The sequence below is a fragment of the Bos grunniens genome, chromosome 3, assembly GCF_055505025.1.
Source record: "Bos grunniens cultivar Pamir isolate PY7600 chromosome 3, Bosgru_T2T1.0, whole genome shotgun sequence".
In the NCBI taxonomy this organism is placed as follows: Eukaryota; Metazoa; Chordata; class Mammalia; order Artiodactyla; family Bovidae; genus Bos; species Bos grunniens.
The window spans coordinates 96,894,159-96,966,247 of NC_141167.1; the positions used below are offsets into that span (position 1 = coordinate 96,894,159).

General features: G+C 37.0%; 1 long non-coding RNA gene across 4 annotated transcripts; it reads right to left on the bottom strand.

Moving 5' to 3' along the window:
- Window positions 1-13,707: 13,707 nt before the first annotated feature.
- LOC147376181 (uncharacterized) lies at window positions 13,708-48,344 on the bottom strand. Of its 4 annotated transcripts, none has more exons than XR_015160820.1 (6): window positions 48,188-48,344; window positions 47,685-47,831; window positions 31,067-31,204; window positions 23,966-24,024; window positions 14,874-15,012; window positions 13,708-14,723 (listed from the first exon to the last, which is right to left on the bottom strand). It is a non-coding gene; the product is annotated as an uncharacterized LOC147376181 (long non-coding RNA). The 4 variants fall into 4 exon arrangements; XR_015160818.1 differs by having other exon boundaries at window positions 13,711-14,723; window positions 14,874-15,101; XR_015160819.1 differs by lacking the exon at window positions 23,966-24,024 and having other exon boundaries at window positions 13,710-14,723; window positions 14,874-15,101.
- Window positions 48,345-72,089: the final 23,745 nt, after the last annotated feature.

Genomic DNA, 72,089 nt, shown 5'->3' on the forward strand with positions numbered 1-72,089 from the left:
GGATGGTACGGGGAGGGAGGTGGGAAGGGGGTTCAGGATGGGGAACACGTGTATACCCGTGGCGGATTCATGTTGATGTATGGCAAAACCAATACAATATTGTAAAGTAATTAGCCTCCAATTAAAATAAATAAATTTATATTAAAAAAAAAGAAAATGTGAAAGTGAAGTGAAAGTCACTCAGTCCTGTCCCAACTCTTTGAGACCCCCATGGACTGGACTGTAGCCTGCCAGGCTCCTAGGTCCATGGAATTCTCTGGAGTGGGTAGCCTTTCCCTTCTCCAGAGGATCTTCCCAACCCAGGGATTGAACCCAGGTCTCCTGCATTGCAGGCTGATTCGTTATTGTTTGAGCCACCAGGGGTAGCCCAAGAACACTGGAGCGGGTAGCCTATCCCTTCTCCCAGGGGATCTTTCTGACCCACGAATTGATGGGAGTCTCCTGCATTTCAGGCAGATTCTTTACCAGCTGAGCTACCAGGGAAGCCGAAGAAAATGTAGTGTAGTTACACACACACAAAATGGAATATTCAACCTAAAAAAAAAAGAAGAAGAAGGAAATCCTGCCATTTGCAACACCATGGATGAACCTAGCATTGTCTTAAGTGAAATAAGCCAGACAGAGAAAGGCAAATATTGCATGGTATCACTTATATATGAAATCTTTTGAAAACAATTGAGCTCATAGAAGCACAAAGTAGAATGGATGATGGTTGTCAGGGGCTGGAGGATGGGGGAAAAAGGGAGAGGTTAGTGAAAGGGTATGAACTCTCAGTTATAATATAAATAAAGTCTTAAGATCCAAAATGTAAAACGGTTATCATAGTTGATAATATTGTTTTAGACAACTGAAATTTGCTAAAAGAGTAACTTGTGTTCTCACACACACAAAAAAACAGGATATATATATATATATATACACATACACATAAAAATATATATGTGTGTATACATGTGTATCTTTATAACTTGTTTAAATATATTACAATTTATTTGTCAATTATACCTGAATAAAACTGAAAAAAAAAAAAAAAAGATTCATCTCAGGACTAAATTCCTTGACTTCACTAAATGGAGCAGGGAGAAGGCAGTATCTGAGAATTTGCATTTTCATAAATGATGCTGATCAGGTGGTCTTAAAGCAACTCTGAGAACCACCCAGACTTGAATTTTATAGTGTTTAGCTTCATTCTCTTCACTTTACTCCTAATTTTCTGCAGAAAGACTATTTAAGCTGTTTCCTGCATAAATTCTTCTGGGTTTCATTTTATTTAACTCGTCACATGGCTTAGAGTTAGGTCTGGCTAAAGTTGAGTTAGGCTAGAAACAGGAGAAACTCTTAACCAGAAAAAAATCAGAAAACGCAAGGTTACTTTTACCAAGGTTCTTCTTTGTATATATTTTCGTGATAAAAATTGTTTTAATTTGAATATATGAAACCAGGAAACAGAAGAGATCTTAGGACCCGGTTACTTTTTACGCTCCATTCATTCATGTGTTTTGAATTGAGAATACTGGAACTATAACAGTGGTGTCAGCAAAGCCACTAGACTGCTTAGTCATTGTCTGGATTTTTCTGATTTCAGGAGTCCCAGCCCTGCTTTAAAAATCATATGCATTTTCAATCATCCCCAGAAATGTCATGACATTCTTAAAACCAATTTAATTTCAGCTTAGCTTCATTTAAATAGAGCAAAATCTATTTAAATGTAACATTTATGATGCAATAAAAATGTGATGAAACAACGTTCCATATGATTCTTTTCTGCAAAAATAAATAGTTGACATATATGTTCAAATTTGTATTTGTTTACTTAGAAAACATGTAAAAGGATATTCACCAAAATGTCAACCATGATTCCCTACAAATGATATCTAGGTGAATTCAAGTTTTTCCTTTTTCCTATCCAGTGTTTATTTTCTGAATTTTATAAATTAACATATAACAATAAACATGAAATAGGGAAAAAGAAATATTTTCCTGAACATCAATTCTCAGTTACAAATCTAAAATAGTTGGAAATCACTTGTCAATTCTTAGTTCATAACCACTCCCTCCATTTTCAAAAACATCTTTTCTCTTAAGTAGTTTTTCCCTGGGATTATTCCTCCTCAGAGCATTATAAAACATTATATCTGGTCCAACGCCTCTCCCTTTTGCATTCTCTTTTCCTCTGGTCACCAATCATTGGACATCTTTCTGCAGGAGAGCTTTCTCCCTATTCACTTCCTGCCAATAACACCACATTGTTTATACATAATCTGTGATTGTACTATTTTTTAAGTGTCTTCCTTCTGATTTAACTAATGCATACTAATTTATAGATAATTTGGAAAAAAGTAAATCCACCCATAATTACATTGTCCAAAGACACACTAATATACTAATACATGCTATTATTTTATCCTAATATATATATAAATTTATATAAATATATATATATATGGATGTGTATGTAGGCCTGGTTGATGCAATTCACTTGGCCTACTGGAAGAAAATACTTGATCAAGGGCCAGAACAGGACTAGCTCAGTGTAAATCAATAAAATAAAGCAGGAAGAAAATGGTTGATCTTTACATATAAAAATGTTTTTTTTTTTTTACAGTTTTACTTTGTTCTTTTTTTTTAATTAATTAATTTATTTTAATTGGAGGATAATTAGTTTACAATATTGTGGTGGTTTTTGCCATACATCGACATGAGTCAGCCATGGATGCACATGTGTCTCCCCATCTAAACCTCCCTCCCACCTCCCTCCCCACCCCATCCCTCTGGGTTGCCCCAGACCACCAGCTTTGAGTGCCTTGCTTCATGCATCAAACTTGCACTGGTCATCTATTTTACATATGGTAATATACATATTCAATGCTATTCTCTCAAATCATCCTAACCTTGCCTTCTCCCACAGAGTCCAAAAGTCTGTTCTTTACATCTGTGTCTCTTTCACTGCCTTGCATATAGGATGGTTGTTACCATCTTTCTAAATTCCATATATATGCATTAATATACTGTGTTGGTGTTTCTTTTTCTGACTTACTTCACTCTGCATAATAGGCTCCAGTTTCACCCACCTCATTAGAACTGACTCAAATGCATTCTTTTTGATAGCTAAGTAATATTCCATTGTGTATATGTACCACAACTTATTTTTATTTAAATCTCTCAAACCACATTAAAGAGCAAGTAATAAATTGGAGGAAATATTTGTAACATACAAAAGAGTGTTAGTTCTCTTTATCTAATGTTCTTTTTATCTGGAGTATTTAGACTCTAAAAATCACTTAGAAAAACATTAGGCCATCTAATAGAAATTAGGTGAATTCTAGGCTGCTGTTACAAAAATAAAAACAATAAAGTGGTTTCAGTAAGATAGAATTGTATTTCTCCCTCTTGTTATTACAAGAGAGTATCAGGTCAGCTCTGCTTAAGGCAACACTGAGGTTTCTGCCATCTTCCTGGCCAGTTTCCTTTTGGGTATTGTCATTGTTTTCATCTGCTTAGTTTTAAAATTTCTTACTCTTTGATTTAGTAATTCTACCCTTAGGAATCTATTCTAATGAAATCATAGATGAAGTTACAGAAAATAATATACAGAGAAACACTCAATACTAAGAGAATTATCAGATAATTCATGCAGCAGCCATATAGTAGGATATTATGCAGGCACTAGAATATTTTGAAACTCATGAGGAAATTCATGGTGCAATGTTAACAGGAAGAAAAGAATGATTCAAATTTCTGAATTTAGGATGACCTCAACTTTGTTTAAAATAAATATATTACTAAAAGTTAAAACACCACAGTGTATGACAGACTTTTATTTTCTTTGGCAGACTTTTACTTTGTTATTTGTTTTCTATGAGTAATATATTTTCTATAACTAAATGTATTTTATAGTATTATAAAACATTAAATGCTATTTAGAAATGAACAAGCAAAATAGATACACAGGAATGCCATCTCCTGAGAAAAAGTTTCTGAAGACTGAAGTGTGAGATCTCAATAATTTCAGAATTCCCTTCTTTATAATTTTATCTCTGGCACACTGTAACTACTGTAATACCATCCTCTCTATTTATTCATTAGAAGACTTTTGGTTGCAAATATCAGAAACCAATCTAAGCACAACCAATTAAACCCATAAAGAAGGAAGAACTGTCTTATGGCCATCCTTATTCAAGGATAGGAATGTTCAGGAGTCTTGGAAAGGTAATTGAACCAAGGTCTAGAAGGTTAGAAAGACTCTTTCTTTGCTTTTTTCTCCCCATATATCTGCTTTCTTCTTCTCTCTCTGTGTAGACTGGCCTTCTCTTTTTCTCTGGTCCACATCACAAATCACAGATGCTTGCTGATTCTCCTACATCCCATACTACACTTCTAGTCTCAAAAGATATCTGAATCTCCTTCCTGGACCCAATATTAAACTCCCAGGGAAAAGACCTAAAAAGGTCCAACTGCCCATTTCTAATCTTATTAACTGTGGGCAGTGTGGCAAGGTCATAAACAAGGCTGCAGGAGCTGACCACTGGGAATGGAGTTCACAGTGAAAGGGATCCATTCAAATGTGACTAACTGCATCCATCATCAAAAACTGGTAGAAATACATATACACAATGGAATATTACTAAGCTATAAAAAGGAGTACATTAGAATCAGTGCTAATGAAGTGGATGACACTAGAGCCTACTATACAGAGTGAAGTAAGTCAGAAAGTGAAAGTTAGAAAGTTACATCGCTCAGTCGTGTCCAGCTCTTTGCAACCCCATGGACTGTAGCCTACCAGGATCCTCCATCTATGGGATTTTTCCAGGCAAGAGTACTGGAGTGGGTTGCCATTTCCTTCTCCAGGGGATCCTCCTGACCCAGGAATCAAACCCAGATTCCTGCATTGTAGGCAGACGCTTTACCATCTGAGCCACTAAGGAAGTCCAAGTCAGAAAGAGAAAGACAAATACCGTATATTAATACATATATATGGAATCTAGAAAGATAGTAGCTATGATCCTATGTGCAGGGCAGCGAAGGAGACACAGACATAAAGAACAGACTTTTGGACACAGTGGGAGAAGGAGAGGGTGGGATGATTTGAGAGAATAGCATTGATACATATAAATTACCATCTGTAAAAGAGATAGTCAATGCGAGTTTGATGTATAATGTGGGGAACTGAAAGCCAGTGCTCGGTGACAACCTGGAGGGAGGAGGTGGGAGGGAGTTGGATGGGGGCTCAAAGGATGGAGGGGTCACACATATGCCTGTGACCGATTCTTGTTGATGTGTGTCAGAGGCCATCACAATATTGTAAAGTAATCATCCTTCAAATAAAATGAATAATTTTTTTAAAAAACTGGTAGAAGACCTAGTGGGTACACACTTAACTCTGTAAAGGAAAACTCAGGCTCCAACCGTCAAAGAGATAACATTTTACAGTAACGGTGCAATGTCTATATATTTAGAGAGTTGTCTTTTATTATGGACAACTATTCATTAACCCACAACTTCACAACTTTCCACTAAGATAAATTTTGTCCACTTTCTCTGGAAAGCTCAGTTCTGTTTTGAAATATGGATTTTAAAGTTATAGTTGGAGGTATCATTACAAACTTATGGTTTTAAGTTAGATAGAAGACAGACTGATAGATGACAGGAGGAGGGAAGGAAGAAAGGAAGGGAAGGTGGGAGACAGGGAGGATGTCTACACTGAAAAATAGAAACGTGGCCCGTGACATCCAGATACTGGCTGGCACTCATAATTAGACCTGATGTTTTCCTTAGAATATAAATAATCTCACAGACCACTCAGACAGAGTCACTCTGTGACTGTCTTATGGCATCCAAAGGTAAACACACACACAAACCACTTAGCAAAACTTCTGTTTAAGCAGAGACAAAAATAAGATCATTGTGCAAACTGCAAAAGTAACTAAACATCGCCTAATTTGGTCTACTATGTTGACTGCCTCTTCTCGAATTTTAGTTTTAACCATCCTCTAGACTTCTCTCTTCTTAGATAACATTTACTAAGATTCCCAGAGAATTACCCTACTCACTGACAATATCCATTCCAGAACAAACTCCTACTTCCTCAAATCCTTCCCCGAAACACCTGGCCTGAGTCTAAATATTATAATAAGCTCATTCTAACATCCTCTTATTAAAATGACTCGTGATTCTCCATAATGTGCAACCTCCCTCATTGCAGTAAGCAATAACAACTTGTTCAATTATAGGTGTATTTCTGATATTTCCTAAATTTAGGTATTTACATTATTCCTAAAACCTCTCTTCTGAGGGGGGCAATGACACTGTAGGAGCCATGAACATCCCTAACACCCAGAAAGCGAAAGTGTTAGTTTCTCAGTCATGTCAGATTCTTTTTTTTTTTTTTTAAAGAGCCTCACTCATTTTTTTTTTTTAAACTTTACATAATTGTATTAGTTTTGCCAAATTGTGACCCCATGGATTGTAGCCCTCCAGGCTCCCTTGTCCATGGGATTCTCCAGGCAAGAATACTGGAGTGGGTTGCCATGGCCCCTGCAGGGGATTTTCACAAGCCAGGGACTGACCCAGATTTCCTGCATTGCAGGTGGACTCTTTACCATCTGAGCCACCAGGGAAGTCTAACACCCAGATACTAGATTCAAATATCATTCTCCAATAAAAGGCAACAGGACTCCTTAGAGGAAAAGCTGATTCAAAGGCTGGGGCAAGGAAAGAAAAATGTGAGCCTAGTTAATTATATCTCAATAAAACTAGAAGTAAAAATATTTTAATACAAATTAATAAATAAATAAAAGATAAGCCTAGAGCATTTTATGACCAGGAAGTAAGGAAGTACTGAAAAAATGATGGGAACTTGTCAAAGGGACCCAAATAGACAGGACTTCTGATTACCAAATTTAAGATAATTTGAAAAGAAAAATAATAAAGTTAGTAATGGATTATAGTTCGCCGAATAAGGTAAGAATCTATCTGTCCATGATGATACAATTGAATAAATAAACAAACAAGGGAGGAAGAATTTCTCTTCCTTACATTAAAATTCCAACTAAGAATGTAGAAAGAAATGAAGTTAAGTAGAAAAATATCATTTAGCAAATAAATTGCTTTAGAGAAAAATCATCAATAGATTTTTAAAAGTTAGTGGGTAAAAGTATAATGAAAAACAGGATACTTTCATAGTCTCAAAATATCTTACCACAAGATGCTTACTAATTGCAAAAGGAAAAACAGTAACTCTGGAGACAAGAAAATTGGCAAACATGACCTTAATCAAGTCACTTAATCAAGTTAACATCACTAGTAATGGGAAAAGTCTTATTCATGTGCCTCTTGATGCCACACTGAGAAAAACATATCATAACTTCTGAGGTAATCAGGAAGAAATGTCTGACACACACAAATTGAGGGATATTCTACCAAAAAAAAAAAAAAAACTGGCCAGAAGAGCACTAATGTAAAAGCAAAGAAGGATGGGAGGACTTATCTAGATTAAATGACACATGAAAAGTAAAAATAATGTATGATCCTGTACCAGAAAAAGGACATTAATCGGTAAAATATGAATAAAGTCTATAGATAATACTATTGTTTCAACATCAATTTTCAGATATTGATAGTTATACTATAGTTATATAAGATGTTAACATTTAGAGAATCAAGATTACTGTTACTTGAGAACTTTTACTACTGTTTCCATAAGTCTGAAATTATTTTTAAATGAAAAGCTCTTTTAATTTAAAAATTAAAAAATAGGCCCTACACTTTTATGCTTGTCTTGCCCATGTATTAAATTAGCAGACAGTTAAATTTTAAGCCTTACAAAGTCATTTGTCATAAATGCCTAAGGAAATAGTTGACACACATGTTAGATGGGGAAAATTATCAAGAAATATATACTGTCTAAGTATTGAAGTTCATTCATGTTCAGTCTCAAAAAACACTAGTGTTCATATTATATGGGATTGGAAAAGGTGCCCAGGCAATCCATTACCCTGAAGCTTTTTCCTCTTTTAATGTGTTTTCTTATTTTTCTGAATTCCTTACTACTATTGCATTTTAAGATTCTGTTCTATTTATTTTTCTTTCTTAGATGATTTTATGACTTTTTATAGTTCTCAAAAAATGTTTTTAGCAAAATTAATCAACACTCACACACACAAAAATAATGAGGAGACAGGTACAGAAAGTTTATTCGAAGAAATAGTGGCTGAGAACTTAGCAAATTTGCAGAGATATGGGCATATCAAGTTCAAGAAGCTAATAGGTCACCCAAAATGTCAACCCAAAACAACCTTCTCCAAATCACATTATAATTGAACTGTCTAATATCAAAAACAAAGAGAATTTTATTTATTTGTAATTAAAAGATAATTGCTTCATGGTACTGTGTTGGTTTCTACCAAACATATCAGCTATAGGTCTGCCCATGTCCCCTCCCACTTGAACATCCCTCCCACCAACAAACAGAATTTTAAAAGCATTGAGAGAAGAAAGTCCTCACTTACAGTGGAACTCCTGGAAAGTTATCGGTGGATTTTTCAATAGAAACCACACAGCCCTGGAAAGATTGTAATGAAATATACAAAGTGCTGAAATTTTCAAGGAAAAAAAAAACAAACAAACCTGTCAACCAAGAATACTCGCAAAGTACTCCTTTGAAATAGAGGAGAAATAAAGACTTTCCCCAAAAAACAAAAGCTGAGGGAATTCATCACCACTATAGACCTGTCTTACAAGAAATGATGGAAAGAGTTTTTTAAATTGAAATAAAAGGATTCTAATTAGTAACATGAAAATATTTGAAAGTATAAAGCACACTTACAATGATTAGTATATCATCAAATTAAGACTACTCAGAGTGTAATTTGGTGTTATGTTAAGTTCTCAACTCTAGTATAAAAGTTAAAGGACAAAAGTATTAAAAATAACTATAGCCATAATAATTTGTTAATGGATATGCAATATTAATATTAAAAGATGTCAGCTGTGACAACAAAACATAAAACTTGGGTGGTTGGGGGAGAATAAAAAGGTAGAGTCTTTATATGTGATTTTAGTTGTTATCTATATAAAATAGACTATTGTATCTAATATGTTTTATGTTTGTCTCATGGTAACCACAAAGCAAAAACCTACAGTAGACACAAAAGATAAAGGGAAGGAAATCAAACAAAGCATACCACTATAGAAAATCATCAGTTCACAAAAGAAGACAGCAAAAGAGGAGGAAAGAAACAAGGGAACTAGGGAATACCATAAAACAGTAAGATGGTATTAAGTTCTTATCTAGCAATAATTACTTTACTGTAAATATATTAAACTCTACTGTCAAAAGGCATATAGGGCCTGATTGAATTAAAAAAAAATAAAAGAAAAAAGACAAATACATCAATGGAACAGAAGAAAGAGCCCAGAAAAAACCTATACATACAAGGTCAACTAATATTTGACAGAAGTGCCAATGGGGAAAGGAGAGTCTCTTCAGTAAATGTGCTGGGAAAACTGGACAACACATGCAAAAGAATAAAAATAGACCCCTATCTTATACCACTCACAGAAATTAACTTGAATTGGACTGCATGCTTAAAAGTGAGACTTGAAACTGTAAAACTCTTAGAAGGAAACACAAGGAGTAAGCCACTCTACATTGGTCTTGGCAACGGAGTTTTTAATTACGACACCAAAAGTTCAAGCAGCAAAAGCAAAAAATTGTTAAGTAGGACCTGCATCAAAGTAAAAAGCTCTGCACAGCAAAAGCACAATCAACAAAATGAAAAATCAACCTTCAGAATGGCATAAAATATTTGCAGACATTTAACTGATAAGAGGTTACTATTTAATATATATAAGGAACTGCTGCTGCTGCTGCTAAGTCACTTCAGTCGTGTCCGAGTCTGTGCGACCCCATAGATGGCAGCCCACTAGGCTCCTCTGTCCCTGGGATTCTCCAGGTAAGAATACTGGAGTGGGTTGCCATTTCCTTCTCCAATGTGTGAAAGTGAAAAGTGAAAGTGAAGTCACTCAGTCGTGTCCGACTCTTAGCGACCCCATGGACTGCAGCCTACCAGGCTCCTCCGTCCATGGGATTTTCCAGGCAAGAGTACTGGAGTGGGGTGCCATTGCCTTCTCCGATATAAGGAACTAACACAGCCCAAAAGAAAAAAGATTAAATAATCCAATTAAAAATGGGTGGTGGACCTGAATAGATATTTTCCCCGAAGAAGACAAATGGCCAACAGTTACACGTAAATTATATCCAAGCAAAAATGTCAAAGTATCATATCTGAAGCAACAATATTGAAATATTAATTCATGAATTAATCCATGAATTCTAGTATTGGAATCACAGATCTTTGATCGCACTTCCAAATTTATTTCTTCTTCCACCAAAATAAAAAATTAAAACTTCACCGACCATTTTTATAAAACAAAGGAAAAGAAGGAAATAAACTAGCAACTCTTAATCCTTTTCTCTTTCTTTCTACATTCAGTAACTTTCTACTGAGCTGTCACCAGTGTTTTACAGTAAAGAAGACCATGCCGTTGTTTTGCTATACGCTGTCATTCAGTATCCAACGCCTGACTATATTGTCATTCCTGAGTGCAAGAGGCCTGCAAACACTAGAACAGCTTTTCACAATAACCCGCTGGCTGAGAAACCTGAGCAAACAAAGAAGGGAGAAAATTAACTCTGGTCTCTGGCCAAAATAATTTGCTTATGATAAACAAAATAGACAATTTCCAGTTCCCACCCCATAGCAGATTAAGACCACCTGTTGTTAATTCTCTTCAAATACTTGATAGTTCTTACTCCTGTTTCTCAGTTATGTCATTATTCTTCGTTTTTATTTTAACCCATGAAGCACTATTTGCTTTTCCTTGGCTTTCTACTTTTATTAATAGAGTAGCCACTTCTAATTGATTTCTGCCTCTCTCAACCCAAGATTTATTATCATACTAAGTGAAGTCAGACAGAGAAAAATAAGTATCATGTATACAGAATTATATATATATATACACACACACACACACACAGAATCTAACAAAAAAAAAAGATATAGTGAATTTATTTACAAAATAGAAACAGACTCACAGACTTAGAGAAGGAACTTATGGTTACCAGGAAGGAATGGGGGAGGGGAGGGATAGATTGGGAGTTTGGGGTCAACATGCACACACTGCTGTATTTAAAATAGATAATCAACAAGGACCCACTGTGTATAGCACAGGGAATGCTGCTGAATATTATATCATAACCTAAATGGGAAAAGAATTTGAAAATCATTAGATACAAATATATGTATAACTGAATCACTTTGCTGTACACGTGAAGTAACAACATTGTTAATCAGCTTTGCTCCAATATTTTTAAAAAACAAATAAATAGGAATCTAAAACTCTGATGTTGTCACTCCTTAGCAAATGTTGTCCAACTTAGTGTGAAGTCTTTCTCTGAAGTTTCCTGAAACAGCTTACTGACCACTTCTCCTGCAAACCTCCGAAGTGGAAGATGCTGGTTCTCCCACACTTCACATGCTTTCAGCCATTAAATAAGGCGTAACTCCTGAGTGTCTCTTGTATCACCGAGGGGAGCAGCAGGCAAAAGAATGAAACTGTATCGATTAAATGACATGGCTGCTTAGAAATGGCAGGTTATGGAGTGAAATAAGGAACATTAAGAGATGCAGAGATTAGCAAAAATGGAAAGGCATTACCAGCCCTAGGGCTAAGGGAAAGGAACATTTTTACGGAACCTAGTGGGAGTATAAGATGTGGAGCTTTACTTTTAGAAGGACTTGGCTACTACTAGAAGTATGCTGAAATAAAGGAGTGAGCAGAGGAAAAAGAGGGCAACCTGTCTCTTCCCTTGCCCTCCAATTTCCTGCAAATGTCTCACCTTGGCGAAATTCATTTACAAGCCAGTCTGATTTTATGGGGGAAGGAACAAACAGAAAATGACCAGCACAACACCGAAGACAGAAATGTTTCCACCTGCATATAAAAACCTTTCCTCCTGTAAAGCTCCTGGTATCTGACTATCACCTGTACCAGTTCTCAGTGCTGTCATTTGCTTGTCTCACTTTCCACTGTAACTCCTGTCATCACTGGCAGCCTCACAAGATACGTGGATGGCCCTTCTGATGATCTGGCCTCAAAGTTTGCTTATCTCATCAACAACATCTGCCTATGCCCTAGTTCATCAATTCATGGGAAGCTACTGATCACAGCCCTGTATCTCACACCGGGTGGTACAGGTTTTTGATGAGATATGGAGTCCTGCAGCTTCCCATTCTCAAAGTTATCTGCATCCATTCTTCCTTTTCATTTAGTTTCAAAGAATAGGTTCTTTCTTTCTCCTGTTCAGACCAATTTATCTACCTGTGTTCTTTATCTGATCCCTTCTTGTCTCTTTCAGGACTTTGCTCCAATGGTTGCATTCTCTTCCTTTCTATGATCACCCTCCTCAAACACCATATACAGTCTCAAGTACCTCTCATTTAAGAAAAAAATAAGGAAAAAGAAACTGAATACTATTATTAATCCAAAAATCTTATAGTCACTTCCTTGGTTCTCTTCTTAGCATGTTCCTCCAAACAGCCTACACTTCTATCTACTTTCTCGTACTCTCTCGTACTAGTTAACACTTGGCAGCATGTCTTAGCTGCACTCACTTACTCAACCGGACCCATTTCATAGAACAACCATAATATTTTTTGCAATGCTAAATCCAGTAAGTACTTTTCAGTGCCTTTGTGTGGCATCCAACATTGTTGCCTATTCCTAGTTCCATTTTTTAATTTTATGACTTCTGACAACAATACTCTCTCCTTAGCTTTTTCCTTTCTCTGGCTTTTCCTTATTGGCTTCATTGACTGAATCTACTAGTAGCTGTATCTACTCCTTAAATGTTAGCATTCCTGAAGAATCTATTCTTGGCTCATGACAGTCAGTTGACTTGATATTTCTGGTCAATGTTACTCTTCATTATCTCAGAGCTTCAGCTACCACCCTGTGCCAATGGCTTTCAAATTTCTGCCTCCAGTCCAGATCTCGATTCCAAGTTCTAGACCACATATATTTATTCAACAAGTACTTAAACAGTACTTTCTATGTTCGAGACACTGAATTTTACAAATATTACTTAGTTTAATCCAGTAACAACCCAAAAGGTGTATGGATGAAGAAAACTCGGACATTGACAGGCTATATACATTGCCCAAGGTCACATAACTGGTACATGACAAAGCAGGAAACTGAACTCAAACAGCCAAGCTCCAGTGTCTGTGTTGTTAACCATTATGCTGTCCTGTAGTTATACTACGTAATTTCTTGGTGTCTTCATTTTTATATTCCTTGAGTATCTTTAACTTATCATGTCCAAAATCATATATCTCCTCTCTCTAAAAACCGGCTTTTCCGATTCTAACCAACATAGGCTAATATTCAAAGACTCCTTTAATGTAATATTTTAAAGTTATTTGTTCAATATTTAATGGGATATGATGGGAGAAAGTGACTTAATAAACACTATATACTCATATCTTTATGATAGAGACTTCCTATATCACCTGAAAAATAAAATATTTTGATATTTTTGAAATTGTCTTTTATTTTACAGTTTTCATCACTTCAAAATAAATTACCTGTTAGTAAGGACGAAGTTTCACTTCTTTGGACATCGTCTTTTAAAAATATATTTTAAGGGTTTTTTTATTTATAGGTGAGCAAAGTATTTTATGACCACTTTTTGAATAGTAGCATTTTATACAGATAATGTCAAATAAAAGAGATGCTATTTGAATGAGTGTTTCTAGATCCAATAGGTCAGACTCCCTCTTCACACATGTGATAGAGTTTTAAAGTAAACAAAAATTACTCTGGAATTAAACTTTGTTAACATGTCAGTGAATATTTTATCCACATAGAATCTCTACAACACTGTAGGTAAATCCATCTTAATGAGCTATTCTAAATGCTTCTAAAACCACATGCCAGATTTACAAATAAAATTCCTTAGCACTTTTTCTGTAATATTTGAAACAGAGAATGAGGTATAATTAGAATTGTGAGGACAAATAAACTCACTGTTCATTTTTGTAAATATTTCCTGCAATATAATTTGGCTTCATGTTGTGAAATTCAGTGCAACAGGCCACCTAGCAAGATTATAGTCATGTCAGCAAGTAGTCAAATATTATCTTGCTGTACATGCTTGCAGTGTCAGTTCTACCAAAAAAAAGAAAAACAAAGTCTTGCAATCAATCAACTTTTAGTAACAAAATATTTAAAGTAATATTCTGATATAGCAGAGGTTGAGTGTTGCTCTATTTTATTTTTCACTTTATATTCAGGAAAATGTATACTAAAATAGGAGAAACAGAAATACATTCACTAATTCACTTTCACTCATCAAAGCAGCGGAGAAGGCAATGGCACCCTACTCCAGTACTCTTGCCTGGAAAATCCCATGGACGGAGGAGCCTGGTGGGCTGCAGTCCATGGGGTCGCTAAGAGTCGGACACGACTGAGCGACTTCACTTTCCCTTTTCACTTTCATGCATTGGAGAAGGAAATGGCAACCCACTCCAGTGTTCTTGCCTGGAGAATCCCAGGGACGGGGGAGCCTGGTGGGCTGCCGTCTCTGGGGTCGCACAGAGTCGGACATGACTGAAGCAACTTAGCAGACTTAGCAGCAGCAGCATCAAAGCAGAGTACATCTTCTGAAATTTAAAAAAAAAAATCTCAGTAAGTTTTTCTCTCTTTAAGTTCTTTTCAATCAATCGACCTCTTAATGAACACATTAAGATGTTTAAGTTTTAGCTAGTAAAATAAACAAATAAAACACATCACATGTTCTAGGTAAACAGCACCTTGCCATACTTCAGTTAAGTTCAGAATTGTAGTTGACAGTAGGTATTGGCCGCAGGTGACTCATATCTGCTTTCAGGCTTGGGGACAAGACACCTTGCAGCTGCACCTTGCAACTTGAATGCATGCTTCCCATCATTCCTCAAAAGAAGGAGGGTGGCATCAGTGAAGGGCTGCTTTTATTCCTCTTCCACGTGCTATATCATTTACCAACACTGGGAGCAATTTACCTGGAAAACACCAATTTAAGGGGTTGCATGTGAAAACTTGAGTCATTAACTGGCCCCATAGCTAAAATTTATGACAGTGGTGTTTTAGTATCTTTTATAGATTGACGCCTTGGGCAGCTGCTTACAGGCCTGACTCAGCAGCTAACTCTGCATTCTCCTCATTTGTGGACTGTGAAAAACATCTAACCAATGAGATCTAAGAAATCAGAATCATCAAAATTCTTCTCTATCTCTCAATCCTCTTTCCAAATTCACCATATTATTAGTACAAAGCTTGTGGGCTATCCTGGTCTGTCATATACCAATCTATACACCATATTAGGAACAGTTAGCATCACTCTTTCTTCTCCACTTTCCTCATTCTAAGCCACTTGAAGGTAGAAATTTTGCCTTAGTCTTCTTTATCCCTAGTCCCTAAGGCAATACCTGACCTATAGCTCATGATTTTTAAATAATTATTGAAGGAATGAAATTAGCACTTGTGGCAATGCCTGGCCTATAGCTCATGATTTTTAAATAATTACTGAAGGAATGAATGAATCCACCTCTGAGCCAGCACTAGGAAAATTGTCCAGAAGATAATGTAAAGCATGGGAGAGCATCACATAGTTATTTGAAGATTTAGATACAGAACACAAAAAAATCCATAGCCCCTCTTTCAAAGATCAGGATACCAAAAGTAAGTGGCAAGTAGCACTTTGGGGATGACTCACTAACAACATGCAGAAAACAACCACCTTTCTTTATACTCTGCTTGGATTGTCCATAAAATTTGGTTCTTCCAGTTGAGGAAGCAGCCATCTCTCTCAATAGATGGTGCTGTTTATGGTACAAAGAGGTCAGCCTCTCTTTTCTGATATGTGGTGAAGCTTTAAAGTTAGCCAAGATTATGTAATAAACATTGTAACATATATGTTTTATCCACATAGATTTGATAATAAATTCATAAGAAATGAGATTCAGTTTCACAAATTTGAGAACAGAGAGACTTGGGCCCAAATTAGGGCCTCTGCTCTGCTTTTTAAACTCTTTGATCCCTCTTAACTAAATTTCTGAATATTCCCATGCTTCAGTGAATTGTATATGCACTGTTTTCCTTCAGAGCCAAAGCCTCATAATTTGTACTCCAGGACTCAAGAGTTTCATTGCCTCAAAATCACATTTAGCTTTATTCACAGGTCTATAGCTATTTTGATGCTTAAAAAGTCTTACAAGGACCTTTACCAATGGTTTTTTAAGTTTTCTGAAAGAACTCCAACTGTGTGTATAAGAAAAACAGCAAGCCTTAGTGAATCCACCCCAGACATCAGATATTTCAAAAGTTCCTTGCTACATTGGACCTGACTTCCTTTACATGTGGGGATTTGAAATATTCAAGGGAGAAGGGTCTCTCTATAAGAAGCATCTTTCTATTCTCTTGAGAATGTCTTTACCTTAGATCTAGATCCAACTTTTGAAACATAACATGATGATTTCTACTCTTCTCCTTTTTCCTTTGTTTATTTCTTTACCCCAGTTCATTTTGTATCAGACTCATATTCTGGTGTCTTATCCCACATGGTATTTACTCTCTTTTTTTTAAACCAACTTTTTTGTAGCTTCAGGTCTATTTTCTTTGATAGACTTTACTTTTAAATAACTTAAAATGTTACTCTTTCTCAATTAAAACTCAGAAATAATATTACTGTATGTCTTCTTAGGAGCTTCTTGCTTACTGTTTCATGAACACTGAAAATAGTAACAGGAAGGTATTTGATTTAGTCATAAATAAAAGAAAAACTATTACAGATATGAGTTTATTTGCAACAAGAAGTCTAGAGATAATCATGGGGGTTCCAGATTGTTACCAAGGAACTAGAATTCAGCTTTCTGCTTTGTCAACCTTTGAAAGTCAGAGTATGCTAGGCTGTGCTGCTGTGACAAATAAGCAGCATGTCTTAGAAGTTTCAGTCAGTTCAGTTGCTCAATTGTGTCCAACTCTTTGCTACCACATTGACTGCAGCACACCAGGCTTCCCTGTCCATCACCAACTCCCAGAGCTTGCTCAAATTCATGTCTATCAAGTCCATGATGCCATCCAACCATCCCATCCTTTGTCATCCCCTTCTCCTTAGAAGTTTAACACACACAAAAATGTGGCTAGTGGGGATGAGATAGTTATTCAGGAAACAAGGTTCCTATCTTACCCTCAACATGTAGTCAAGGTCATTGTAGAGGGAAAAAGAGTGTACAGAAGATCATGCATGGGTGGGTGGGTGTGGGGCTTATGATGAGGGGAGGAAGCATGGTACAACGCTTGAATTAATATTCCTTTAGCCAGAACCCAATCGTGTGGCCTTCTTTTATATCTCATTGGTTACATGATTACCTCTAGCTGCATGGGAGTCCAGAAAGCATTATTTCAGTAAGGAAGAGTAGGGAAAAGATATGTGGTGGGTACCTAGCAATGTCTACCACAGGAATAGACTGTTGAACAATGTACAGTCTCAGCCTTTCATGTATTTCTATTATAATATGGGAGATAAGCTAGATCAAGAGTGCTACAGTAGAGATTTAAATGAAATAATCATAGGAATTCATAACACAAAGCAGCTAACTCTTTTTAGAGGACTTAAGAAAGACTTCACAGAGCATATAACATTTGAATTAGCTATTAATGAAAGATTGGGACTCTATTAAGTAAGAAGTACAGATGGAAGAGTGGATGATGTAATATTATAATTGGATTTATGTTCTTTGCAAAAAATTACTTAGTCATTGGAGTGATACCAGAAAATTTTCAACAAGGGAGTAATAGGACTGGCTTTAGCATTGAGTAATTGGTGCAAAGGTGCACTATGTAACCATACAGCTTAAAAAATTGCCAAGATCCAGGAGACACATATTTTTCAATTATGGGAAAGGAGTGATATGGGAAGAGGAAGAAAGGGGTATAAGCCAGGGATCCTGAGCTCTATCTCACCTCTAAGGCCTCTGATAGTGAGACTCCATTCAGGTGACCCTCCAACCCCCAAAATGTGTTCTTTTAGCATAAAAATAAACAGTTCTTGAGATACAGCTTTCAGTTTTCCCAAGAGGACCCACTGAGTTTTGATCATTAAAGTCTAAGAATAATTCCTTTCCTATAAGCCGAAGTGGAACTCCCTGAAACTTTCATTCACTTGGTTTAATTTTCAATGATTAAGGTAATGGTATTCTTTGGAAATATAAAGAATGGCTATGAACATTTACCCCCAGAAAAGTATATGTATATGCAAAACTCACAAAAAATCCCAAATGAACTTTTTGGCCAACCCAATACTTTGTTGGGTTTGGAGGGCTACTTGAAATTTTTCCACAGATGCCCAAATTAAGAACCCTTAACCTATAGCAACTCAAATAAAAGCCTACTTACACTTCTGTATTACAGTTTCTTGAATATTTGAAAACTCTTTACATATTTTTCCTTTGCTTGTCAAACACTGATAAGCCTTACTATGTTCAAATACTTTTCAAACATTTTATTATTATTAATTCATTTGATTCTTTTGCAACGTTTGATTCTTTAGCAACATTATATATTAGGCACTATTATTTTTCCCTCTTTTACCAATGAAGAAGCTGAAAGTACAGAAGAAGTAAATAATTTCCTCAAAGTCACAGAGCTACTAAGTAGAAGAATTAAGATTTGAAAGTAGACAGTCTTGCTTCTGAGTGTCCACTTAGCACTGTGATAACTTATTGATGTTTAGTTTGGAAAAGAGAAGTCCAACTTCTTTGACTATGTTTATATTTCATAAATTTTAGGCCCCTCATTCTTTTCTAGACAACGTATTCTGACAATATCCCTTTAAAATGTGTTGCCGAGTTCCAAGCCCTGCCCTGTAAATGCATCGGTGCAGCCCCACACCAAATCAGCTTGTTCTGAAAGCCACTAAGGGGTCATTCATGCTGGGGAAGAACAGGATAAAGGAGGAGGCCTATGGGTCTTCTTCAGCTTCACACTGTTCTGGGTCCTCTGGGCTAGGGTTCCGAATAGCTCTGGGATGGATATATCTGCAAGACTTTGTTATGTAATGTAACAAATTTTTTGTTATGTAATATCCCAGACAAAGTCTTGCATGGATTCTTTTCCACTCAGAACAAATCCTTTTCCAGGCTGCAAATAATCATCCCTAAGAGAATTAAGTGGTCTCTAATTAAGAACAATACTACTAAATCCTCACCTGAACCACAAAATAACCACACTTGAGGAGTCCACAGTCCTAAATGGAGAGGGACTGTTAATCTATGTTGATACCTTTAGTTCGATTTTATTTTATTAGATGGATTTTATAGTGGTTATTATCTCCTGGTTTACATAATCCTACACTTCCCTTAAGGCAAAGTGAATTGAGATTCATTGGACTTTGAATTTACAATCCAGTGCAGCTGGCAGGGCTGGGATTCAAATTCAATACCACAGAACACCACACTCGTAGATACATGTTTGGAAAGTTGGGGGTTGGTGGGGAGTTGCTGGGATGTGATCCATCAAATTGTCTGAGGTGAGGTGTTTGGGAATTTGTACTACAAGCGAATCTAAACTTCAACTAATTTGACTTAAAGGTTCCATGACCTCTCTTAAGTGGGAGACTCCCTTGCTCCAGAGTACTTACCCTCCATCTTTGTCTGTTGCTAATAATTTAGCCAGCGACAAGGCATGCTTAAAGATCAGCTTTTTTCCTGCAACAAACATGACTTCAGTCCAAGTATTTAAGCACCTGAACTCAAGTGAGGATAATAAATGTCAAAAGGATATTTATAGCTTGGTATATGGAGACTTTCCAGGTCCCTGTTCTGCAATAACACAGATCCATCTGCTAAGGGCATTAGAGTTGTGTGTTGTTGCTTTTTTTTTTTTTTTTGGATGATAGGTTCTGAAAATAGAAAACCTGCAGTATGCAAAGATTGACATTGATTTTAACCCTTTCCTACTCAAATAATTATTGACTTAGTAGTTAATTACTGAGGGTAAAGTTTCTCTACAATTCCTGGCCTTTGGATGCAAGCCCAGAAGAAACCTTAGCTCAGTCTTATATAAGCCCCTGTCATCATTGTGCTGATAGATCTACCTGAGGATTTACTGTATACTTGTCAGACTTCAGGGACCTGGGGTTAGTCCACTCCCTAATCTATCGTTGGAATTATGATTGCTTTTACTGCTACACCATAAACATGGTTACCACTTGAACTATTATAAACTAATGTATTTCTGTCCTAAAGTCTGAGAAAGAGTACCTTTAAACACCTACAAAGAGAGTTTATATGTATTTGTACCAGGAGGTCATTTAATTCACTTCTATGATTGGCAAGGGGAGGAATAACCTCTCTGGTTCCTTTCCATCTGTGTTCCCCAACCTAGAGAATTTCCATAAAGTGAAATGAAAGTCAGTTAGCTTCGAAATCAGAAATTTAATACATTTGTTGAAATTAACACTAAAGTACAAGTCTAAACAACACAAGATATGGAAGAAAAATGTTGTCTCTTCTGTCACTAATAATTGCATATTCTCTGCAGCACAAAAGAAGACAATACTTTTAATATGAGGAGTATGTCTCACTTTACAACTGTGCTTGTTCTGAAATAGTATGCAAATTACATTTTGCACAATATATTTTCCCTTATAGCAGTGTCAAGAATATATCATTTCTAGGTCAACAATCGTCATTTTCTTCTCTTTTTAAATTTAATTTTAGTTTTACAAAGATCCCAATTGGTCTGCACAAACTACACCTCTTGTTCTATTTACTAATTTGTTTCATTTTCACTCCCATTCTGTAGTGCCATACCTTGCTGTCATTCTAAATCAACTCCCCGCATATGCTTGATTTTAAATCTTTTCTTGATCTGCATTTCTCTAATAAAGAGTCATGTTGGACATCTTTTCCTGTGCCTCTTGCCCATCTGTATGTCTTCTTTGGAGAAGTGTCTATTTAGATCTTCTGCCCATTTTTTGATTGGGCTGTTTGTTTTTCTGACATTGAGCTGTATGAAATGCTTATATGTTTTGGAGATTAATCCTTTGTTGGTTGCTGCTTTTGCAATTATTATTATTATTATTATTTTTTTTTTTTGCTTTTGCAATTATTTTTTCCCATTCTGAAGGTTGTCTTTTTAGTGAAAAGTGGTTATGGTTTCCTTTACTGTGCAAAAGCTTTTAAATTTAATTAGGTCCCATGTGTTTATTTTGTTTTTAATTTCCATTACTCTAGGAGGTGGATCAAAAAAGATCTTGCTGTGATTTATGTCAAGGAGTATACGCCTATGTTTTCTTCTAAGAACTTTATAGTTTCTGGCCTTACGTTTAAGTCTTTAATCCATTTTGAGTTTATTTTTACATATAGTGTTAGGAAGTATTCTAATTTCATTCTTTGTACTGTTGTACAGTTTTCCCAGCACCATGTATTGAAGAGGCAATCTTTTCTCCATTATATATTCTTGCCTCTTTTGTCAAAGATTAGCTCACCATCGGTGCATGGGTTTATCTTTGGGATTTCTAGCTCATTTCATTGGTCTATATTTCTGTCTTTGTGCCAATACCATGCTGTCTTGATTACTGTAGCTTTGTAGTATTGTCTGAAGCCAGGGAGCTTGATTCCTCCAGTTCCATTCTTCTTTCTCAAGATTGCTTTAGCTATCCAGGGTCCTTTTTGCTTCTATACAAATTGTGAAATTTTTTGTTATAGTTCTGTGAAAAATGCCACTGGTAGTTTGATAGGGATTGCACTGAATCGGTAGGTTGCTTTGGGTAGTACAGTCATTTTTCACAATATTGATTCTTCCAATCTAAGAACATGATATATCTCTCCATCTGTTTGTGTCATTTTTGATTTCTTTCATCAGTATCTTAGTTTTCTGCATATAGATCTTTTGTCTCCTTAGGTAGGTTTATTCCTAAGTATTTTATTATTTTTGTTGCAATGGTGAGTGGGATTATTTCCTTAATTTCTCTTTCTGACTTTTCATTGTTACTGTATAGGAATACAAGGGATTATTTTGCATTAATTGTATATTCTTTGACTTAAATTCATTGATTAGCCCTAGTAATTTTCTGGTGGCATGTTTAGGGTTTTCTATGTATAGTTGTATCATCTGCAAACAGTGACAGTTTTACTTTTTCTTTTCCAATCTAGAGTCCCGTTATTCCATTTTCTTCACTGACTTCCATAACCAGGACTTCCAAAACTATGCTGAATAATAGTGGCAAGAGTGAACATCCTTGTCTTTTTCCTGATCTCAGAGAAAACGCTTTCAGTTTTTCACCACTGAGGATGATGCTTGCTGTAGGCTTGTCATACATGGCCTTTATTATGCTATGGTAGATTCCCTTTATGTCCACTTTCTGGAGAGTTTTTATCAGAAACAGGTGCTGAATTTGATTTGTCAAAAGCTTTTTTTTTTTTATCAATTGAGATGATCATATGGTTTTTATTCTTCAATTTTTGATGTGGTGTATTACACTGATTGATTTGCAGATATTGAAAAATCCTTGCATCCCTGTGATAAACCCACTTGACCGTGGTGTGTGATCCTTGTAATGTGTTATTGGATTTAATTTGCTAGTATTGGGTTGGTCAAAAAATAAAAATAAAAGACATTTTTACCAAAAACTTTATTAAACAATGTCTTCACTATTTCGTTCCTCTACATTCTGCCATTTTTCAGGCAACTTCACGATTCCACCTTCACAAAACTTTTTATCTTGTTGAGCAAAGAACTGTTTCAGGTGCCTTTTACAATCTTTCAGAGAATTGAGATTTTTTTTTCCACTAGGAGTCGGACACAACTGAGAACTGAACTGAATTGAACTGAAACTGAAGAGAATAAAGACCAAACTAAATGGACATCCAAATGTGTAGTGTCTGGTGAATATGGCAGATGAATCAGAATTTTCCAGCCAAGCTATGAGAGTTTTTACCAGGTCATCAAAGAAGCTTGCTGTCTTGCATTATCCTGATGGAAAATTATGAATTTTCTGTTGACTAACTCTGGAAGCTTTTCATTGAGTGCTGCTTTCAGCTAATCTAATTGGAAGCAGTACTTGTTGAAATTAATCATTTGGTTTTCTGGAAGGAGCTCATAATAGAGAACTCCCTTCCAATCCCACCATATACACAACATCACCTTTGGATGAAGACTGGCATTTGGTGTGGATGCTGGTCACTCATTTCTTTTGCCCTATGATCTCTTCTGTTCCACATTATTGTACAGTATCCACTTTTCATTGTCACAATTTGTTTTAAAAATAGAAATTTAAGTTTCAGTAGAGAATCACATGCAGAAACACAGTTAAGAAGGTTTGTTTGTCTGTTTGTTTAACTTATGTGGAAACAAAATATCAAAAAGATTAACATTACCTAGCTGATACAAATGATTTTCCACGCTTGATATGGATATTTTGAGTATGACAGCTGTCTCCTGTGTGGTATAACATTGATTGTTCTCAGTTAATGTCTCAATATGATCACTATCAACTTCAACTGCTCTACCTGACTAGGGAGTATCATTCTGCTAGAAATCTCCAGCACAAAACTTCACAAACCACTTTTGACACATTAGTCACAGCATCTTCTCCATATACTAGATAAATCTTTTTTGCTGTGTTTCAGTATCATTTTTGCTTTTCTTGAAATATTAAAGTAAAATGTGCTAAAAATGTTGCTTTTTTCTTCCATCATTAATATTAAAATAGCTACACAAAAAATTACCAATTTTGATGAATTTTTTATAAATGCATACTGATATGCCAGCTGTCGAATTATACTGTAACATAATTGTTTCAAATGAAGTCAAACACAAATAAACACTACTAGAGCCATCTTATGGAAAAAACTGAGCAGACCTTTTGGTTACTCCAATATTTTGTTGAGGATGAATATCTATGTTCATCAGTGACAGTTGCTGAAAAAAAAGAAAATGAGAGGCCATCATCAGTGATGTTGGTTTGTAATTTTCTTTTACGTTATCTCTTTGTTGTCTGGTTTTGGTATCAGAGTGATGGTGACCTCATAAAATACATTTGGAAGTGTTCCCTCCTCTGCAACTTTTTGGAAGAGTTTCAGAAGGGTAGATGTTAACTCCCCTCTAAATGTTTGATGGAATTCACCTGTGAAGCCACCTGATCCACCTCACACCAGTCACAATAGCCAACATCAAAAAAAAAAAAAAAAATCTATAAACAAATGGTGCAGAGGGTGTGGAGGAAAGGGATTTCTCCCACACTGTTGGTAGAAATGTAAACTGGTACAGCCACTATGGAGGTGATGGAATTCCAGTTGAACTATCTCAAATCCTAAAAGATGATGCTATTAAAGTGCTGCATTCGATATGCCAGCAATTTGGAAAACTTAGCAGTGGCCACAGGATTGGAAAAGGTCAGTATTCATTCCAATCCCAAAGAAGGACAATGCCACAGAAGGTTCAAACTCCCACACAATTGTGCTCATTTTACATACTAGCAAGAATATGCTGAAAATCCTTCAAGATAGACTTCAATAGTACATGTACCGAGAACTTCCAGGTGTAAAAACTGGATTTAGAAAAGGCAGAGGAATCACAGATAAATTTCCAATATCTGTTGGATCATAGAAAAAGCAAGAGAACTCAAGAAAAACATCTACTTCTGCTTCAGTGACTATGCTAAAGCCTTTGACTGTGTGGCTCACAACAAACTGTAGAAAATTCTTAAAGAGATGGGAATACCAAACCACCTTACCTCCTCCTGTGAAACCTATATCCAGGTCAAGAAGCAACAGTTAGAGCCGGACATGGAACAATAACTAGCTGAACGTTGGGAAAGTAGTACATCGAGGCTGTATATTGTCACCCTGCTTATTTAACTTATATGCAGAATACATCATGCGAAATGCTGGTCTGGATGACCCAGAAGCTGGCATCAAGACTGCCGGGAGATGTCAAAGATGACCAGGGCAAGTTCAATGCATTAAGCAGGGTACTCAAAGCCAGTGCTCAGGGACAACCCAGAGTGATGGAGTGAGAAGGGAGGTGAGGGGCGGTTCAGGGTGAGGGGACACATCTACACCCGTGGCTGACTTATGTTGATATATCACAAAAACCACCACAATATTGTAAAATAATTCAGTTCAGTCACTCAGTCATGTCAGACTCTTTGAGACTCCATGGACTGCAGCTCGCCAAGCTTCCCTGTCCATTGCCAACTCCTGGAGCCTACTCAAACTCATGTCCATCACATCAGGAAAGTAATTAGCCTCCAATTAAAATAAATTAATTAAAACAAAAGATTGCTGGGAGAAACATCAATAACCTCAGGCATGCAGATGACACTACCCTTATGGCAGAAAGTGAACTGGAAGTAAAGAGCCTCTTGATGAAGGTAAAAGAAGAGAGTTAAAAAGCTGGCTTAAAACTTAACACTCAAAAAACCAAGATCATTGCATCCAGTTCCATCACTTCACAGCAAATAGTTAGGAAAGCAATAGAAACAGTGAGACTTTATTTTCGTGGGCTCCAAAATCACCACAGACAGTGACTGCAGTCATGAAATTAAAAGAGGCTTGCTCCTTGGAAGAAGAGCCATGACAAAGCTAGACAGCATATTAAAAAGCAGAGACATTACTTTGCCAACAAAGGTCCATGTAGTCAAAGCTATGGCTTTCCCAGTAGTCACATATGGATGTGAGAGTAGGACCAGAGAGAAGGTTGAGTGATGAAGAACTGATGCTTTTGAACTGTGGTGTTGGAGAAGACTCTTGAGAGTCCCTTGGACTGCAGGGAGTTCAAACCAGTCAATCCTATAGACAATCAACCCTGAATATTCATTGGAAGAACTGATGCTAAAGCTGAAACTCCAATACTTTTGCCACCTGATGCAAAGTGCAAACTCATTAGAAAAGACCCTGATGCTGGGAAAGATTGAAGGCAGGAGGAGAAAGGGACATAACAGAAGATGATATGGTTGGATGGCATCACCAACATAATGGACCTGAGTTTGACTAAACTCCAGGAAATTGTGAAGGACAGGGAAACGTGGTATGCTGCATTCCATGTGGTTGCAAAGAGTTGGACACGACTAAGCAACTAAACAAAAACAGCCACTATGGAGAGAATATGGAGGGTACCTTATTTTTGACAAAGGAGGAAAGAACATACAGTGGGGCAAAGATAGCCTCTTCAATAAGTGATGCTGGGAAAACTGGATAGCTACTTGTGAAAGAATGAAATTAGAACACTTACTAACACCATACACAAAGATAATTCAAAATGGATTAAAAAAAAAAAAACCTAAATGTAAGACCAGAAACTATAAAAAAAAAAAAAAAAAACTCTTAGATGAAAACATAGGCAGAACACCTGATGACATAAATCAAAGCAAGATCTTCTATGACTCACCTCCTAGAGTAATGTAAATAAAAACAAAAATAAACAAGTGGGACATAATTAAACATAAAAGCTTTTGCACAGCAATGGAAACTACAAACAAGGTGAAAAAACAGCCCTCAGAATGGGAGAAAATAATAGCAAAGGAAATGACTGACAAATAATTAATTTCCAAAATATATATGCTGCTCATACAGTTTAATATCAGAAAAGCAAACAACCCATTCAAAAAGTGGAGAAAAGACCTAAAAAGACATTTCTCCAAAGAAGAAACACAGATGACTAACAAACACATGAAAAGATGCTCAGTTTCACTTATTATTCACTTGATTGCCCATTCCTATCTGACTCTTTGCAAACCCATGGACTGCAGCACACCAGGCTTCCCTGTCCATCACCTACCCCCAGAGCTTGCTCAAACTCCTGTCCATTGAGCTGGTGATGCCATCCAACCATCTCATCCTCTGTTGTCCCCTTCTCCTCCTACCTTCAATTTCCCCAGCATCAGGGTCTTTTCCAATGAGTCAGTTCTTCACATCAGGTGGCCAAAGTATTGGGGTTTCAGCTTCTGCATCAGTCCTTCCAATGAGTATTTAGGACTGATTTCCTTTAGGATGGACTGGTTTGATCTCCTTGCAGTCCAAGGGACACCGAAGAGGCATCTCCAACACCACAGTTCAAAAGCATCAATTCTTTGGCACTCAGCTTTAGAGTCCAACTCTCACATCCATACATGACTACTGGAAAAACCATAGATTTGACTAGATGGACCTTTGTCAGCAAGGTAATGTCTCTGCTTTTTAATCTGCTGTCTACTTTGGTCATAGCTTTTCTTCCAGGGAGCAATTGTCTTTTAATTTCATGGCTGCAGTCACCATCTGCTGTGATTTTGGAGCCCCCCAAAATAAACTCTCTCACTGTTTCCATTGTTTCCCCATCTATTTGCCATCAAGTGATGAGACTGGATGCCATGATCTTAGTTTTTTGAATATTGACTTTTAAGCCAGCTTTTTCATTATCCTCTTTCACTTTCATCAAGAGGCTCTTTAGTTCCTCTTCATTTTCTGCCATAAGGGTGGAGTCATCTGTGCATCTGAGGTTATTGATATTCTACTGACAATCTTGATTCCAGCTTGTGCTTCATCCAGCCCAGCATTTCTCATGATGTACTCTGCATATAAGTTAAATAAGCAGGGAGACAATATATGGCCTTGATGTACTCCTTTCCTGATTTGGAATCAGTCTGTTGTTCCATGTCCAGTTCTAAATGTCCTTTCTTGACCTGCACACAGATTTCTCAGGAGGCAGGTAAGGTGGTCTGGTATTCCCATCTCTTGAAGAATTTTCCACAGTTTGTTGTGATCCACACAGTCAAAGGCTTTGATGTAATCAATAAAGCAGAAGTAGATGTTTTTCTGGAATTCTCTTGGTTTTTTGATGATCCAACAGATGTTGGCAATTTGATCTCTTGTTCCTCTGCCTCTTCTAAATCCAGCTTGAACATCTGGGCGTTCACGGTTCACATACTGTTGAAGCCTTATTAGTAGAGAAATGTAAATCAAAACTTCAGTGAAAGACCACCTCACAGCAGTCAAAATGGCCATCACCAAAAAGTCTACAAACAATAAATGCTCAAGAGGGTGTGGAGAAAAGGGAACCCTCTTGCATTACTGGTTGGAATGTAAATTGATACAGCCACTATGGAAGACATTATGGAGATTCCTTAAAAAACTACGAAGAAAACCACCATATGATCCAGCAATCCCACTACGAGGCATATTCCCTGAGGAAATAAAAACTGAAAAAGTCACATGTATCCCAATGTTCACTGCAGCACTATTTACCATAGCTAGAACATGGAAGCAACCTAGATGTCCATTGACAGATGAATGGATAAAGAAGCTGTGGTACATATATACAATGGAGTAGTACTCAGCCATAAACAAGAACACATTTGAGTCAGTTCTAATGAGGTGGACAAACCTAGAGCTTATTATACAGAGTGAAGTAAGAAAGAGAAATATAAATATCGTATACTGACGCATATATATGCAATCTTGAAAGATGGTACTGAGGAATTTATTTTTGGGACAGCAATGGAGAAACAGACAGAAAACAGACCTAAGGACATGGGAGTGGGGAACGGAGAGGGTGAAATGTATGGAGAGAGAAACATGGAAACTTACAATACCATATATAAAATAGATAGCCAATGGGAATTTACTGTATGACTCAGGGAATTCAGACAGGGGTTCTGTGACAATCTAGGAGGGTGGGATGGGGAAGGCAATGGAAGGGAGGTTCAGGAGGGAGTGGACATGGGTGTACCTATGGCTAATTCATGTTGATGTATGACAGAAAACCACAAAATTCTTTAAAGCAAATATTCTTCAATTAAAAAAATAAAGTGAAAAAAAAAGAAGTGGAAGGACTGAAAAAAAAATTAAAAATAGAGCTACCATATGGACCAGCAGTCCCACTCCTGGACATATATTCTGAGAAAATGATAATTCAGAAAGACACATCAGCCCAGTGGTAGCTGCAGCACTATCTACAATAGTCAAGACACGGAAGCAGCCTAAATGTACATTGACAGAGAAATGGATAAAGTGTGGAACATAAATACAATGGAATATTACTCAACTGTAAAGATAAAATAATGCCAATGGCAGCGATACGGATGGATCAAGAGACTGTCATACTGAGTGAAGTAAGTTAGACAAAGACAAATAACATATGTGGAATTGGAAAAAAAGGAGGTACAAAGGAACGTACCTACAGAACAGAAACAGTTACAGATGTAGAAAATAAATTTGTCATTATGGCAGGGCAGAGATAAATTGGAAGACTGGTGTTAATATGTATATACTACTGCATAAAATAGATAACTAATAAGGACCTACTCTATAATAAGGACTATAGGGAATTCTACTCAATACTCTGTAATGGCCTACGTGGGAAAAGAATCTAAAAGAATGGTTACATGTATAACAGATCCACTTTGCTGTATACCTGAAACTAACACAGCATTGTAAACCAATTATACTCCAATAAAAGGTTTGGGGGAAAAAATTACCTTTTCTTTATAAAAATCTTTGGAAAATGGCAGTGGTTATTTGTGAGCATGTCATTTAATTTACACTACCGCTGCTGTGCTATAGATACCAGCTATCTTCCTTTTTTTCGCTTAACAATATAGTTTTAAGATATAATCTTATTTTTATGCATATATTCACCTTGTGGCTTCTGGTTTCTGCTAAGTACTACATCATCTGCATCCACCTTATGTTAATACTCCCTCAGGGTCAGGACCCAGACTGCTATCATCTCCCTGCTACCACAAACAACACTATAATAAAGAGTGCTTTGAGCTCCTATTTCTTCTCTATCCAATAATAGAAAGCCTTTAAGGAAATATTCAAGTGCATTGATAGATTCCCTAAGTAAGAAAACATGCAGAATCCTACTGAAAATTAAGTCTATGGCTATTTTTCTTACTATGCAAATAATTATCCTTAATATGTTTGTGGTATAAGTTTCATGTTCGGACTTATATACATTTGACTTCCATAAAGATAAAACATCCATATGAAACAATTTGGACATTCTTCCAGCTCAGTGGGATTAGTACTTTGCTCTCTTTCATTTAAACTGTCTCAAGTAATCAGCTTTCTTCTTTGAGATACTGTATCCCAGGCCAGTAGATATGACTTCTTGGAAGTCCTAACATTTGGCTTACATTTACCTTTTCTTATATTGATCTCAAAAGAGTGATCTCTTCAGGCCAAATTCCTCCCTAAAGAAATTAGCAGTGTGTAAGGTTAGCTAAAATCACAGATTCATAATAAGAACTCTGTAACTATTTGGGTTCAGGAATAGACAATAGTAGATGAAGGTAAGACAGCTTTGCAGATGTCCCTACATCTATAACCAGGGGCTGAAATTTTATGATAGGTCCTTAGGAAAAAGTAATGTTGAGTCTATTCATTTTTTTGTGATAAAGATAATTTAAAGCCTGGTAAGTAGACTGATTCAATTACAATGTGTTGGGGGAATACAACATCTTAATTAACCAATGTTTACTGAATATTTATTATATTTGAGGCATTATGATAAGCAATGGGATAGAAGAATGTGGAATGTAAACATTAATAAAATATTTATACTTGTAAGATTATTAGTAGAGGGAGAGGTTCTTGATATGTGAATAACTAACAGAGGAAGATAAGACTACAGAAACCCAATTCAACAAATATTCAGTTCCAACCAAATAGGGCTGTCATTTTAAGTCCTCATCAACACAAATGACTTTGGTGTCCGCCCTCACAATCTGCAAGAGGTGGAAAACAAGAAAATAAATGTGATTAAGTCTTATGGAAACTATGATGGAAAGAATGCAGAAAGAGACAAAAAAAGTCAGGAGAGTGGATGATCCATAAAAAGAAAGTATGTGGAATTATATATAATGTGGCCATCTAACAGAGCCCTGTGAAACATCAATACTTGGAGACAGGCAAAGGAAAAAGAGAAGCAAAACTAAATTGAACAAGGAAAAGACACAAATGCAAATATTAATAATACATACCCTTGGATATTGCAAAAGCCAAAGTAGGTGGCTTAAGGAAACTGGGAAGAAGGACACGGTGGGAAGACATGGAATCCAGCAGTCTGAGATTACTCCAAGGATGTGAATGAAAGTATCCATCAGGAGGGTGGGGCTAGCCTGGGAAGGAACACAAGCAATTCTTGAAGACCTATTATCCATTTTAAGAAATAAATCAAACCCATGGATCCAAAGCCACTTTGAAAGCCCTCTTATTCCGTTCTTCCAGAAAGGGAACCACTCTTCACCATTTTGTACTGATCATTCCCCTACTCTTCTTTAAATCTTTATTGCTTGTGTATTTATACATAAATAATATGTTGTTTTATATATGTTAGAACTTTTTTGTATTCTGTCACTTCTTTTTTCTACTCAACATCTGTTTTGAGTTTTCCCCATATTAAAATTAGCCATTTGTGCCTTAACATATTTTCTTCCTCAGTCTTGCCAGAGATATATGTATGTATTTCACATACATAATTATGTTCTTGAGAAACTGTATTCTCAAATGTGCAGGTAAAGTTCCTATATCTATTCCTTACATCAGAATTACTTATTGTCTTTTTCAGATCTTCTAAATCATAATTGTTTGCCTTTTTTGTTGTTGTTGTTGTCACTGAGAGGTGGAATGGATTTGCCCATTACTCCTTTTCTTTCTATTCCTATATTGATCTATTTTCAAGTTATGTATTTATATTTACCCAAGGTTAGAATGAAAGTGAAAGTCGCTCAGTTGTGTCCAACTCTTTCCAATCCCATGGAGTATACAGTCCATGGAATTCTCCAGGTCGGAATATGGGAGTGGGTAGCCTTTCCCTTCTCCAGGGGATCTTCCCAACCCAGGGGTCAAACCCAGGTCTCCCGCACTGTAGGTGGATTCTTTACCAGCTGAGCCACCAGGGAAGCCCAAGAATATTGGAGTGGTAGCCTGTCCCTTCTCCAGATCTTCCCAACTGAGGAATCGAACCGGGGACTCCTGCATTGCAGGCAGATTCTTTATCAGCTGAGCTACCAGGGAAGCCAAGTTTAGAATGGTTGTATGTATTTTAAAGTAAAAATATAATCAAGAATAAAGAGGGCCACTTCAAAATGATAAAATAGATAAAAGTTTAGAGTGGTTGATTTTATCATTTTTGAAGTGACCCTCTTTATTCTTGATTATATTTTTCTTTTAATATGTTTGTTATTAATATAACTGTAATAGCTTATTTAACTTAGTATGTATGTTGTAGTTTTTTATCTTATTTTCAACACCTTCTTGGTTCTTACACTTTAGTGTTTATCTCTCTTTTAAAAAAAATTTTAACTTTGTAATTGAACTATAGTTGATATAGAATGTTGTGTTAGTTTCAGATGCACAGCAAAATTATTTAATATTTTTGAAGATTATATGCCATTATAGGTTATAACAAGATAGTGGGTATAATTCCCCGTTCTATGCAGTATATCCTTTTTGCTTATCTATTTTATGTATAGTAGTTTGTATCTGTTAATCCAGACTCCTAATTTGTCTTTCCCCCCTTCCGTCTCCCTTTTTGTAACCACAAGTTGTTGTTTTCTATATCTGTGAGTCTTTTTCTATTTTGCGTATATATTCGTTTGTATTAGTTTTTGGAGTGAAAGTGTTAGTCTCTCAGTCAGGTCCAACTCCTTGTGACCCCAGGCACCATAGCCCACCAGGCTCCACTCTCTACAGAACTCTCCAGGCAAAAATACTGGACTGGGTTGCCATTCCTTTCTCCAGCAGATCTTCCCAACCCAGGGATCGAACACAGGTCTCCTGAATTGCAGGCAGATATATTTATTTGTATTAGTTTTTAGATTTCATAGATAAGTGACATCGTAGAGTATTTGTCTTTCTCACGGAACATCATTTTCTCTAGGCCCATCCATGTTGCCGCAAGTGGCCGTATTTCATTCTTTTTTGTTGCTGAGTAATTTACCATTTTGTATGTGTGTATGTATGTGTATACCATATCTTCTTAATCCAATCATGTATTGATGGACATTTTGTCTCCATGTCTAGTGTTTCTCTCTTAAATAGCATATAGATGGATTTTTGTTATTTTTATTTTAAATGAATGTGTTGACAATGAACCTTTATTGTGATATATTTGAAATATTTTACCAACTTATTCTGTACTTTACTTTTTTTGTTTTATGTTTTTACCTCTTTCTTGTATTCTTTTGAATGCACTGAGATTTCATTTGCTTCTTTATTCTGGCTTTCTACTCTTTTGGTTTGGACATTACTTTTTCTACTTTGTTAGAGGTTATCCTTGAAATTTTAACATATGGATTACACATGACAAAGTGGAGAATTAATTAATATGCTTATCCCCTCTCTAACCAATATAAGCAGCCATGGCACACTTCAGGCACTGCCTGTTGTGTTAGCTTATCAATCCTTTCTTCTTTAGTTCTTAATATTATAATTTTAGTCCTTCACAGTTTTGTTTTTTTTACCTATATTTATGTATGTTAAGCAACTCCTTTTGTCATAGTTTATTTCTATAGCTCAGACATTCCTTCTGAGATCATCATTGTTCTTCATGAATAATTTCCTTTAAACCTTTCATCAGCACACAGTGATCTCAGTTATTTTTTGTTTGAAATGGCTTTATTATGTGCTAATTCTTCTGTAAAACTTTAAAAATATTTGGCTGTGTGGGGTCTTAGTTGCGGCACACAGGACCTTCATCCTTATTGTGGCATTCAGGATGTTTAGTGGTAGTACGTGAATTCTTAGTTGTGGCATGTGGGATCTAGTTCCCTGGCTAGGGATTGAACCTGGCCTCCTTGCATTGGGAGCATGGATTCTTAGCCACTGGACCATCAGGGAAGTCCCTATGTGCTAATTATTGAAGGATGGTTCACTGTAAATAATATTAGTGTTCACCTGAACTGAACTGAACTGAGAGCTATATTTCAGCATTTTCTAGATATTGCTCCATAGTGTCTTTGCTTTCACTGTTCCTCTTGGGAAGTCAGTTGTCAGGCTATCTGTCATTCCATTGTAATAAATCTATTTTTCTATCTGGTACTTTTAAGATTATCAGTTGACTTTGGTAACCTGCTGCATCTCTGTGATATGTCTAGGAATGAATACATTTGATTTATTTTGTTGTTTGGGATATGTTGTGTTCTTTGATACTAAAGAGCCATTCAGTTCAGTTCAGTTCAGTCGCTCAGTCGTGTCCGACTCTTTGTGAACCCACGAATCACAGCATACCAGGCCTCCCTGTCCATCACCAACTCCCGGAGTTTACCCAAACTCATGTCCATCAAGTCAGTGATGCCATCCGGCCATCTCATCCTCTGTCGTCCCCTTCTCCTCCTGCCCCCAATCCCTCACAGCATCAGGGTCTTTTGCAACGAGTCAACTCTTCGCATGAGGTGGTCAAAGTATTGGAGTTTCAGCTTTAGCATCAGTCATTCCAATGAACACCCAGGACTGATCTCCTTTAGGATGGACTGGTTGGATCTCCTTGCAGTCCAAGGGACTCTCAAAAATCTTCTCCAACACCACAGTTCAAAAGCATCAATTCTTCAGCACTCAGCCTTCTTCACAGTCCAACTCTCACATCCATGCATGACCACTGGAAAAACCATAGCCTCGACTTGACGGACCTTTGTTGGCAAAGTCATGTCTCTGCTTTTCAATATGCTATATAGGTTGATCATAACTTTCCTTCCAAGGAGTAAGCATCTTTTAATTTCATGGCTGCAGTCACCATCTGTAGTGATTTTGGAGCCCCCCAAAAATAAAGTCAGCCACTGTTTCCACTGTTTCCCCATCTATTTCCCATGAAGTGATGGGACCGGATGCCATGATCTTCGTTTTCTGAATGTTGAGCTTTAAGCCAACTTTTTCACTCTCCTCTTTCACTTTCATCAAGAGGCTTTTGAGTTCCTCTTCACTTTTCTGCCATAAAGGTGGTGTCATCTGCATATCTGAGGTTACTGATATTTCTCCGGCAATCTTGATTCCAGCTTGTGTTTCTTCCAGCCCAGCGTTTCTCATGATGTACTCTGCATAGAAGTTAAATAAGCAGGGTGACAATATACAGCCTTGACGTACTCCTTTTCCTATTTGGAACCAGTCTGTTGTTCCATGTCCAGCTCTAACTGTTGCTTCCTGACCTGCATATAGGCTTCTCAAGAGGCAGGTCAGGTGCTCTGGTATTCCCATCTCTTTCAGAATTTTCCACAGTTTCTTGTGATCCACACAGTCAAAGGCTTTGGCATAGTCAATAAAGCAGAAATAGATGCTTTTCTGGAAGTCTCTTGCTTTCTCCATGATCCAGCAAATGTTGACAATTTGATCTCTGGTTCTTCTGCCTTTTCTAAAACCAGCTTGAACATATGGAAGTTCACAGTTCACGTATTGCTAAAGCCTGTCTTGGAGAATTTTGAGCATTACTTTACTAGCATGTGAAATGAGTGCAATTGTGTGGTAGTTTGAGCATTCTTTGGCATTATCTTTCTTTGGGATTGGAATGAAAACTGACCTTTTCCAGTCCTGTGGCCACTACTGAGTTTTCCAAAATTGCTGGCATATTGAGTGCAGCACTTTCACAGCATCATCTTTCAGCATTTAAAATAGCTCCACTGGAATTCCATCACCTCCACTAGCTTTGTTCGTAGTGATGCTTTCTAAGGCCCACTTGACTTCACATTCCAGGATGTCTGGCTCTAGGTGAGTGATCACCATCATGATTATCTGGGTCATGAAGATCTTTTTAACAAAAATCAATTCTGAAAAATTAGATTTTAATCTATTAATATGGTATGTTCTTCAATTAAGCCTCCTTTAATTCCTCTCAATGATGTGTTATAGTTTTCTGTGGTCTTTCACATCTTTCATTAAATATAGTCCACGTTTTAAGTATTTAACATCTCTGTTATTTTCTGCTTTTTATTAGTACATGGAAATATATATTGATTTTTATATATTTTGCATCCAATAACCTTGTTGAAATCATTTATTCTAATCACTTATATATAGATTCTTCTGCATTTTCTAAATATAGAGGTGTACTATTTACAAATACTATTAGCATGACTTCCACCTTGTCAGTGCAGATGCCTGCAGAAGCCCATGTGTTATAAATAAATTGCTAGAATCCTGCATGATCTGTAGTTCATGAGTCACAAGATCAATCAGAATCAGCACTGTTTTTCAGATTGCTAACTTGTCTTCACAAACATTTAGTCCAACAGCTCATTGAACTTTGCCCAGAATTTTTGAAATTCCCATGGGGTTTGATCTGTGTAAAATTTCAACCTGAAAAGGATTTGTCTGGAAATTCAGAAATTTTAATATAAAATATTCCCCTCACATGTAAACAAAGATTTTACTGGCAACACTGACATATAAACAAACATGGATCCCTCTAAACCATATACTATACTATATCGTATACAGTACTAGATCATGATCTTTATTCGGCATTCTCAAACACAAAGTTCATTACTGAGAAAGAAAAAAGAATGAGATGGTGGGTGATTTAGAACAAATATTCATGTTGAATTTGGGCCTACATAGAAGTTTATAAATTAAGTTTCATCAGTTTTATTTTTGTAAAGCTTAACTGAGATAAAATTTCCTAATTTAACTCATGTCCTAGCAGAAAAAATTTTAGGCTAGGGACAAAGCCGAGCAGAGGAACTAAACACAGATGAGAGGATGCATGCATTTACGTGCTGGTATTCCCTTTAGGAAGAGAAACTAGGCCTCAATAAGGGGGTGGAAAGCAACTTTAGAATGTGTGCATGAGTTTTCCTCTGCTTGAAAAAAATCTCCCCCCTCCCCCAATCTTCCCCTGAACAGTTCTCCTTACCAGTCAAGTCTCAGTTTAAATGTCACTTTATTAGGCTCTTTTAAACCAATGTCTCAATCTAAATTTGTCTTCCTCATGTCATTCTGTTATATTTAACTTCTTTATCATAAATTTAAATTTCATATTTGCACATTTACTAGTGGTTCTCAAACTGCAGCATGCTTAAGCAGCGCTTGGGTAGCTCATTAAAAATGTAGACTCCTCAACCTACCCGACTTTAGGCTCTACTGCAAAGCCACAGTCATCAAGACGGTATGGTACTGGCACAAAGACAGAAATATAGATCAAGGGAACAAAATAGAAAGCCCAGAGATAAATCCACGCACATATGGACACCTTCTCTTTGACAAAGGAGGCAAGAATATACAATGGATTAAAGACAATCTCTTTAACAAGTGGTGCTGGGAAATCTGGTCAACCACTTGTAAAGAATGAAACTAGAACACATTCTAACACCATACACAAAAATAAACTCAAAATGGATTAAAGATCTAAACGTAAGACCAGAAACTATAAAACTCGTAGAGGAGAACATAGGCAAAACACTCTCTGACATACATCACAGCAGGATCCTCTATGACCCACCTCCCAGAATATTGGAAATAAAAGCAAAAATAAACAAATGGGACCTAATTAAAATTAAAAGCTTCTGCACATCAAAGGAAACTATTAGCAAGGTGAAAAGACAGCCTTCAGAATGAGAGAAAATAATAGCAAATGAAGCAACGGACAAACAACTAATCTCAAAAATATACAAGCAACTCCTACAGCTCAACTTCAGAAAAATAAATGACCCAATCAAAAAATGGGCCAAAGAACTAAATAGACATTTCTCCAAAGAAGACATACAGATGGCTAACAAACACATGAAAAGATGCTCAACATCACTCATTATCAGAGAAATGCAAGTCAAAACCACTATGAGGTACCATTTCACACCAGTCAGAATGGCTGTGATCCAAAAGTCTACAAGCAATAAATGCTGGAGAGGGTGTGGAGAAAAGGGAACCCTCTTACACTGTTGATGGGAATGCAAACTAGTACAGCCACTATGGAGAACAGTGTGGAGATTCCTTACAAAACTGGAAATAGAACTGCCTTATGATCCAGCAATCCCACTGCTGGGCATACACACTGAGGAAACCAGAGGGAAAGAGACACGTGGACCCCAATGTTCATCGCAGCACTGTTTGTAATAGCCAGGACCTGGAAGCAACCTAGATGTCCATCAGCAGATGAATGGATAAGAAAGCTGTGGTATATATACACAATGGAGTATTACTCAGCCATTAAAAAGAATACATTTGAATCAGTTCTAATGAGGTGGATGAAACTGGAGCCTATTATACAGAGTGAAGTAAGCCAGAAGGAAAAACACCAATACACTATACTAATGCATATATATGGAATTTAGAAAGATGGCAACAATAACCCTGTGTATGAGACAGCAAAAGAGACACTGATGTATAGAACAGTCTTATGGACTCTGTTGGAAAGGGAGAGGGTGGGAAGATTTAGGAGAATGGCATTGAAACTTGTAAAATATCATGTATGAAACGAGTTGCCAGTCCAGGTTCGATGCACGATACTGGATGCTTGGGGCTGGTGCACTGGGACGACCCAGAGGGATGGTATGGGGAGGGAGGAGGGAGGAGGGTTCAGGATGGGGAACACATGTATACCTGTGGCCGATTCATTTTGATATTTGGCAAAACTAATACAATATTGTAAAGTTTTTTTAAAAAAAAGAAAAAAAAAATGTAGATTCCTGCACATAACTTTAGAAATTTACACTCAGTAAATTTTAGTTGGGACCCAGAAATCTGCATTTTAAACAAATTCTCCCAAATAATCCTGATGTAGGTGTCCCTAAGAACAGACTTCTGGAACTTCTCCATGAGGGCAGCAACTCTACTTCTGCATCTCTATCATCTAGCAGAGGGATTAATAAATATTAGCTGCATTACAAATGTTAGGACCCAAAATATACAAACACTTTGGCAAGTGAGCCAGTGGACTAATACTGCTTTAGGGTCAGGGCTGCCTTCAGACCCAGAAAAAACTTTCTAAATGGTGGGTGGAAGAGATTTTACAAGGAGAGATGGAAGAGTTTAGAAGAAAAGAAAAGAAAAAAAAAAAAATTCACGTGTTGGAGTTTAGGCCAGAAGTCAAAGTTGATGAGCTGTCAGCAGCCAGTCTTTATCGTGATGAGTCAAAGACTGTATACGAAACTCCTACAGGGTATCCAGTTCAGAATTTCAGCTGGATAAGGGCACTATCTTCCTTTCATCGCAGTGCTGCTTTCAACACATCGGGAAACACCATGTCACTCCTTGACAGAGGCTGGCAATTTGAACTAGGGAGATAATTTGATGGCTTTAAAGCTGGCTGATATTTTCATTTGTGATTCTTCATGGCAGCACTGCCCCCCTTTTTCTGCTTTGTCCCCTGTTGTGAGATTTGGCAGCTAGAATGTTTTCAGGCAGGGCTGGTGGTAGGGTGCTACCATGCAACTGTAATGCCAGCATTTCTGGTATCTGATACCAGCACTTTAAGGGACAAGGAGGTAAAGAGAAATGGCTCTTGGGGGCTTAAAAAAAAAAAGACTGTAAAAAAAATCCAAGAGGGACTTTAGAGCTAAGACCTGAGATTAATCTCTTGGAGCTATAGATAAGCAAGAGTAGACCTTGTTTGCTGTTTTAGAGTGTAAAAGAAGATTATTCAGGGTCCACCTTTCAACTTTGTCTTTCAATCATAGGTGAAAGTTGGGTATGTTGACTTTAAGGGTAGGTAGAAATCTCAACAAAATCAAAATAAGTTACTGAGAAAAATTAATAAGGAATGGTAAGGATAGGGTTGGAAAGAAAATATTGTGTGGCAGTCATCATAGCTGTATGAATTCGATCTGTCTCTTTAAGGAAAAACAAATTTTGCTGATGCCTTCTTACCTGTCTCTCTGGTTTTTGTTTTTGGGTTTTGGTTTTTTTTTTTTGGTTTTTTTTTTTTTTAAGATTTCTGTTTTTAGATATTACTTTTTACAGAGTTGGCATGTAGACAGTCTCTGACAAGGCAAAATATCTGTAATGGGTTCTGAGTTAAGATCTTTGGCTTCTTCCAATCTTTCATCTCCTTTGAGCAGTAAATCCCTTCGCTCTTTCAGACAGCTCTTGAGACCAGGTTGACATAAACAGTAATACCTGCCAGGAAACATGGCAGCGCTGCTTAGAAGAATCTGGAGTGACTGGGGAATACTTGGCTGCAAGTTTTTGTGGTGAGAAATGTGGCACCAGAGATCACAGGGGATACATGTCTGTCTGGCTTTTAGTTTGCACTCAAGGGCTGTGCTTTAAGTGACCAGAGGCCAAAGCTAGAACAAAGCCTCCTTAATCTGCGCATCTACCAGTATCTTCCCCATCTGGCAGGAAGATTCTCCTCTTCTGTTTTCAGTTACTCCCAGTTAATATTTCAAGCAGCATTTTTATTTCTGTGGTTCCAGATTCTAATCAGACCCCTGCCAGTCTCTAAAACGCTTGTGTGTCACCTATCACTGGCTTGTTTTATTGACTTTATCTGAATTACTCAAGTTATGGTCTTGCTGACATTTACCTTCCAAGCTGACTTTAATTACAATAAATATAAAGTTCAGGTGGTATTGCTTTCCTTATCCTAACTTTATCCCAGAATGACATTAATGTCCTATATCAAAATTACCACTGAAGGCAGAGGGCTACTACATGAAAACTCTTGGGTCTCTGTACAAACATACTTAATCACAGTCTTTGCAGATAAAACCTGATAATTTGCATTTGTTCAGCTTTTGTGAAAACAGGGGCTTCAACTTCCAGTAATAACAGATAAACTGGTATCAGACAAGCTCTCCACTATAGATAGCCATAAAAATGCACAAAATACATGAAACAATTTTCAGCCACTAAAAAACATGAAAACATGCAGTGCAGGATTGTATCTCTGAAAGTGATGTGAGCCTCAATTCACACAAACGTTTTGCCCACAGTCACTTTCCAGGAGACGTCCCAGGAAATTGGACAGAGAAGAGAATTTAGTACTGTTAGCACAGATGAAATTTGCAGGGCAGATGATTAGAAGAAGGAAACATGCAGAAAAGGAGCGCCAGAAATCTGCATAGAGGTCCCGTGGAGCCTTGGTTCAATACTTAACTGCACAGGATTCTGCAAGTCCTGGCAGAAATTAACTATCAGGGATCTCTGAATTCAATGGATATTCCAGAGATCACAGAAGGCTGGAAGAGGAAGCTATAACCATACAGAATGGAGTGATATTAGAATCAGGCCCATAGAAATAGTCTCAGGAATAACAGAGGTGTCAGTAATAAGAACTTTAAAAGAGCTATTACAGTTCCACTTCCTTATCCAACCTGTGCAGATAAGAGTTATAAACTCAGGACAAACACAGAAAAATACAAGGAACTGAAAGCACTTGAGAGTAAAAATAGCAGACAAATTCTGGATAGGAGCTGACACTTGGAAGGAAGAAATTTCATGACTGAGTTAGCCAGTTCTATGGCTTTCAGCCTTTGTTTTGGGCCATACTGTCAAGCAGCCGAGCAGCTAGAACTGACAGAAGACTCATAATCTTTCTGGGCTGAGCAATCAGAGTACAGCTATCGGTGAACCAAAGCCATTAGAAGCTGAAGGTGGTATCCCATACAGTAGAGAGCCAGAAAGAGGGAGCCCGAAATTTACTGTCAAGCACTCTGACCCTGAAGGAAGCATGTGCAGAACAGAATCCAAACAACTCAACTTATTGAAGAACCAAACTGAAATTTAAGCTGCCAGTCAAAATGCAGAATTTAAAAATCTGAGTCCAACCAAGCTAATTTCATGATAAAGCAAAACATTTAAAACACAGTTTTTAGAAGGGAGCACAGACTGAACCTCAGGCGAAACCTTTATTCCTGAAAGAAGGAAATGTTTGTAACCATACCAAACTATACACATGATGCACTATTGGAAAGAAACAGCTTGTTTTTATCTATCACTGAGTTACAAGCACATCAGAGATCCTCAGTAAATACATATTGAATGAAAAAACCCACGAATTTCAAGAGGAAATATAACAAACTTCAGAATCTCCAGAACATAATATTTATGATGTTCAAGGTGCAATCCAGAAATATATGTGAAGAAAATGTGAGGCATTCTCAAGATAAAAGACAACTGATTGAGAGTGACCCAGAGGTAATCCATTACTTCAAATTAGCATAAAATCATTTTACAGGCGTTATTAGAACTGTAACATACTTGCAATAAATCAAATATTTATTTAATTAATACTTGCAATAAATTAAATATATTTGCAATAAATTAAAAAGATAAAATGAAAGTATCTCAGTTAGGAAATAGAAATAATAAAAATATTCAAATAGAAAGTTTAGAACTGTAAAACACAGTACCTGAAATTTTAAAAATTCACTGGATGGGCTTAAAAACAAAATGGAGCTGCCTAAGGAGTCAATTAATTGCAGACAGATCAGAATAAACTATAAAATTTAAAAGACAGGAAAGAAAATTGGGGAAAAAAAAGATGAACCTTGGCTCAGCCACCTGTGACACATCACGCGTATGACGGTAGTCCAAGAAGCAAGAGAGAAACAGAACAGGGCAGAAAAATAATGACCGAAAATGTCCCCATTTTGGTGGAAGATATAATTGTACAGATGCAAGAAGCTCAACAACTCCAAGCAATGTCAAATTGGTAAACATCAAAGATAAAGAGAAACCCTTGAAAGTGATGAGAATAAAATGACTTATTATGTATAAGGGGAAATGATAGGTAATTTCTCACCAAAAACTATACAAAATAGAATACAGTGAAACAACGTCTTTTAAATGCTTGGGAAAGATACTGAGCCAAAAATTCTATAACCAGTGAAAATACTGAATAAAAATGAAATAAAGATATTTTCGGATAAAATGAAATAGATTGTTCATTGCTAGTAGACCTACAGGATAAGAAATGCTAAGGGATGTTTTACAGGCTGAAGGAAATAAGATCAATAACTTGGATGTTCAGGAGAGAAAGAACATCATCAGATATGGCAAATATCTGGATAAATGTAAAAGCTTATTTTTGCTTTTAATTTCTTTAAAACAAAAATTAGAACATTTTCTTTTAGCACTCATAAAGTATTTCAGTGGGAAATACACAACAATGTCAGCATAAGGGATTTGGGAAGGAGTAAATGAAGCCATATCTTTACAAAATTTTACATGCAGTGTAGTACATTAATATCAATACAAATAAGTAAACTTAAGAATGTGAACTAAAATCCTTAGAGCAATAAAAATGAATACATATGGTACAACTAAAAAGGCAACTGCTGCTGCTAAGTCGCTTCAGTCGTGTCCAACTCTGTGCGACCCCATAGACGGCAGCACACCAGGCTCCCCCGTCCCTGGGATTCTCCAGGCAAGAACACTGGAGTGGGTTAACAGTAAAATGGAAAAGAAAAGTAAAATGGAATTCTAAAAAACTAGTCAAATAACTTGAAAGCAGGCAGAAAAGAAGGAAAAGAAGAACCAAATTGAGGAGAAAGTGAAACACAAATAGTAAAATAGTAGACCTAAATACAATTATATCAACAGTTAAAAGGGAGAGATTGTCAGAATAAAGAATCAAGACCCAGCTATATGCCGTCTGTAAGAGACGCACTGCAAATATAAAAACATTGATAAGATGAAAGTAAACAGATAAACCCAGGACTTCCATTTAGCTCTGATCTGTAAAGAGCTTAGACACCACCACTCCCATCCTTTCAACAAGAAAAAGCTTGAAAAACTGGATAACAAGAACTTTTCTTGGGTCTATCAAAGAAATGAGGTTGGAGAGTAAACCACCACCACCAAATCTGGAGAGCTAGGCAGATCCAGAGAGAGACAGACAAGCTATGATTACATGGAGCACAAGCTGCTGAAATCATCAACTGGTAGAAACTCTTAACTAGGAATTTTGACAAACTGCTGTGAACTGGTCTAAGAGTGAGAAACTCCTTAAAGCTACACATTTGCATGGGTTTTTAATCTCCAGGAATGCCCCTACGTTCTCACGTGATCCAAAGAGCCCCTCCTGGCACTGGCAGGGGTACAGGGGAAATAATCATTGTGAAATATGCCCATGGCATACTTTATAATGAAGGCCTACTCCCCAGGAAAAATATCTTTGCCAGAGCCACATCTAAGGAGAAGAGCATTTCTCACATTCCAGTTACCCCTAGACTCCTATCTCACCTAACATAAACATCACTAAAAGCATCAACAGAGTTTGGGGGTTCAAGGAAATAGAGTGAGAACACAATAGTCAGAAAAGGGAACAGGAGTGGGATTGGGGGAAGTTGTATCTTGAAATAAACACTTTTGAAGATCACAGCCCTAAGACACAGGCTTCCTAAAATACTAAGATTCACTTACGTAATTATGAAACTCTCTTCCTCCCCGCATACCTTACCACCACATTAGTAAAGTATTAGGGCAACACAGAAGACGCTTCCCTGGTGGCTCAGTGGGAAAGAAGCCGCCTGCCAATGCAGGAGATGCGGGTTTGATCCCTGGGTCAGGAAGATGCCCTAGAGGAGGAAAGGGCAGCCCACTCTAGTATTCTTGCCTGAGAAGTCCCGTTGACAGGGGAGCCTGGTGGGCTGCAGTCCATGGAGATCACAAAAGAGTTGGACATGACTTAGTGACTGGCTGCTGCTGCTGCTGCTGCTGCTGCTAAGTCGCTTCAGTCGTGTCCGACTCTGTGCGACCCTATAGATGGCAGCACACCAGGCTCCACCGTCCCTGGGATTCTCCAGGCAAGAACACTGGAGTGGGTTGCCATTTCCTTCTCCAATGCATGACAGTGAAAAGTGGAAGTGAAGTCACTCAGTTGTGTCTGACCCTCAGCGACCCCATGGACTGCAGCCCTCCAGTCTTCTCCATCCATGGGATTTTCCAGGCAAGAGTACTGGAGTGGGGTGCCATTGCCTTCTCCAGACTTAGTGACTAAACAACACCAAAAAAAAGTTTACAGATAAAAGAGTTGCAAGATGTAGACCCTCTCTGAGGAGTATTTAGAGAAGCTCAGAGTCAAGAGGGGAGACAAGTACGGGGACACAAGAAGAATTTGAAGCCTATGACACCTATGTCTCCAGTAAACATTATAAACACCCCAGCTTCTAGACAGGTTACCATAAATCCTCACACTGAAGTCCTATTTCCCTTAGTTCTTAATATCCAAAACAACCTGTCAGCTTTCAGTAAAAATTTTACAAAACCAGAACACAAGAAGAACCTGATGAAACAAGGCAGTCATGAGAATCAGATATCACACAGATGTTGGAATTATCAAATAAGGAATCTTAAACTATGTTAAGGACTGTAATGGAAAAAAATAGTCAATATGCAATAACAGATGGGTAGTGTTAACAGAAAGATGGAAACTCTAAGCATCTAAAATAGATGGGGGGAAAAAAGACCATGCAAATAGTAAGCAGAAACAGAATGGAGTCAATATCAGCTAAAATAGACATCAACACAGAGTATTATCAGAAACATTTTATAAAGACAAAAGGGTGAATTCAAATACATAACACTCATAAATGTGTACATAGCTAATGATAAGGTTTCAAAATACATGGAAAAATCCACAGGGCTGAAGGGAAAAAAAGACAATTTCATAATTGCAGTGAATAATATTAACACTCCACTTTCAACAATTTACAGATTAACAGACAAATATTTAATAAAGAAACAGATGATCTGAACATTACCAACCATCTTGACCTAATCAGCTCCCAACAACTACAAAGAAAATATCCTTTTTAATTGTACATAGAATTTTTACTAAGACAGATCTTGTACTGTGATCTAAAATAAGTTTAAAAGGATTTAAATAATAAAAAATATATTCTCTGGTTACAATAATATTTAATTAGAAAACAATTAACAATAAGATATCTAGTGAATTACCCAATATTGGGAAATAACACATTTCTAATAGTCTATGGGTCAAAAAAGAAATAACAAAAGAAAATAGAAAATTGTTCAAACTGAATATTGAAAAATATATCAAAATTTGTGGGATGTAGTTAAAACAATGCTTAATGGATAATTTATCTTTAAATATTGTATAGAAAAATAAGAAAGGTATAAACCAATGATCTAAGTTCCATTCAATGATCAAGCTTCTCACTCTTTTTTTCTAAAAAGATAAGTTAAAATAAGAAAATGGAAGAGAATAGTAAAGGGCAAAAATCAACAAAATTGAAAACAAATATTAAAATTGACAAAGACAAAATTTAGTTCTTTCAAATAATCAGTAAGATTGAAAATCCTTAGCTAGACTAATCAAGAAAAAAATATTTAAGAGAAAATCCAAATTACCTATATGAGGACTAAAAGAGGGACTATCACTAAAAATTCTACACACATTGAGAATATAATAAAATAATATTATCAACAACTTGTATCAACAAATAATTTAGAGAAACAGATTCCCTGGGAAAAAACCAACATACCAAGTCCAACACAAGAAGTATTAATAACAAATTAGAATAGCTTTTTACCTATTAAAGGAAGTGAATTATCAAAAACCTCCCCAACAAAGAAAACTTCAGGCCCAATTATTTCATTGGTGAATTTTATATTTAAGGAATAGATATTACCAATCTTATAAAAACCCTTCCAGAATATAGAAGAAGAAACATACCAACTTGTTTTATAAAGGCAGCATAATCCTAATACCAAAAGTTGACAATGTTTTTTGCAAAAATATAAAAAGTTCTAAGGAATATTGATGTAAAAATACTATTTAATAGCAAATTAAATCTAGCAATATAAAAATGACACTTAGCATGAATTACAAAGTAGTGTTATCCCAGAAATACAAGATTTTAAAATCAATCAGTAAGTCACCATATTAGCGGAATTTAAAAAATACCAGTTCTTAAAGGATGCAGAAAAAGTGCTCGAAATAATTCAATATCCATTCACAATTTTAAAAGCAAAACAAAACATCTCAGCAAACTACACACAGAAGTCAAATTCCTTAAGATAATGAAGACTACCTTCTAAAAGTTACAGCTGACATCATAATTAGTGGGGAACTGTGAACATTTTAAGATTGAGAAAAATATCTAGGACACTCAATCTCACCACTTCAATTCAACATGATACTAGAGATCCCAATACTACAATAAGATGAAAAATTTTTTAAAGAAAAAAGAAAGACATAACTACCAGAAATGAACAAGTCCAACTATCTCCATTTACCTATATGATTGTTTACATAGAAAATCCTAAAGAATTTACAAAACTACTACCAGAATAGATAAGTAAATTAAGCAAAGTTATAGGATACAAGATTAATTTTTAAAAATTGACTGTATTTTTATATACCAGCAATAAACAATATTATACATTAAAAATTCTACTTATAGTATCAAAATAAATACTAAGAAATAAATTTAACAAAAGATAACAAGACCTTTACATAGAAAACTAAAAAAAAAAGATTACTAAAATGTAATAAGAAATTAAGGAAGATCTAAATAAATGGAGAGATAAACCATGTGGATAAGTTGTCTGTTATCCTTTAATTTATATATGTACCCAATGTGATCACAATCAAAATTTGAAAAATGTGATGAACTGATTTTAAAATTCATATGCAAAAGCATAGAAGCTATCCAAAACACCCTTGCCAAAGAAAAACAAGGTTGAAGGATCTATGCTACTTACCTTAAAGAGTGCTGGAGTGGTGTCTGCAAAATGACAAACATAGGAATTTCTAGTGCTTGTCCTCCCCTAGAAACATCAGTTTGAGAACAATTATCTGAGCTTGAACCTTCACAAGAGCCAAGAATTCTAGGTAAGGTGTTATAGTACCTGGGTGAAACACAAAAAATTTAAAAGATGCCTTGAGGAGGGTAAGAAAGATAGATTCACACTACACCCGTCACCACTCCCCCTAGCTTGGACAGCCCAGCACCACAAAGACACCCTTCCCATGGAAGAAGAATAAAATGAGCTCCTGATTTCACTGTGGACCCGAGTCAGCTGGTCCCAGCACTGTGCCAACTTCCCCAGCCCTGTGTTCCCTGTGGGCTACTAGGACCCCAGCCACTACAGCACCCACTGCCACAGGCAGTTCCTGAGGCCCCAGGCTCCCAGCCCACCCTACACCCACCAACTCCTGTGGGAACAGGCTCCTAGCAGCTTCTGGGTCCAAACTCCTGGCTCACCTCAGCATGAGCTGGCTCCTACAATGCCAGTGGCTCAAGAAACAAGAAGCTCCTGGCAGGCTCCCTCTAACCCAGGCTCCAGGATCCTCACACATCCTGTGACCCTTTTGTTATTGATCAAGGTCCTCAGACTCTGCAATTAATAGAAATTGAGGCCATTTGAGAAATTCAAGCAAAGCTTTATTGGGATGGGCTGTGGCATGAGGAAGTGAAAACAAGTAACAAGTGCCCTTACTCACTCCCTGAGAGGGGGCTAACTGGTCCCTTAAATGGAATGAGAGTAGAGACAGATCTGTGTCTCAGGGCTTAGGTATTTGCTGACCTCCTGAGTGATACTGTGTGCAAGGATCATGCTCAGTCCTCTGCTTTTGCTCCTAGCATCTCAGAGGTGGCAGCTGGTTTTCAACTTATTTGTATCTTATTGTTCATAATTTGCTCCAACTCTGCATGCATGAGTTTTTTTTTTTAGTCCCTTATAGTTTCTCTGTATTCTGTTACTCCAGGAGACTTTTGGTCATGTGTAAGTGCAGTGTCAGTCACCCAGTCATGTCTGACTCTTTGCAACCCCATGGACTGCAGCCCACCAGGCTCCTCAGTCTATGGGGTTCTGTACTCCAAGAATACTAGAGTGGGTTGCTACTTCCTTCTCCAGGGGTTCTTCCCAACCCAGGGATCAAACCAATGTCTCCTACATTGCAGGCTGATTCTTTACTGTCTGAGCCACCAGGGAAGCCCAAAGAGTCCCAGGTCGAAATCTATCTCATTGTTCAAGCACTCTAGGAGAGGATCCCAGGTCCCAGCCTCTCTCACTTTGAGGCTCCTGTAGCCCCAGATTCCCATCAGCCCCTGTGAACCTGGGCTCCTGGCCAGGCCCAGAGACAGGCAGGTTAAAGTGAACCCAGGCTTTGGGCCTATCCCAGAAACAGGCAATCTCCCACGACCCTGGCCCTATCTCCACTCAGCAGCAGACAACCCCCACAGACCCAGCCAAGTAAATGTTTGCTTTTCTTTGTTGGTCCTATTGGACTCAGTAGACTCATATTTGCCCATCTGAGTGGAGTGAACCTTTGTCCACTGCCCCAAGAGGCTGGAAAAGCTGGTCACGCAACCTACTCTTCCTTTTCTGGTAACTGAAACTCTTTCCAGCTGGGATATTCCTCCTGGCACTGACATGGCCCCCATGATGGCCCTGAAGGATGGAATGAAACAGGCAAAATGAAGTTGTTTTCCTTCTCTTCTTGTGTAATTATTCTCAGTCTTTTTGTTTCATAGTGTTGTTCAAATTTCCTAATTAGACTCCTGAATTCTCCCAGAGCTTTTTCATTAAGGATAGCTGGCTAATCATTGATTTTGGTGGGGATGGGTGGGGGACATACAGGGAAGCTGTGTTCTCCTATCTCAGTATTTTCCCCTCTCTTTAAGATAGAAGTATGTAATGATAAATGCCTATATTAAAAAAGGAAGGCCCTAAATAATAAGTGTAACCTTATACACTTTCCAGAACTAGGAAAAAGACAAATTAAATCCAAAGTTAGAAGGAAGAATAAAGATTAGAGCAGAAACAGAGAAAAAGAAAACACTGGAAAAAAATCAATGAAACTAAGAGTTTGCTTTTTCAAAAGATAAAAAAAATTGACAAATCCATAGATAGATTAAAAAAATAAAGACAAACACTCAGATAAAATTATAAATGCAAGAGAAGACATTACAACTAATGCCACAGAAATAAAAAACATCAAAATAGACTACTATGAAAAATTGTATGCAAACAAACTAGTTAGCCTAACAGAAATTAATAAATTCTTAGAAACATGCAACATATCCAAATTAGTCATGAAATTGAGATTCTTAACATACCTATAGCTAGTAAAAAGATTGAATCAGTAATCAAAAATGAGTCAACAAAGGAAAGTCAAGGACCAAATCACTTAATAAATGAATTCTACCAAATGTTTAAAGAATTAACATCAATCCTTCCCAAACTCTTCCAAAAATCTGAAGTGGAGAGAACATTTCCAAATGTATTTTATAAGGCCAATATTACCCTGATATCAAAGTCAGATAAATGCAGTTCAAGAAAAAACCTTATAGGCCAATATCCCTGATGAATGTAGAAGCAAAAATCCTTAACAAAATACCAGCCAACCAAATTCAACAGCTCATGAAAAAAAAGCATACACCATCACCAAGCAGGCTTTATTCCAGGGATAATATGAAAACATATGAAAGTCAAATAATGTGATACATCACATTAACAAAATGAATAATAAAAATCACATAAGAAAACTGTGGTACATATACACAATGGAGTATTACTCAGCCATTAAAAAGAATACATTTGAATCAGTTCTAATGAGGTGGATGAAACTGGAGCCTAGTATACAGAGTGAAGTAAGCCAGCAAGAAAAACACCAATACAATATACTAACGCATATATATGGAATTTAGAAAGATGGTAACAATAACCCTGTGTACGAGACAGCAAAAGAGACACTGATGTATAGAACAGTCTTTTGGACTCTGTGGGAGAGGGAGAGGGTGGGATGATTTGGGAGAATGGCATTGAAATATGTATAATATCATATATGAAATGAGTCGCCAGTCCAGGTTCGATGCACGATACTGGATGCTTGGGGCTGGTGCACTGGGACAACCCAGAGGGAGGGTATGGGGAGGCAGGAGGGAGGAGGGTTCAGGATGGGGAACACATGTATACCTGTGGCAGATCCATTTTGATATATGGCAAAACCAATACAATATTGTAAAGTTAAATAAAATAAAATTTAAAAAATATTTTAAAAAATCACATGAACACCTTAGTAGATGCATAAGAAGGATTTCATAAAATTAATCATTCATTCATGATAAAAATTTTCAACAAAGTAGGAATACAGGGACACTTCTCAATGTAATAGAGGGAATATATCAAATACCCAAAGCTAACATCATCCTCCGTGGTGAAAAACTGAAAGCTTTCCTCTAAGATCAGAAACAAAGGAATGATGCTCACGCTTGTGACTTCTATTTAACATAAAGGAAGTCCTAACCAGAAAAATTAGGCTGGAAAGATAAATAAAAGACATACCAATTGAAAACACCTAAATAAAATTACCTCTGTTTGCAGGCAACATGATCTTCTTAGAAAATATTAAAGACTACACACACACACACGGACACACACACACACGGACACACACACAAACCTGTTAGAATTCAGTTGCAGGATACAAAATCAACATACAAAAACACACTAACAACAAACTATCATGCTAAATCACTTGAGTTGTGTCTGACTCTTTGTGACCCTATGGACTATAGTCCACCAGGCTCCTCTATCCATGAAGTTCTCCAGGCAAGAATACTGAAGTGGGTTGCCATGCCCTCCTGCAGGGGATCTTCCCCATCCAGGGATCGAACCTGTGTCTTTTATGTCTCCTGCATTGGCAGGTGAGTGCCACTATCAGAAAAGGAAATAAGAAAACAATCTTATATATGATAGCATCAAAAAGGACAAAATATTTAGGAATAAATCTAGGCAAGGAGACAAAAGACTTCTGCACTGAATACTGCAAGATACTGCTGAAAGAAATCAAAGACATAAATAAATAGAAAGACATCCTTGTTCATGGATTGGAAGATTTACTTTTGTTAAAATGTCCATACTAACCAAAGTGATCAGCAGATTCAGTGCTATCCTCTTTAAAATCCCAATGACATTTTTTACAGAGACAGAAAAAAAGACAATGCTAAAATTCAAATGGAATCATAAAAGATTCAGAATAACCAAAGGGATCATGAGAAAGAATAACAAAGCTGGAAGCATCACGTTTCCTAATTTCAAAATACATTACAAAGCAACAATAATTAAATCGGTATGAATACTGACATAAAGACGAACATACAGACCAAGGAAACATGTTAGAAAGCCCAGAAATAAGTCTGCACATACATGATTGACTAATCTTTGATGAGGGTGCCTAGAATACAAAATGGGGAAAGAATACTCTCTGCAGTATATGGTGCTGGGAAAACTGGATATCCATATGCAAAGAATGAAATTGTTCTCTTACCATACACCATCCACAAAAATCAACCAAAAGTGAATTAAAACTTAAGTGTGGACCTGAAACTGCAAATATACTAGAAGAAAAGAGGGGAAATTTATTGGCATTGGTCTTGGTGATGGTTTCATAGATATAACACTCAAAGAACAAATCAAAAAAGCAAGAATAGGCAAATGGACTATGTCAAATTAAAAAAATATTGTAAAGTAAAAAATAATAATAATAAAAATTTTTTAAATAAATAAATTACATATCTCAAAAAAAAAACCTTCTGCATAGTTAGGGTGTTTGGAATGGACAAACACACACTGCTGTATTTAAAATGCATAACACTCTCCGACATACATCACAGCAGGATCCTTTATGACCTACATCACAGCAAGATCCTTTATGACCCACCTCCCAAAATATTGGAAATAAAAGCAAAAATAAACAAATGGGACCTAACTAAACTTAAAAGCTTCTGTACAACAAAGGAAACTATAAGCAAGATGAAAAGACAGCCTTCAGAATGGGAGAAAATAATAGCAAATGAAGCAACTGACAAATAACTAATCTCAAAATTATACAAGCAACTCCTACAGCTCAACTCCAGAAAAATAAATGACCCAATCAAAAAATGGGCCAAAGAACTAAATAGACATTTCTCCAAAGAAGACATACAGATGGCTAACAAACACATGAAAAGATGCTCAACATCACTCATTATCAGAGAAATGCAAGTCAAAACCACTATGAGGTACCATTTCACACCAGTCAGAATGGCTGCGATCCAAAAGTCTACAAGCAATAAATGCTGGAGAGGGTGTGGAGAAAAGGGAACCCTCTTACACTGTTGGTGGGAATGCAAACTAGTACAGCCACTATGGAGAACAGTGTGGAGATTCCTTACAAAACTGGAAATAGAACTGCCATATGACCCAGCAATCCCACTGCTGGGCACACACACTGAGGAAACCAGAATTGAAAGAGACATGTGTACCCCAATGTTCATCGCAGCACTGTTTATAATATCCAGGACCTGGAAGCAACCTAGATGTCCATCAGCAGATGAATGGATAAGAAAGCTGTGGTACATATACACAATGGAGTACTACTCAGCCATTAAAAAGAATACATTTGAATCAGTTCTAATGAGGTGGATGAAACTGGAGCCTATTATACAGAGTGAAGTAAGCCAGCAAGAAAAACACCAATACAGTATGCTAATGCATATATATGGAATTTAGAAAGATGGTAACAATAACCCTGTGTACGAGACAGCAAACGAGACACAGATGTATAGAACAGTCTTTTGGACTCTGTGGGAGAGGGAGAGGGTGGGATGATTTGGGAGAATGGCATTGAAATATGTATAATATCATATATGAAACGAGTCGCCAGTCCAGGTTCGATGCACAATACTGGATGCTTGGGGCTGATGCACTGGGACGACCCAGAGGGATGGTACGGGGAGGGAGGAGGGAGGAGGGTTCAGGGTGGGGAACACATGTATACCTGTGGCGGATTCATGTTGATATATGTCAAAACCAATACAATATTGTAAAGTTAAAAAATAAAAAAATTTTAAAAAATAAATAAATAAAATGCATAACCAACAAGGACTTACTGTACAGCACATGGAACTCTGCTCAGTGTGATGTGACAGCCTGGATGGGAGGGAAATTTGAGGGAGAATGGATATATGTATATGTATGGCTGAGTCCCTTTGCTGTTCACCTGGAACTATTACAAAATTGTTAATCCGCTATCAGTTCAGTTCAGTTGCTCAGTCGTGTCCAGCTCTTTGCGACCCCATGGACTGCAGCACGCCAGGCTTCCCTGTCCATCACCAACTCCCGGAGCCTACTCAAACTACTCCAATACAAAATTTTAAAAAATTTAAAAACTGACAAATCATTTGAATAAAGAAGGTCAGGGTTTAACCCTGAGTAGATAAATATCTCTATACTATAAATTGGTGATGTTACTATTTGATTACATCAGGTGAAGCTAAATAAAATCCTTATCTAACATGAGATTGGAATGGGTGCCAATGAATTCACTGAATGATTGTGATTTCTGTATTCACCAAGGTAAAAAGAAGACAAGTCTGATGTTCTATTCCATTGAAAATGATGAGCAACAAGGTTCAAGATCCTTTCTAGACAGTTTATTTAACAGAACTGACACTGAGATACTGAGTATGTGGTGAAAATTGCTGTGAGCTATGAAGAGATCCTAAAACACTGTAAATTTCAGACATCTCAATAAAGCATGGTTTGCAAATGAGGGGAAAAAAAACACTTCTACACAACAAAGGAAACAATCAACAGAATGAAAAGGCAAATGAAATGGGAGGAAATATTTGCAAGCCATGTATATGAGGGCTGCTTAGTCACTTCAGTCATGTCCGACTCTGTGTAGCCCCATGGACTGTAGCCCGCCAAGTTCCCCCGTCCATGGGAATTCTCCAGACAAGAATACTGGAGTGAATTGCCATGCCCTTCTCTGGTATATGAGGGACTGAAATCCAAAATATATAAGGAACTTCTTTTTTTTTTTAATTTTTAAACTTAACAATATTGTATTGGTTTTGCCAAATATCAAAATGAATCCGCCACAGGTATACTCTTTAACTCATAGCAAAAGTTGAATAACCCACATCAAAAGTTGGCGAAGGACTTGAACAGACATTTCTCCAAAGAAAACGCACAAATAGGCACTAGCATTTGAATACGTTCTTAACATCACAAATTTTCAGATAAATGCAAATCAAAACCACCATAAGATATCACCTCACTCTCTTTAGGATGACTATTTTCCAAAAACTGAAAGATAACAAGTCTTGGGGAGGATGTTGGGAAATCAGAACCCTCGCATAGTATTGTTGGTAATGTAAAATGTCTATGGAAAGTAGTGTGGAGTTTCCTCAAAAAATTAAAAATGGAACTATCATGTGAATCAGCCTTCCCACTTTTGGATATATACCCAAAAGAAGTGAAATCAGAATCTTAAAGATATATCTATACGCTCACTTCCACTGAAACAAGAGTTTTGTATTTCTAGAATGGAATATTATTCCACATTAAGAAAGAAGGAATTCCTGCCATTTGAGACAACAATGGATGACCTTGGAGCACATGACGCTAAATGAAAGAAACCAATCATAAAGGAACAAATACTGATCATTCCACCTATATCAGGTACCTAAAATGGTCAAACTCAGAAGCTGAAAAGAGAATGGTAGTTGCCAGGCCTAGGAGTTGGTTGAATGGGGAGTTTTTGTTGAATGGATGTAAAATGTCAGTTTTTCACATAAATAGGTTCTAGAGATCTGCTATGCAACATATTGCCTACACTTAACAGTACTATATGATAGGACTTTATATAAAATTCTTTAAGTGGGTTGCTCTCACATTAAGTGTTCTTATCATAAACAAAAACAAAAAGGGGATGGGAACTTTTGGAGGAGCCAGATGTGACTATTACTTTGATTGTGGTGATGGTTTCTCGTATGCATATTTTCAAATTCACCAAATTGTATACACGAAATAAGTTCAGTTTCTTGTATATCAACTATACCTCAATGAAATGTTTTAAAATGACATAAAAATATTTAGAAATTTTGATGGTAAAAAGTACTGTGGAAAAAAATAACACAGAGAAGAGGCATGTGGTATTCTTGATAGTGGAGAGAGGGATACTATTTTAAATAGGATGATTAGGGACAGTCTCATTGAGAAGTTCATGCTGGGTTAAATTTTGTAGCTCCTTCTGGCTTTCATAACATCTTGCTTTCCCTCCTTTATCATGGTTTCCCTAATGTCTTTCATATTGTCCTTCCTTAGTTTCCTTTGCAAGATCCTATTCTTCTACCTTTAAAAGTCAGTATTCATCTAATTCTGCCTTTAGCTCTTTTCTTTTTTCATTCTGTATGCCCTTTCTGGGTAATATCCTTATTTGTATGGTTTAAAATATATATGTATATTTCCTAAACCAGTATAATTCCATGATCCCCTGGCTCATTTTCCACAAACTATTGGACATTCCCATTTCTGTGACCTACAAACTCTTCAAAATCTAAATATATGAAATAATTTCAACAGTTTTCCATATAAGCCTTGTTCATATTCTAGACTTTCTCATAATTGCCAAATGCCTAGAAGTCAGTCAAACTGTCTTCTGATTCATTTACAAAAATGAACTGGAGACAGGGAGAATAGATAACTGATTATATAACAAACAGCAAAAGTAAAGAGATGGTAAGAACCTGACTTGGAACAGCAGTGGTGGGGATGAAGGAAAAGGGATAGATTTGAAAAATATTCTCAAGGTATAATGATACAGGATTTGGGACAGACTGGCTTTGAGAGAATTTGAGCTTCAGAATTTGATGAATAGAAAATTGAGCACAGTTGAGAACAGCAGATTGAAAGAAGATAATAAAGCTATTTTGGATGAATTATTCTTGAGATACCTTTCAGAGAAATAGCCAGGTTAAAAAGTCATGCCGTTTTCTAGGTGCCTTGCTTTGGCTTAACTCATAAGCTTATAAATACACTCAGAGACAAGAATTCAAACACAGTGGTGTATTTTGGAAGTGGTCCTGGAAAATACCAAGAGGTTGGTGGGAAAGTGAGATAGGAAAGGGAAGGAAGCCTATACAATGTGCTTTGTCCAGGCAGTTATAACTACTGTTGGTGGGGAAATTTAAAGCTTGGTACCACTGGTCCAACTCTAGAAGATGGTATAGAACATGCCTTAGAGTTAGCCTCCAGGTTGGAAGCTGGGGTTGTCATCCATCAAATCTCCACCTGCATTCTTTGAGAGCTCTTTCTGGAGTCATTAACTTTTCCAGATCTGCTCACTTGCCACATGCATAGGAAGAACATTCTCTTGCAGTCAGAAAGTTTCCTGGAAGTAGCCTTCAGCATATAGAAGATAAATGCCAAAGAGATATGAGTGAGGCAGCGATAGCATCTGCTACACTAAGTACAATATGAACGTTAAGTTCAGGGAAACCTCTGGTTTAGTGAACTAGGTTTGGAAATCTTTGGTATAGAGTTGGTCAAATTTATACCTCCAAATCCATGACTACACTGTGGGCTGGTCAAATAACATCCCCAAATGTCAACTGAGAAGAGAGAAAAGACGATATGAGCCAGTTAAACCAGAGGTCTGGAAGGAAAAGCAATGTCTCTTGAAGTATAGAAATCTGTCTTTATGGGACAGGATCTAAAGAGATTATGAAGTCTGTTTTGGAGGTAGGCAACAAGCGACAAAGGACAGAGAATAAAACTGGCTAAAAACTAGAGGAAAAAGGGAAATCTCCCTGGTGAGCTTGAGATGTTTAGGATGAATTGTTTGCCCTCATAACAGAGAATGTATATTGCTTGGGGAAAAGTATAGGATTCATCCTTGGGTGGAGATCTAAGAAAAATAAATATACAGTAGAGCTGGCATCATCAGAAATTCTAACAGAAGCCCTCACAGTAGAACTTCATCAAAAGGGATGAAGTATGAAAGCAAGTGTAAACCAATGATCTAATTGATCCCAGAAATATGAGAATTTATCATCTAGTGATGGTAGCTGAGGAGAGAGATAATATTACCTATGGATCACTCAGCAGCTGGAGAATTTACAGACACTTAAGACTTACTTCTGTTTATTGCATATCTCATGATATCAGCTGAGTATTTTGTTTGTTTTCCTTCAAATCAATTTCTTTTTACAGCACCATTCAATGTTCCCTGATAGCCTATACCAGTAGGATGCATTTTTCAGGTTTCAGAGCAGGAGCTTGAGTCAAAATATATTTGAGCCAGCTCTAAATATAATCCAGATCCAAGATTCCAAAGCTATCTTTGATGAAAATGTCCCATTAGCAAGCATTTGATCTACCTACAGTTAGACATGGGAAGCCAGTGGAAAAGAAAAGCGTTTAATATTGGGTTTTGTTATGGAGTTCTCTTAAGAGATCCCTGATACCTCTTCATACATTCAAGTATTTCACACCAAGTTAGACATTGTCCCAACACAAAAACAAGCTCCCACTCATTTGAAATACTATGAGTCCCAGAAGTATACAAATAAGGTATGTTTAAAAAAAAAAAAAAAGCCAGCCACTAACTATGGTAGTGAGAGTTATACAGTCAGGAAGGAATTTGATCTTTATCCCATATAAGTTTTAAATGTCTTAAGCTTCAATCTTTGCAACTTTTACTCCTTCCATCCAGTTCTTAAAAAAAAAAAAAAGGTCTCTCTAAGATTGGTGTCAATTGGAAAGTATTTGTATGTTCTGGCCGTTAAGATGGAAAGTGTGAATTTACAGAAACTCTAATATGTAGAGAGATGGTGGCAAGTTTAGTAGAGTGATGGAGGGGCAGTAGATGAGAGTAGGGTGCCTGTGGGATAGAGCCAAGAAAATGAGACTTACAGACTGAGAGTCAATTATGCTCAGATTTCAGTCTCCCCAACTATGTGCCAAAGGCAACGTGCTGGATGCTAGGTAAAGTCTTAGCCAAGAAAAGAGAGCCTAGTAATGTGTTGCTCTGTTTTGTAATGGGGCTGGTAAGCATTTGGCTTTTATTCAGTTTTGCTGGCACATTCAGGTAACACTAAACTAAAACATATTTCTAAGGTTAAATAATACTTTGTTGATTTTTCTCAATCACTTTGTAAGGACGATACCAATAGAAAAAGACAACAAAAATATAAACTTCTTGCCCCAGATCCCATCCTTACTTTCCAAAAGTATGATCCATTAACCTAGGAAGAGTGGAGATGAAGAAATGAAGTCAGCCTTTCGGTCTTGTCCTTAGATTGAAATTTGGGGACAGAATTTGCAAGCAAGTATCTAGTGAGCCACATTTTAAAGTTTTCTTTTTCTTCCTCATCTTGCATTTTTTTTTAGAAATACTATTGTATGTCTTTAAGAGTTGGGAAAGAGCAGCAGTTAATTAGAGCTACAGGGAACTGCTTGAGGTGGAAGCCAACTGGCTCAAACTGACCTGTTTGTAACTGGAAAGTTAGTTTGGCTCCTTTGTGTTTTGGGTACTTTTATAGACTTTATTTTGTTTTTCATTCAGCATGATTTCATAAGCTCCAGCAAGTCAGCGCTGCTGGAAAAAGTCGTGCACTTATTTACTGCCTCTGCTTTTCTAGAAGTGAGTGTCCCTCCCCATGTTGGCCAAAGGACTCCAGTCACAGGCTTATAGTCTGTATCTCCATTGTTACCCCACCCCAGCTCCAGAGCCACCTGCTCGCCAATTCTGTGAGCTCACCTCTGGGTTCTCACACTGAGGTCTTGCCCTGAGCTTTGCCAAGTCTGAAATAGTCAGAGCTGCTTTGGGGAGCTACTTCACTGGGGTCACTGCTTTTCTAAAAATCAAAGTCTGTAATGAAATATGATGAGAGGTTAAGAAATAATATCCTAGAGTCCCAAAATACATACCAGTGCCATTACACAACACTTATTTATGAAGCCCCTTTTGAACAATTATGGGATGGAGCCAAGGCAGGAGCTGTTGGAGAGAGCAAGCTGAGAACAAATGTTGGCAGTTTTATTTAAAGCCACAAAACTATCTGAAGCAACAACAGCTCATTCAATCATAGAATATAGTCTATAAAGCTACTACTCTTTTTTCCCTCATTTTTAGTTTTAAATAATGGTATGCTCCTTCTCACTGAGTCTAGCTATAATACTACACAATCACAGGTATCATGTTGGTTCTAAAAAATACTTTAGCATGTCTGAAACCTTAGAAGACCACAAAAATCCCTAATAGCTTGCTGCAGGGGTATTCCTTTAACATAAAGGGAAGTGAAAGTGAAAGTCCCTAGTCAAGTCTGACTCTTTGCGACCCCATGGACTGTACAGTCCATGGAATTCTCCAGGCCAGAGTACTGGCCTTTCTTTCCCTTCTCGATTTAACATAAAATTAACAACAACAAAAAAAGGAGCTATGTGCAAAGTAATCATATATGGATGACTGAGGACCTTTTTAAGAAATCCATATTGTTGTTCAGTCGCTAAGTAATGTCTGACTCTTTGTGACCCCATGGACTGCAGCATGCCAGACTTCCCTGTCCTTCACTATCACCTGGAGTTTGCTCAAATTCATGTTCATTGAGTTGGTGATGCAGTCTAACCATCTCATCCTCTGCTGCCTCCTTCTCCTTTTGCCTTCAATCTTCCCAGCATCAGAGTCTTTTCCAATGAGTCAGCTCTTCAAATCACATGGCCAGTGTATTGGAGCTTCAGTTTCACCATCAGTCCTTCCAATATGTATTCAGGGTTGATTTCATGTAGGATTGACTGGTTTGATCTTCTTTGTGTCCATGGGACACTCAAGAGTCTTTTCCAGCACCACAATACAAAAGCATCAATTCTTTGGCATTCAGTCTTCTTAATTGTCCAACCCTCACATCCATACATGGCTACTGGAAGTACAGTTAAAGTAATGAGTGTCCAACCTCAGGAGAGGATCTGTGTTATCATGTCTACATCATAGCCTCACCATCTCTGTCATGAAAAGTAGAGGTGTTAACATCCAGGAGTTGGTCAGCAAGGATGTGAGCAAAAGGAGGTTAATGAGTAAGGTTTTATTCTGTGTATTTCTAGCTCTGTCCAGAAAAGAAATGGCCTGGTCAAAGGACCCAAACACAATTCCTTTTGGTAAGTCTTCTTTATAGTGCTTAGAGTAATAACTCTAGGCATTAAGAGCTTCCAAAGAACTCACTTTATAAATTCCATGCTTCCCAAGAACCTCCTTTTGTAGGGAGGCAGGGGGAGATATGAGATAGACACTGAGTGGTTTCACTGTGGAGAGAATTGTCAGAAATGCTGGAAACAAGAGAAAGCCACATGTCAAATACTTAAGATCAAGCAGAGGATCAAAGTTTATAAGCCAGAGAAGGGAGTCTAAACTAGTTTCTAAAATTTATAATAGGAAGGCCATAAATAAAGACCATGTCCAATCACAGAGCCAAAGACATGGAGCCCTGGGTAAGACATGGGGAAAAAAATGGAGCAAGTAAGTAGGAAGAAAGACATGGGAAAATATTACTTCTGATGATGTCTAAGCTGGCTTTCTAAAAATTCTTTTTATCTGGATGTAAGGGAGACACACAGGAATATGATCATATTATGCAGAGTGAAGTAAATCAGGAAGAGAAAGACAAATACTGTATATTAATGCACGTATATAGAATCTAGAAAAATGATACCGATGATCCTACATATAGGGCAACAAAGGAGATACAGACATAAAGAACGAAGTTTTGGAGTCAGTGGGAGAAGAGGGTGGGATGATTGGAGAGAATAGAATTGAAACATATACATTACCATATGTAAAATAGATAACCAGTGTGAGTTCAATGCATGGAACAGGGCACCAAAAGCCTGTGCTCTGGGACAACCCAGAGGGATGGGGTGGGGAAGAGAGGTGGGATGGGGGTTCAGGATGGAGGGAACACATGTATGTCTATGGCCAATTCATACAATGTGTGGCAAAAACCATCATAAAATTGTAAAGTAATTATCCTCCAATTAAAATTAATAAATAATTTTTTTTTAAAGCCAAGACTGCCTAAATTTAAAAGTTTTAATTTTATCCTAAAATACACATGAGGAGCCACTGATTGGTTTTACACTCTAAGGGACACTACCAGATGAATAGAATGTCAATCAGCAGAAATGAAAAATAAAAGCTATGTATCAGAATAAATACATGAAAAGTTATTGTTATTAATTTAGTCACAAATAAAATGCAAGGAAATAACCAATAGAAAAACACATATTCTCTAATTACCTAGCCATGTTTTTAACTTAATTAAGGTGAAATGTAACAAGCAATCAACTGACCAGACCACCTCTGACTGTTTTATTATGAATGAGAACGGTTACATCTTAGAGCAGTGTTTGTTGGCAAGTCTAAATATCAGAACTCTATCATTCATGATGTATCTACTTTTGCTCTTCTCTTTTGGTCAAAAAATTCACTGGGTCATGAGGCCAAATCTCTTCACTAATTGCCCTTGTTCCAATAGAACTTATGGTTCATGATGACCTGAACCTTATAATCAATGGGGAAAAACAACTGAAGAAAAATGATTTATGCAGATTGTTTCTTAAAATTCACAATCTGAAAGAGGCTTTGTCTTCATGGTGGGATTTGATGCCTAAATCCTGCCATTTCTCTACACCTCCCACCTTCTGACTAACTGATTTGCACAGGGAGCAGATAACCTAGCAATTGCTAGCTCCTCCTTTTCTGCTCCACGAGACAGACAGATGAAAAGACAATGGAATCTGTTTCTAGCTTTGGTGGGATAGCAGCCCCACTTACCTATAACCTGGCACAATGTATGCCAATGTCTGAACAGTCAGATTAGCTATCCCTCTAATAGGGATACAGTAAGGCAGGAGGGAGGTAGAAAGGAAACACAAGTCCTTATTCCTGTCCCTCCCTTAGCAGGGATGGGCAATGGAAGCCCCTTTCTCTCTAAAAACGTGAAGAGACTGAAAGGCAGCTCTCCTTTCCCAAAAGTGATCAGCTTCAGTAAGTCACAATTTTACTTTAGCAGTGAAATAATAACTGGCAAAAACTAAATACTTGTCTAGGAATACTGAGTTATGTCTAAGCAGGGAGTTGTAAAATATCTAATGAAACCTGGACTATTTATAATGAAGTTAAAAAAAATAACAGGAAAGATGGGATAAGCTCAACTAGATTTTTAAGTGCAATGAAAATATTTTAAGTCTCTGTTCCATTCACATGTTTTCATAAATCACCAGAAAATATACTTTCTGATGAAATATTTATTTTGGAAAATGAGAAATTTGGGAAAATAATTTACAACCATTTAATATTTTTATGATGTGGACATACTACTTTAGATTTTACTGTGTAAAAAGTAGATGATCCTTGCAAATAAAAGAATCATATATGCACACACACACATAATTATCTAAATAATTCAGGCTCCAAATTACTTTTTACATTAAAAATATTTAGATAATTTAGTAGTCATGATTATAATTATTGAAGTTTTCCAGTTGACCTTATAAAAATGATTCTATGATAAATGATTTTCTCCTTAGGCAAGATGTTTTATGAGTTGCCACTGAAACAACTATATCCCACATTTTTATAACTTGTAGCACATGTTTATAAAAGTGACTGGAAAGAGGAACCCAGGTGATGGTACTAGAACAGTATTTTCCTCAGCTGCTGTCCCATTAAAGGAATCACACTGGACTGAATGAGGATTCAGACCTTAGACTCATTAACACCGTATTTTAACCTAGTAACACCATATTTTAACCTATTTGAAAGAACTCATAACAGAACTTTGTCAGTGATGGGACAACTTTCCCTAAATTCTGCTTAATGCCTTCATGATCACAGTAAATAAAAAGACCAAATGTTCTGGTTTCATCCTGTTCAATTTACTCAAATTGATCTGATCATAACTTAAACATAATTAATTCTTGATGATCAAAATGAGCCTCATTATTTAAGACTAATTTTTATATCCTACTTTCAACCAATCAAGTCCTGTTGGTTCCACCTTCATAATATATCCAGGATCTGACTACTTATCTTCACTATCATTGCTTCTGCATTTATCAGGAGCTAATGAAGAGTTGAGGAAAATTGTGACCTGAAGGAAGACCATGTAAAAGGTTATTGCAGTAATTCAGGCAACAGATTATAGTAGCTTCCTTAGTCTAAGCTACTATAATCTGTTGCCTGATAAATGCAGAATAAAATCCAAAGTCCTTCAAATAGCCTGAAAGGCTTTAGACTGTCTGACTCCTTGCTACTGTTCTGGGCTATTCTCAAGCTACTCTTTCTTTCATTTATTTCACCCTAGCCAAATCAAAGAAGGTAATGGCACCCCACACCAGTACTCTTGCCTGGAAAATCCCATGGACGGAGGAGCCTGGTAGGCTGCAATCCATGGGGTCGCTGAGGGTCGGACACAACTGAGCGGCTTCACTTTCACTTTTCACTTTCATGCATTGGAGAAGGAAATGGCAACCCATTCCAGTGTTCTTGCCTGGAGAATCCCAGGGACGGGGGAGCCTGGTGGGCTGCCGTCTATGGGGTCACACAGAGTCGGACACGACTGAAACGACTTAGCAGCAGCAGCCAAATTGGCAGCATTGCTGTTCCTCTAACACATATGTACACATAGTACATATTCCAGTCATATTCCTGCCTAAGGGCTTTTGCCCTGGATGGACCCCATGCCTAGAATGATTTTCCCTTAGACATCCTACTTAGCCAGCTCTTGCCTCTTTCAAGATTTTGTTCAGATGTTACCTTTTCAATGATGATCCTATTTAAAAGTGCAAGCTACCTCCAGCATTTCCCCTCCTTATCTGTTCTATATTTTCTTTACTTTTTTGATAGTCCTTATCACCTTGGGCTTTCCTGGTGGCTCAGATGGTAAAGAATCCGCCTGCAATTGGGAGACCTGGGTTTGATCCCCGGCTTGCAAAGATCTCCTGGAGAAGGAAATGGCAACACATTCCAGTATTCTTGCCTGGAGAATCCCCATGGACAGAGGAGCCTGGCAGGCTACAGTCCATAAGTTGGCAAAAGTTAGACACGACTGAGCAGCTAAGCACAGCACATCACCTTATAATATGCCGTATCATTTGTTTGTTTGTCTATATTCATTATCTGTCCCTCTTCTCTAACTGTAAGTTGCAGAAGTTCAGGGATCTTTGGGACACTGGTGTGTCCCAACCACCAAGAATAGTTTCTGGAACATAGTGAACACTCAATAAATATTTACCATATCAACTGCAAGGTCTGGCATTGATTGTAAATGTATCATTGTGCTTAATTGATAGGTAAATTGTTTCACTATTTTCTACTGACTAAAATAGCTAAAATACTATCACCTTTATGTTTGGTACTTGACAAAGCTCTCCATTCCATCAGCATTATGTGCATTTTCACAAACTAGTGGTCAAAGTAAATGAAAGTTGGTGGGCAAGAAGAAAGCCTTTTTTCCCCTCATTCTGAGTGCTGAAGAATTGATGCTTTTGTACTGTGGTGTTGGAGAAGACTCTTGAGAGTCCCTTGGACTGCAAGGAGATCCCACCAGTCAATCCTAAAGGAAATCAGTCCTGAATATTCATTGGAAGGACTGATGCTGAAGCTGAAACTCCAACACTTTGGCCACCTGATGTGAAGAGCTGACTCATTGGAAAAGACTCTGGTACTGGGAAAGATTGAAGGCAGGAGGAGAAGGGGATGACAGAGGATGAGATGGTTGGATGCCAGCACAGACTCGAAGGACGTGAGTTTGATTAAGCTCCAGGAATTAGTGATGGACAGGGAAGCCTGGCATGCTGTAGACCATGGGGTCACAAAAAGTCAGACACAACTGAACAACTGAACTGAAATGAACTGAAGCCTTCATGAAGCATTCTGTGCATATGCCTATTATTGTACTTTACAGATCAAAATATACTTTTATTTGTGTATCATCCTCACTAATGTGACAATTCCTCAAGGGTAAAGACCATTTTCTTTATCTTTTTTATCTCCAGTATCTGACACATTATATAACAATAGTTGCTGTTGTTGCTCACATGCTAAGTCGTGTCCAACTCTTGTAACCCTTGGACTGCAGTAGTAATAATCAATAAAAGCTTGCTAAATAAGGGATAAAGTAATAAATGGTTTACTGGAGGCATAGAGAGAAAGAGCATAACATTGGAAGTTTGAGTTCCAGTTATATTAACATTAACAATATAAACATGGCCAAATAAATATATTATACCATGTCCTTACTCAAGAGGAAGCACTCTAATTTGGATTTGACACCAAAGGCAAAGGCAACAAAAGCAAATTAAATAAGGGGAGAATATTGAACTAAAAAGCTTCTGCACATAAAAAAATAAAATCAGCAAAATTAAAAACTAAAAAATGAAAGAAAATATTTCCAAACCACGTATCTGAAAGGGTTAATATCCAAAATATATACATAACTCATACAACTCGATAGCAAGAAAAAAAAAATCCCCAAATGACTCAAATTAAAAAATAGGCAAAGGACCTGAAGAGATGTTTTTCCAAAGACATACAAATGTAAATAGATACATGAAAAGATGATTAACATCACTAATGATCAGAGAAATGAAAGCCAAACAAAGTCATTATCCTGACTAGATATTTGTACTCCTTTTCCACTGCAACATTATTCATAATAACGAAGGTATAGAAACAATCTAAGTGTTCATCAATGGATGGATGGATAATTAAAATGTTGTATTATATTATATATTATTCAGTTTTTTAAAAAGAAGGAAATCCTGTCATTTGTGAAAACATAGATGAGCTTTGGGGAGAAGGCAATGGCACCCCACTCCAGTACTCCTGCCTGGAAAATCCCATGGACAGAGGAGCCTGGTAGGCTGCAGTCCATGGGGTCTCTAAGAGTCAGACACGACTGAGCGACTTCACTTTCACTTTTTACTTTCATGCATTGGAGAAGGAAATGGCAACCCACTCCAGTGTTCTTGCCTGGAGAATCCCAGGGACGGGGGAGCCTGGTAGGCTGCCATCTATGGGGCTGCACAGAGTCGAACACGACTGAAGTGACTTAGCAGCAGCAGCAGATGAGCTTTGGAGGACATTATGCTAAATAAAATAAGTCAGACAGAAAAAGACAAATACTGCATGGTGTCACTTCTTTGTGGGATCTAAGAAAGGTTAAACTCAAAAACAGAGAGTAGAAAGTGGTTGCCAGGGCTGGGAAATAGGGGAAATAGAGTGAGATTAATAAAAAGTACAACGTTTCAGTTATAAGATTAGTAAGGTCTTCAGATCTAATGTCTAATATGGTAACTATCATCAATGTCTCTATTGTATAACTGAAATTTACGAACAAAGTAGAACCTAAATGTTCTCACCAAAAAAAAATAATAATAATTAAAGTTAAATATGTGAGCTGATGGAATTTAACTCAATTGTGGGAATTCTTTCACAATGCATACATATATCAAATCATCATATCATACACCTAATATCTTACATTTTTTGTCAGTTATGCCTCAATAAAGCTGAAAAAAAGTATGTTTAAGTCAAAGAGAAAAATTATAACATTGATCTAGTTTACTGATATGGAATGGCATCTATAGTATGCATCATAAAATCAAGTTGCAGAACAAATTAAACTATTCTGTATACAGAATTTCCATATTTTTATAAAATTTTATTTTATATATACTCTTTCATATACTTTTTGAAATTTTTCACACAAAAATATGTTTTTGCAGTTTGCTGCTGCTGCTGCTGCTGCTAAGTCGCTTCAGTCGTGCCAACTCTGTGTGACCCCAGAGACGGCAGCCCACCACGCTCCCCTGTCCCTGGGATTCTCCAGGCAAGAGTACAGGAGTGGGTTGCCACTGAAGTTTAAACATCATTAAATCATTTTAATGAAAGGAATATAAATTCTATGAGAATATATGCAAATAAGACAAGCTAGATTTTCATAGTTGCTTTATATGTTACCAACTAGTTTATAATCTGTGACATCAGGGATATAGTTTCCACTGTTTCCATGTCATATACTTATATTATATTGTCTGTGGTAAAGACAGTCAAAAAATGCTGAAGAAAAAATAATCCAGTATTTGTGAAAACTGAAAATAGATAGAGTTAACTCTAGTATGTTTTATTACCCTTTCACATGGATTAAAGAATGAAAGATTATATACAGTGGATAATATGGAGGATTATAATTTAGTTAAAGTTAAGTTAAATTATCAGATAGAGTTGAGAGACTTCCTGGAATAGGAAAATCAGAAATCATTAAATTTGGTTAAAATCATTTTTCAGAACAGAGTCATGTGGGGAATGAGTGTAGATGAAATTAAAATTAGTTGATGGAAAACTTTAAACAACAGAGTAATAATGGTCCCTTTAGGGATGTGGTACTGTCAAAGATTCCAGTATGAAAAATATAATTCTATGGTCACCATCAGTTAAGAGTAAATATCAGATCAGATCAGATCAGATCAGTCACTCAGTCGTGTCTGACTCTTTGCAACCCCATGAATCGCAGCACGCCAGGCCTCCCTGTCCATCGCCAACTCCCAGAGTTCACTCAGACTCACGTCCATTGAGTCAGTGATGCCATCCAGCCATCTCATCCTCTGTCGTCCCCTTCTCCTCTTGCCCCCAATCCCTCCCAGCATCAGAGTCTTTTCCAATGAGTCAACTCTTCGCATGAGGTGGCCAAAGTACTGGAGTTTCAGCTTTAGCATTATTCCTTCCAAAGAAAACCCAGGACTGATCTCCTTTGGGATGGACTGGTTGGATCTCCTTGCAGTCCAAGGGACTCTCAAGAGTCTTCTCCAACACCACAGTTCAAAAGCATCAATTCTTCAGCGCTCAGCCTTCTTCTACATCTGGTATATAAACAGTTCATATTACTCAATATCAAAAAAATAAACAACTCAATAAAAATTCAGGCAGAAGACCTAAATAAACATTTTTCTACAGGAGACATAAAGATGGCCAACAGGCACATGGAAAGATGCTCAATATCACTAATTATTAGAGAAATATGAATCAAAACATCACTTCACACTTGTTACAATGGCTATCATCAAAAAGTCTACAAATGACCAATGGTGGCAAGTGTGGAGAAAGGGGAACCCATATACACTGTTGGTGGGAATGTAAATTAGTGCAGCCACTATAAAAAATGGTATGGAGTTTCATCAAAAAATAAAAACTAAAAATTAAGCTTTCATATGATCCAGAAACTTCACTTCTGAGCATATATCTGGAAAAAACAAAAACAGTAATCTGAAAAGATACATGCACCCCAATGTTCATAGCAGCATTATTTACAATAACCAGGGCGTAGAAGCAATACAAATGCACATCAAGAGAAGAATGAATAAAGAAAGCATGCTACACATACACACACACACACACACACACACACAATGGAATACCACTCAGCCTGAAAAGAATGAAATTCTGCTATTGGCAGCAGCATGGATGGACCTAGAGAATATTATGATTAGTGAAATAAATCAGGCAGAGAAAGACAAATACTATATGATATCACTTGTATGTGGAATCTAAAAATTAATGCAAATGAATATATATATGCAAAAAAGAAACAGACTCAGGTATAGAAAACAAACTAGTGGTTACCAAAGGGGAGAGGGAAGGGGAAGGGCAAATTAGGGGTATGAGGTTAAGAGAGACAAACTGCTATATATAAAATAGATAAGCAATGGCCAGAGACTTGCTGGCAAGATGGCAGAATAGAAGGACATGAACTCACCCTTTCTTACAAAAACAATGAAATCGCAACTTACTGCTCAACAACTATTGACCAAAAAAATGCTGCAATCTACCAAAAAAGATACGCTACATCCAAAGACAAAGAATAAGCCACAATAAGATGGTAGGAAGGGCATAACCATGATAAAATCAAATCATGTACCCACCAGGCAGGTGACCCATAAACTGGAAAATAATTATACTACAGACGTGAAATTCCTGAGCCCCATGGCAGGCTTTCCAGCCACAGAATCTGGCAACAGGAGGAGGAGCTCCCAGAGAATCTGACTTTGAAGCCCAGCAGGGTCTGACCACAGGAATTCTGCAGGACTGGGGGAAATAGAAACTCCACTCTTGGAGGGCACACACAAAGTCTAGTGCACATGAGGACTCAGAAAAAAAAGCAGTGAACTCTTAAGAGACAGGGCCTTATCTACCTGCTAGTATTGAAGGGTTTCCTGTGAAGGTGAACCTTCCTACACTGTTGATGGGAATGTAAATTGGTGTAAGCCACTATAGAGAACAATATGGAAGTTCCTTAAGAAACTAAAAATGGAACTACTGTATGACCCACTCCTGGGCACATATCCAGGGAGGAACATGATTTGAAAGGATACATGCACCCCAGTGTTCACTGAAGTGCTGTTTACAATAACTGAGTCATGGAAGCAACCTAAATATCCACTGACAGATGAATGGATAAAGGAGATGTGGTACATATATGTGTGGAATATCACTCAGCCAATAAAAAGAATGAAGTAATGCCATTTGCAGCAACATGGATGAACCTGGAGATTATTATACTAAGTGAAGTAAGTCAGACAGAGAAAGGAAATATCATATGATACTGCTTATCATATGATGCAGAATCTAAAAAATGATACAAACTTATTTACAAGATAAAAACAGACTCACAGACTTTGAGAATGAACTTTTGGTTACTGGGGGCGGGGGTGGGAGGACAGATAGATTTGACATGTATATCCTATATTTAAAATAGATAGCCATTAAGGACCTACTGTATAGCACAGGGAACTCTGATGAATACTCTCTAACTAAATGGAAAAGAATTTGAAAAAGAGTAGATACATGTACTGATCCAGTTTATCTACACCTGAAACATAATACTGTTAATCAACCATGCTGCAATATAAAATAAAAATTAAAAAAATAGATAAGCAACAAGGATGTATTATATAACACAAGGAATTATAGCCATTATCTCATAGTAACTTTTAGTGGAGTGTTATATGTAAAAATACTGAATCACTATACTGTACACCTGAAAATAATATTGTAAATCAATTACACTTCAATTGTTAAAAAGTTAATACCCATCTGGGAAAATTGACAGACTGTCCTTACCGCTAAGTCGCTTCAGTTGTGTCCAACTCTGTGTGACCCCATAGACAGCAGCCCATCAGGCTCCACCGTCCCTGGGATTTTCCAGGCAAGAGTACTGGAGTGGGGTGCCATTGCCTTCTCCGAGAATGTCCTTAAGGCTCCAGTTATATGAAACCTTTATGGGGGACCTAAACCTCTAAAGAAAGGTTGAATATTAATTGAAGGCCAATGTGATTTTAGAAAACTGAACCTAGTAATACCACACACAGTCTGTGATCCTAAATCCTACATCTAGAAACTGCTGTCTGTGGACTAACAAACTGGCTTCCAAAATAAACAATTTTTAAGAGATAACCTATAAGAACCATTTACAGTCTCTAAGCTATTGAGCTTGTTTTCTAAAGGTCTGATTTGAAAAACTCTAGAGTAAAAAAATGTCTTCCAGAAATTTCTGACTGGAGCTCTTCCAACCTTCAAAGGAAAGACACAATGGGAGTAGTGATAAGGGAATAAGTAGAGGGATTATTTTTTTTTAATCACAAGAATAATGAACTTGGAGTCACAGGCATGCACTTGCCTAACAAATCCTCAGTTGAGCAATATGTATCAACAGCTTGTTAGAACAAAACATTAAGTCATTTCCCAGGAGGAGCATGAAGCTAAACTCAGAGTCCAGAACTTTGCCAGGGAGACTATATTAACACTGAAACTAGAAATAGATGCGAGAAATAATGGAAAGAAAATGAGCAAAAACAAACAAAGAGAACAAATGAGATAAAACAGTGTACAAATTACAAAGTAAAACAAAAATATTAAGAAGTCAAAAATAGAGAAGGTGGGAAAGAACAGGGAGCTAAAAAGAAATCACAAAACTAAGTAATGAAATATTATTTTGGTGTAAATATGTCAGCAATTTTGAATTTACAAGTTATGTTATGGCAGAATAGATAAAACAGAAGAGAGCCAGTTCTTCAACTAATATGAATATTACTTACTGAGGATCTTTTCTTCATTAAGTAGTAAATTAGACATAGGGAGATTAACAACAGCAAACATTAGAAGATAGCTTCTACTTTGCTATTTTACTATTTGTTAATAACTCATATAAGCAAATAAGAAATTGAGCAAATACCAGAGATGATCATGGATGCCTAAGAACACTAACGTTTCGTAATTCTTAC